General features: G+C 42.3%; 1 protein-coding gene across 4 annotated transcripts; it reads left to right on the forward strand.

The window, feature by feature from the left end:
• The first annotated feature begins 7,744 nt into the window (after positions 1 to 7,744).
• LOC124139585 (chordin-like protein 1) lies at positions 7,745 to 49,552 on the forward strand. 4 transcript variants are annotated; one of them, XM_048391176.1, is made up of 12 exons: positions 7,745 to 8,414; positions 15,832 to 15,899; positions 28,375 to 28,481; positions 33,529 to 33,622; positions 35,147 to 35,322; positions 36,297 to 36,393; positions 37,330 to 37,401; positions 39,681 to 39,769; positions 42,092 to 42,251; positions 43,149 to 43,412; positions 46,190 to 46,282; positions 48,417 to 49,552. In XM_048391176.1, exons 2-12 carry the CDS (start codon positions 15,836 to 15,838, stop codon positions 48,557 to 48,559), a joined length of 1,359 nt encoding a protein of 452 aa, XP_048247133.1. In that variant the 5' UTR covers positions 7,745 to 8,414; positions 15,832 to 15,835; the 3' UTR covers positions 48,560 to 49,552. The 4 variants fall into 4 exon arrangements, with proteins under 4 accessions (XP_048247133.1, XP_048247135.1, XP_048247136.1 ...); XM_048391178.1 differs by having other exon boundaries at positions 37,330 to 37,371; XM_048391179.1 differs by having other exon boundaries at positions 37,372 to 37,401.
• Positions 49,553 to 70,604: the final 21,052 nt, after the last annotated feature.

Raw genomic sequence — 70,604 nt, forward strand, 5'->3', positions numbered from 1 at the left:
AAATCCTCTTTTCCATGTCAAATTTCCCCCCTACCCGTTCATATTTGTTCTCTCAGCGGGACCTTTCTTCAGAGAGCGCGCAACACTTGTTGTTTCTATTGTATTCTTCCGCCTTCCGCCTATTTGCCGCCTCACTCGCAGCAGTGGCGGAGCAATAAAGGTCAGCGTCACAGTGCGGAGGTCAACCGCGGCATACCACGAGACGCGAATATGGAAAAACCGACCCTCGTAGTCTGATCGAAATGAGAAAATAACGATTTGCACTGAAGTTCAAGAATGTCGTGCAAGATAAAACGATAGATGGGTTCAATTGGCTTTGGCGAGTCTCAGAGGAAGGTACATACAGTTCATTGTGAAACAAGGATGGTCGTGAACTCCATGACCATGACGACCTCGTGAAGGACATAGATGCACTCTCAGAAGCAGAGGGGAGTACTATCATTGAAAGATTGGTTGGTTTGTTGTTTAACGCCGCACTCAGCAATATTCCAGCTATATGACGGCGGTCTGTAAATAATCGAGTCTGGACCAGACAATCCAGTGAGTGATATCATGAGCATCGTTTCACGCAATTGGGATAGATGACATGCTTCAACCAAGTCAGCGAACCTGACCACCCGATCCCGTTAGTCGCCTCTTACGACAAGCATAGTCACCTTTTACGACAAGCATAGTCGCCTTTTACGACAAGCATAGTCGCCTTTTACGACAAGCATAGTCGCCTTTTTACGGCAAGATCGTTGTAAGAACCGAGACTAGGAACCCTAGGAGGCTCCATTCAAGTCATCAATTTGCCCACGGTGCAGAGTGGCGTCCCTTCTTTTCTACAGTATTTGAGTCCCGGCCTCGTCATACCAAAAGAAGCTAACAGATGGAACTTGTTGTTACCCTGCCTGGCGCTCGGCATTAAGAGGCTTAAACAAGGACTGGTCGGCTCAGAGTCAGTATACTGTGTCTGAGTGGGGTATTCATATTATACTGCGGCATGGTATCTCAGTGCCACTCAGTCCGGACTAGTACAAGCAGCCACACACAGACAAACGTACATGCACGACGCCCTATAAGTGCAATAATCTTGAACGCGACGTTAAACCCAATTTCACCTCACCTCACCGTTACCCCATTTGGTGGTCGTGAGTTAAGATCTCAGCGTACCAAGTTCCCTGATAGTGATCCTTGGTTTGGGCCGTCCCCCATCACTATAGCCGAAAGCTTAGTGTCTCAAAAACCCTAGGGTATAAATTGAAAAAGGAGTCCAACTCAATTCAAGAATGATATTCTTTAAAGTGGATATGCATTTTTAGATAACTTTAGTTCTGGGACTAAATGTTAGTCTACCGAATGCTGTTCAAAATGTTTAAACAACCACTCACTCACTCAGGTTATCCAAGCGGTATTTTTATTTTTTATTTTTTGAATACTCAAACATAAAGTATGTAAAGTTACCATTACTGGAGCTCTCGACCAAGCCACGTCTTTACTTGAGTTTAAGTATAATGTCCACTCCTCCTGGATCCTTATCTGACCCGTATGACGCAATGTCTGAGTTTCATGACCTTAACTCAACGCCAAGACCTCGGCTGAAATGCGCACCAGACGCAGAACGTTTCACTCGAGGCGCCAAGACTCATACCGAGGTGCGGAATTCGAAGACGCGCAGTTCTGGTTTCAGTTATCTCCCTTGACTGGTAGCGATGGGTGCCATTTTGGATAGTCGTTTCTTTCATGCAAGTAATGTCATCCGTCCCTGCTGCGGATTCATGGGGTTATTTTAGTGGTTACAAACATTGGCCAAACAGTGAACAGAAATAAAAAGGTAAATATTCAGCTACGGACATTGTTATTTCAAAGGGACATAGCTTTTACTTGATGATACAGCTTGCCAATGGAAATTTTCTTTTTAATGATGGGTATATTCTGGGTTGTGTCAGTGGATTATTATTTTTGTATTTTCAAAGAGTTGCACATTTTGTCGATGATGGGGACCAAGCTCTAACCCACTCTAAACACTGGCCTAGCCCTGGGTATATGTATTGTATGAAAATTACTTGAATAAATGAAATCTCTTTCAAATGAAACAATCTAAGCTAATTAGGATTTGAAAAAGTTTTTTTCTCATGAACCGCCCTACCCTTATGTTTTCTTTTCAGGCTTTAAGAAACGCCTCTTTCAACACAGATTTCATTTTTGCACCATATTCCGGTATATTCCATATCTTGCAGATGCCATGCCTTTCACTGTGTGTCAAGGGTCGCAAGAGTAGCCATAGCCTCGGACCCACACCGTCATACTTCGAGCGGGGGCACGGGTGGCCCAGTCGTCTAAGGCGCCGATATTCGCTGTGCAGAGTTGCGTCCCTTGGGCACGCCAGAAACCTATGATTGTGGGTTCGAATCCCGGTTCGCCCCAATTATGTTTCTAGGTTTGTCAGCACCATACCCGTGCTCGTGGGTTTCACCGAAGTGGTAAACGTCTGAGACCTGCATCACTTCGGGCTTTCCTCCCACATTAAGCTGACACGCCGTGATATAACTGGAATAATATTAAAAGCGGCGTTAAACCCAACTCACTCACTCACTCATACTTCGAGCCGCAGTGGGCGTGGCCAAAAGGGATCACATGGTACATTAGAAATAAGTTTACTTTATAGATTTGTAACGTACTTAAATAAAATACTCCCTCCTTACCCGGTCAGTTTTGTAAAAAAACCGGATATTATTAACTGGCCTTAAATGTTAAGATACAACATTAAATAAGTTTCTTAACGATAAAATGTCGATTAATTATGTTTAAAATGTACGCAGTACTGACGCATGAGAACCTTAAAACCAGTTCATAGACTACAAGCCTTTCCAAACAGAACCTGATTAACTGAGAATTAATTCTGTTGTGCAAGAACACAGGAAGGGGAACAGGGGAAAGGTGTGGTTTACAAATTTCGCGTTTTGGTTCCTGATTCGTTTGTTTTTACACCGAGTGTTAGCTTAACATGTCTTCCCTGCTCCTCGAATTCGGAGCCCGATGCATACTTTATATCTCCACAATAACAACCTAATACCTCTAGTATATACTGTTGTGTCTCGCGATGTCTCGCGATGTCTCGGGAAGCCTCGCTCAGAAAACAATCACTTCTCACTTGGGTCTTGCTTAGATCCTTCTATCCCTCTGACTTGTATACACAGCGTATGACCAACGGCTCCAAAAGTATCTTTTCCCAACCTTTCACCTATGTAGCGTCTACGGGATGCGACTGGGTTCCGTCTTAGGGGTCGTCTCAAAATGGTGTATTGTTCATGTTGGGAGTTTTTGGGCACGGGCTGGGTGACTCAGTCTCTGTGCTGAGTTGTGTCTCTTGGGCGTACAAAAAAACTATGATCTTGGATTCAATTCCTTATTCGCAATGTTTACGATTCTTGGTTTGTCAGATCCATATTTAGCCATGCTCGTGGATGTCATAAAGGTGATTAACGTATAAAACCAATCGTTTTAGGCTTTCCTCCTACATCAAGCTGGCACACCGTAATGTAACTAAAATACTCACTCACTCACTCACTCAATAACTCACTCAATAACTCACTCAACAACTCACTCGATAACTCACCCACTATCTCATTATACCAACTAATGTCAATGTTTCCGGAAAATGTACCCATGTCAAGGTTTGGGAAAATGTACCCATGTCAGGGTTTGGGGAAAATGTAACCATGTCAAGGTTTGGGAAAATGTACCATGTCAAGGTGTGGGGAAAATGTACCCATGTCAAGGTTTGGGGAAAATGTAGCCATGTCAAGGTGTGGGGAAAATGTACCATGTCAAGGTACGGGGAAAATGTAGCCATGTCAAGGTGTGGGGAAAATGTAACCATGTCAAGGTTTGGGAAAATGTACCATGTCAAGGTGTGGGGAAAATGTACCCATGTCAAGGTGTGGGGAAAATGTACCCATGTCAAGGTTTGGGGAAAATGTACCATGTCAAGGTGTGGGGAAAATGTACCCATGTCTAGGTTTGGGGAAAATGTACCCATGTCAAGGTTGGGGGAAAATGTACCCACGTCAGGGTTTGGGGAAAATGTAGCCATGTCAAGGTGTGGGGAAAAATGTAGCCATGTCAAGGTGTGGGGAAAATGTAGCCATGTCAAGGTGTGGGGAAAATGTAACCATGTCAAGGTTTGGGGAAAATGTACCATGTCAAGGTGTGGGGAAAATGTACCCATGTCAAGGTGTGGGGAAAATGTACCCATGTCAAGGTGTGGGGAAAATGTACCCATGTCAAGGTTTGGGGAAAATGTACCCATGTCAAGGTTTGGGGAAAATGTAACCATGTCAAGGTTTGGGAAAATGTACCATGTCAAGGTGTGGGGAAAATGTACCCATGTCAAGGTGTGGGGAAAATGTACCCATGTCAAGGTGTGGGGAAAATGTACCCATGTCAAGGTTTGGGGAAAATGTAACCATGTCAAGGTTTGGGCAAATGTACCATGTCAAGGTTTGGGGAAAATGTACCCATGTCAAGGTTTGGGGAAAATGTACCCATGTCAAGGTGTGGGGAAAATGTAGCCATGTCAAGGTGTGGGGAAAATGTACCCATGTCAAGGTTTGGGGAAAATGTACCCATGTCAAGGTTTGGGGAAAATGTACCCATGTCAAGGTTTGGGGAAAATGTACCCATGTCATGGTTTGGGGAAAATGTACCCATGTCATGGTTTGGGGAAAATGTACCCATGTCATGGTTTGGGGAAAATGTACCCATGTCAAGGTTTGGGGAAAATGTACCCATGTCAAGGTTTGGGGAAAATGTACCCATGTCAAGGTTTGGGGAAAATGTACCCATGTCAAGGTGTGGGGAAAATGTACCCATGTCAGGGTTTGGGGAAAATGTACCCATGTCAAGGTTTGGGGAAAATGTACCCATGTCAAGCTTTGGGGAAAATGTACTAATGTGTAGATTTGGAGAAAATGTACCCATGTCAAGGTTCGGGGAAAATGTACCAATGTCAAGGTTTCCGGAAAATGTACCCATGTCAGGGTTTGGGGAAAATGTACCCATGTCAAGGTTTGGGGAAAATGTACCCATGTCAAGGTTTGGGGAAAATGTACCCGTGTCAAGGTTTGGGGAAAATGTACCCGTGTCAAGGTTTGGGGAAAATGTACCAATGTCAGGGTGTGGGGAAAATGTACCCATGTCAAGGTTTGGGGAAAATGTACCCATGTCAAGGTTTGGGGGAAATGTACCCGTGTCAAGGTTTGGGGAAAATGTACCCGTGTCAAGGTTTGGGGAAAATGTACCCATGTCAGGGTTTGGGGAAAATGTACCCATGTCATGGTTTGGGGAAAATGTACCCATGTCAAGGTTTGGGGAAAATGTACCCGTGTCAAGGTTGGGGGAAAATGTACCCGTGTCAAGGTTGGGGGAAAATGTACCCATGTCAAGGTTTGGGGAAAATGTACCCATGTCAGGGTTTGGGGAAAATGTACCCATGTCATGGTTTGGGGAAAATGTACCCATGTCAAGGTTGGGGGAAAATGTACCCGTGTCAAGGTTGGGGGAAAATGTACCCGTGTCAAGGTTGGGGGAAAATGTACCCATGTCAAGGTTTGGGGAAAATGTACCAATGTCAAGGTGTGGGGAAAATGTACCAATGTCTAGGTTTGGGGAATATATATCCATGTGTACGTTTCGGCATAATCTGTCATACAGACCCTGAATCAAAGATATCCAATACACCCCATTCGAGTCTATAATATTTGGCAAGTTTAGATTACTGCAGTGCCTGAAAATGAAGACAGTCTCTGGGCTTCTTTTTATTATATTTTATAACTCTAATTTAACAACTGTTTTGTTTTTTCTGTAAAATATGTACATTTCAGAGACAAGATGTTAGTCTAGTTTTTCGGGAACAAATACCACTCTCAAGGATTGTTTTAATATATTCGAATGTCTAGTTTTAAAAAAAATATATTCCAATGTCTAGGTGTTTTTTTTCTCCTTTTCCAATGTCTAGTTTTTTTAAAATATATTCCAATGTCTAAGTTTTTTTAATATATTCCAATGTCTAGGATTTGTTAATATATTCCAATATCTAGGTTTTATAAATATATTCCAATGTCTAGGTTTAAAAAAAATATATTCAAATGTCTAGGTTACGGGAGTTGTGACACAACTGACCATTGAAGCACACCCAAGTTACCGAGTTCGTTTTAAATTAACTATGAAGGTTTGAGACGCTCCCCTGAAAAGCCATGTATACATGAAGGTAGTGATATTTTCTCAGGCCGGCCGTGGAAACACCTGAGCTGAGATCTATCCACAGCGAGATACACTAGGTATCACGATACACGACGAGAACGTTATGTTGCAGTCCACTGGCGCGAGAGTTGAGACGCTTTTGAACTGAAATAATAAATATTTTGCACGATCTTCTTGTGGTAATATCAACCTGCAGACACACACTGCTTGCGTCTCCAGCGGGAATAAACACTGCCTGCGAACGGAGTCGCTACAATAGGAGCGGGCTAACAGAGTTCGGGTTCAGTTGCATCGGAGATGGATTTGTGTGAAGTAGACATATTGAAGAAGGGGTGAGATGAGGTAGCCTTTATCCCTGGTTTAAACTGACACAAGATATTAAAAACGAGAGAGAGAGAGAGAGAGAGAGAGAGAGAGAGAGAGAGAGAGAGAGAGAGAGAGAGAGAGAGAGATTTTAAAAATAGGGAGAAGCAGAAAATATTTTATTAAACCACATACTACGCATTGTTGAAAGACGCCTGGTATGGGCGGTTGAGATGTTGTCGGTTGGCAATAATTTCATTTTTTAACATTTAATTCGGTGCATTTTATGGATGACAACTTTATTTTTATGTCTTCGTCGGCTTTTAACAGCAAAGAAGTAGTCAATACATCGTCTCATCGGCCGCCTGTTGTTAATGGTATTATCAGATTTATCGCAAAGTGTGACATTTCGCGATAAAGTTAATCGTATCGTGTCTCACGTCCCCTTCTTCATAGACAGAAATGTCAGCCATCAGAAAAACCACCAAACATTGACGCTATTCCATGGCTAGAAATCCCTTAATATCCCTTTAGAGCACCGATTATGTCATTCTCTTGAAAGATGTGTGTGTCTGCATAGAATAACTGCACATTCCAACCCAAAAACAACGTAAACCTCATGTAAACCTCTTAAATATTGATCTGTTCGACATAACTGTATTTGTTAAAGATGCGAAGTCTTAGTCAGGGAAGCTGGTATATCGCGCAATAGCATGACCATGTGGCTAGAAATATTCTGATCACTATTTGGTGAAATGACTCAGCTATGAAACTCTGATTACGTGTATTATGTTTTGGACAGTAACGCCACGAGTCATCAATCGTTTGGGTTTGTTTTGGGGTTTTTTAAAATAAATGCACACAAACTCTGATAAACGACAATATAATCTTTTCGTGAATTTTACAGAAGCAATTGATGGGAATTGTGTCTATTTGACAATGATAGGATTGTCAAACACTGCTATCCACTATATCAGGATTTCAATGTCATTTTTTCGAAAGGAATTCGTGTAAAATTAATTATTTCTAGAAGATATTAAAACACCTATTTCTTGGTCTATATTTCATTCAATGAACGAGGCGGTTTTGTCAGGCTGTTGGGTTTGTTTGATCTTCGCCGTCTTGTCTACTCCGACGTCCGCGCGTGGAGCGAGGCACTGTGTCGCTCAATCGAACAGCCTGCTTTAGCCGAAGAGATTGTTTAGGATTTGCGCTTCATTGACTTGCCTCGGCTACAAGACCTAGTGTAAGTTTCATGAAGGCTGCATTTCAAGCGGGATACACTACCTGTGATGCCCGGCCTTCAAGTCACTCATTTCACTCAATCAGCTTCACATGGCTGTTGTACATAGCGTTCTATGAAAACGGATTTGATTGACAATATCTCCCACGTGGTTACTTTCACTGAATATTTTAAGTGAAATCAAGTTTTTCAGCGCTGTGCTTCAAAGGATTTGTGATATTTTCCTCAGCTGATTCACGTGATTCGTTTAGTCAACCGCTGAAGTTCGTCATTTGTTTTGCTTCAACCCTTGTCGATTTCTCAACGTAAAATTTGCATAATTCGCCAAGCGGATAATTAGCATGGTGATGGGAGGCAACGCTGTATCGATATAAGTGGAAATGTACTGGTGAATCAAATCACAACTCAACTCGAGAATACGGAACAAATGATGTTTCCAATTTCTAACAGATCCTATCTTACTTTGCACGAGCGGTGGCTGTGATATAAAAAGTCCGATCGACGGATATCATACATTTATTCCTGGGCCACAGTCATATGAAGTGAGGATTACTACTCAAGTGCGGGGATTTCTAGCAGAACTTTCTCACTTACATATCAACTCTAATTTCATCATCCGTCAGTAAGTAATAAACATATACTATGTTTTAGTAATATATTTTATAACAATGTAAATTAATCAAATTTTATCTAATTTAAACAATTATATTATTGAAATAATTTCAAATTCCTTATTTCAAAAAATTAACCGTAAGTTATTTTTTAGCAGTTTTTTATAACTGTTTTATGTTAAATATGAGTTTGTGCTACATAGCTTTTATCATAACAACGTTTTGTTTAATTAAGACATTTGTGTCTCTCATTCGGCTTTTAATACGATGTCCACGTTTTTAAAGCAGTCAGTCACCTTAATATGAAAAAACAACAACCCAAGAACACAATTGGGTTAATTTTTCCGGGTTCTTTTATTTCTGCCGTATGTACAAAGTTAACGATCGTGAATGAAACATGTGATGTATATTCTGTTAGACAACTTGCCAGTGCGTCTTCGGTAACCTAACAGTGATTGATAATATAGACAGCAACGAAGCAGCTAGACACCTTTACCAATGGCAATGGTCTAAGGCTATAAAAAATCGTGATCATATTTGTTTCATAGGAAATAATGCCTGGTTATTTTTTGTATTTCATGTACGAGCAATGTGTCATTTGGTTGCCTGATACGTATCATTGTTGGATGAACGATAGGCATTTAGTAGTTACATCATGGTGGTTGCTTTCAGTTCAATGAAACGTGATTGATAATCGATCTGTTTCTTTTGACGTTTAGATACAGTAGCAATCAATGTTAAATGGTTTTAGCATTTTTATGGGCGCATAAAATAAAAGTGATAATGACAAAAAATACTGGTTTGGAATTAAAGTCCTTAGTGACTGGTACATGTCGTCAATTAGCGTTATGATTGATTGGTAATCAATCAGTTGTCATAACGCACTGCTGAGGATGATATATACACTTGAACTCGTTTATCCGGACAGGTCGGTCGAGTGAACGGATTACGTGATCGATTGACATAGATATGGTCAGATTATTCGGGGTTTGCGTTTGAAAAATCGCAGCTTTTAATTCCGTTTGAATAATTGAAAGGTGCAGAACGTTAAATCTTAATGTGTAGGATTGTGGTGATGAAGTTTTAGCACAGAGAACATGTCAGCTTTCAGACGTGATCGCCGAGGGGTCGTTCAGCTGATGAGGAAGAGTGTTATAGATGGATGTGAACATACGGGGGTACCGTTACGCGGTAACGAGGGCACGCGATTCACAGTTGCACCGAACTCTGCATTGGTACACATGCACAACTTATCAAGGAATCCTTAATTGTAAACAGGTTCGGATGCGGTTTATGCGTTGAATTACGCTGCTTTAAAACAGGCCGTAGGATTAGTGGCGCTTGGTGATTAGAATTAGACGAGATGTATGATAGTGTGAGGGAACATGGGGGTTTGGCGGAGTACATGAGAACGCTGACTGACAGTGGGGTGTGTGGGGGTAGTGAAGGCGTGGAGACGGCATTGGAATTTGGAGGGGTATAGACTGGTGGGAGGGACGCGGTATCAGGCTCGATGTCGGGAGGAGAGGGGTGGTGATGTGGGGCCAGGCTCGATGTCGGGAGGAGAGGGGGTGGTGATCTGGGGTCAGGTTCGATGTTGGGAGGAGGAGAGGGGTGGCGATGTGGGGTCAGGCGTGCTGTCGGGAGGAGGAAGAGGAGTGATGATGTGGGGTCAGGCTCCATGTCGGGAGGAGGAGGAGAGGGGGTGGTGATGTGGACTTCTGTAGGATGGGGACTTCTGTATAGGCTAGGCAGGAGAGCTAGGTTTGAGAGGTAGCTAGATTGTTGATGGGGGAGGGGCGACGGGCCAGTTAGGATGGAGGCTTCTGTATAGGCTAGGCAAGGGAGTTAGGTTTGAGAGGTAGCTAGGGTGGAACGGGCTATGGGACGTGGACAGGTTTGGTTGTTGCAGGACGGAAAGGGTCAGGCTAGCTGAATTGTACCATGGGGAGGGAGGGAGCGACGGTAAGGTTTGGTTGTTAGAGGGAGGGGGTCAGGCTTGCGAGATTGTTGAAATGGGAAATGAGATTGTAGTTTGTAGTTTGGAGGGAAAGGTAGCGGGCGTCAGGCAAGCTGAGCTGTTGCGAGGGGAGGGGGTGAAGGGATAGGGTTAGTTGTTAACGAGGGAGAGGGGGTCAGGCTGGCTGAGCTGTTGCGAGGGGAGGGGGTGAAGGGACAGGGTTAGTTGTTTACGAGGGAGAGGGGGTCAGGCTGGCTGAGCTGTTGCGAGGGGAGGGGGTGAAGGGACAGGGTTAGTTGTTAACGAGGGAGAGGGGGTCAGGCTGGCTGAGCTGTTGCGAGGGGAGGGGGTGAAGGGACAGGTGGAGAGGGGGTCAGGCTATTGCGAGGGGAGGGGGTGAAGGGACAGGAGGTCAGGCTGGCTGAGCTGTTGCGAGGGGAGGGTGAAGGGACAGGTTTGGTTGTTAACGAGGGAGAGGGGGTCAGGCTTGCCGAGCTGTTGCGAGGGGGGGGGGGGGGGGGGGGGGTGAAGGGACAGGGTTGGCTGTTAACGAGGTAGAGGGTGTCAGGCTGGTTGATCTGTTGCGAGGGGAGAGGGTGAAGGGACAGGGTTAGTTGTTAACGAGGGAGAGGGGGTGAAGGGACAGGGTTAGTTGTTAACGAGGGAGAGGGTGTCAGGCTGGCTGAGCTGTTGCGAGGGGAGGGTGAAGGGACAGGTTTGGTTGTTAACGAGGGAGAGGGGGTCAGGCTGGCTGAGCTGTTGCGAGGGGAGGGGGTGAAGGGACAGGGTTAGTTGTTTACGAGGGAGAGGGTGTCAGGCTGGCTGAGCTGTTGCGAGGGGAGGGTGAAGGGACAGGTTTGGTTGTTAACGAGGGAGAGGGGGTCAGGCTGGCTGAGCTGTTGCGAGGGGAGGGGGTGAAGGGACAGGTGGAGAGGGGGTCAGGCTATTGCGAGGGGAGGGGGTGAAGGGGCAGGAGGTCAAGCTGGCTGCTCCATATTGAGACTGGTAGATACGTTAATACTCCACGAGAGCAGAGATTGTGCAATAGTTGCAACCAAAGATATGTCGAGAATGAATATCATTTTTTATTAATTTGTAACGCTTATGATGAACTTCGTCTTCAGTATTTACCACAGAAGTATTTTGTACATCCTACTCTTCCTAAATTCAATATGCTTATGGCGGTAAACAATGAAACTGTAATTAGAAATGTTGCAACTTTTATATACCATGCTATGAATGTTAGACTCCAAACACTAAGCCTATAAATGTTAATGATGGACCGAATATTGTACCATGGGCCGCTGGCCCACACATGTACATGAATAAAGACTTGAATACTTGTGAGAGGGGGTCAGGCTGGCTGAGCTGTTGTGAGGGGAGGGGGTGAAGGGACAGGTGCAGAGGGGGTCAGGCTATTGCGAGGGGAGGGGGTGAAGGGACAGGTGCAGAGGGGGTCAGGCTATTGCGAGGGGAGGGGGTGAAGGGACAGGAGGTCAGGCTGGCTGAGCTGTTGCGAGGGGAGGGTGAAGGGACAGGTTTGGTTGTTAACGAGGGAGAGGGGGTCAGGCTGGCTGAGCTGTTGCGAGGGGAGGGGGTGAAGGGACAGGAGGTCAGGCTGGCTGAGCTGTTGCGAGGGGAGGGGGTGAAGGGACAGGTTTGGTTGTTAACGAGGGAGAGGGGGTCAGGCTGGCTGAGCTGTTGCGAGGGGAGGGGGTGAAGGGACAGGGTTAGTTGTTAACGAGGGAGAGGGGGTCAGGCTGGCTGAGCTGTTGCGAGGGGAGGGGGTGAAGGGACAGGTGGAGAGGGGGTCAGGCTATTGCAAGGGGAGGGGGTGAAGGGACAGGGGGTCAGGCTGGCTGAGCTGTTGCGAGGGGAGGGTGAAGGGACAGGTTTGGTTGTTAACGAGGGAGAGGGGGTCAGGCTTGCCGAGCTGTTGCGAGGGGAGGGAGGGGGGAGGGTGAAGGGACAGGTTTGGTTGTTAACGAGGGAGAGGGGGTCAGGCTTGCTGATCAGTTGCGAGGGGAGGGGGTGAAGGGACATGGTTGGTTGTTAACGAGGGAGATGGTGTCAGGCTGACTGATCTGTTGCGAGGGGAGGGAGGGGGTGAAGGGACAGGTTTGGTTGTTAACGAGGGAGAGGGGGTCAGGCTGGCTGAGCTGGTGTGGGGGAGTGAGTAAGTGGGCGAAGGATGCGGTATCTTTCGAATCGGACTCAAGACGAAGCTGTGGTAGTGAATGGGTCCTGTGTATTTTCAGAATAGAATGGAGATGTAAAATACTTGTAAATTCATAAAACCGAAAATTGAAAAAAACAATCACAACATTGGCATCTTTCACGTTTATCACACATTCGTTATATCCTTACTGCCTAATAGCTTCATGCCTTTTCCATGGAGACAAAAAATGTCATAATCAGTTGTTCTGAAGCATGTATATCATGCCCATGACATCAGGATATGCCCAATGGGAGGGATTTTGTTTTCCTAACAACTATTTATCTTCACAAGTTGTCAGGACTAATTCGCTCCCAGGCCTAACATGGCGGACAATTTATCAGCTGGGGTCGGAAGTCACATGGTAAATATTTTTATAAGGTAGATTTAATCTAACCTACATATTTAGAATTCTGCATAGGACAAACTATATCTTTGAATATTTCAAAAAAGTATGTTTTTATCGGTATATATCATAGCTCTTGGAAAATACTGTTCCGGTAGAATTTGGAAGATATTCCTATGTTAATGGTGAAGAATACACAATGCTGCGAATGAAATTATGATGCATTATTTATTATTTACTACAGTTGGTTGGTTGGTTGTTGAACACCGCACTCATCAATATTCCAGATATATGACGGCGGTCTGTAAATAATCGAGGCGGCTATGCTTGTCGTAAGAGGCGACTAAGGGGATCAAGTGGTCAGGCTCGCTAAAATTGGTTGATGCGTGTCATCGTATCCCAATTACGTGGATCGATGCTCATGATGTCAATCACAGGATTGTCTGGTCTGGACTCGGTTATTTAAAGCCCGTCGTCACATAGCTGGAATATTGCCGAGTGCGGCGCTAAACAACAAACAAACAAACCATAACTACGACTCGTAAATCTTGCTTTCAACAAAACATTACCGTCCGCATTGATAGGGTTTCACTGTATACAATTGTTAAAGCTATTTATTTTATGAGTTTCGAACATTTTTAGTTTTGTTTGCCACCCAGGAAACTGTCGAACAAATTCATATGCGTTGGGTTGTTTTTTTGCACCGAACTGTTTTTGACACGGGTTTCCCTATAAACAAATACCTGCATTTTTCACATACATTCATCACGACTGACATGAATCGACCCGAATATATTCCGTAATTGGTGGAATTCACAGACTTTCACCATGTCTCGGTTGTTTATGTAACAGCGCATTACAACGGAAATTGTTGACATACCTTGATTTAATTCAGAAGGTGTGTGTTGCCCCTATAACAATGCGGATCTCTGGTTGTGTTGATGTTAATTTTAGTACGAAGACGTCACTTATTCGGGACTAAAACTTCAAAAACATTTAAATAAGTCCTGAAGAGTTGTTGTCAGGCTGACCCAAGCGTCCGATTTCCGGATATTAAGATCACGTGCCTGTTTAGGGAAATAATATGCTGTCATCCATATAGTGACACGTGGTTAAATGAGGCAGTAGCTCCTTATTGACATCGTTTTACAAGTGCGCTGTGCGGAGTAGTGACACGTTGTGTACGCATAGTGGTCGTGGGGTGGTCGTGGGGTTAAAGCATTCACCCGTCACAATCTGTTTCGATTCCCTTCAAGTACAATTTGCAGGGTTAGAATTGCTTTTCAGTAACCGATGCTTGTCGTAAGAGGCGACAATATACTTATCATAGGAGCGACTAACGGGATCGGGTGGTCAGGCTCGACAGCTGATGCATGTCATCACATCCCAATTGCGTAAACCGATGCTTATGATGCCTATGACTGGATTGTCCGGTCCTGACTCGGATGATATGAAGACCGCCGCCATATAACTGTTGTATGTTGAGTGCGGCGTTAAATAAATAGCAAAACTTCATATGCATGCCATGCTTGGTGTTCCGTATCGTAATACTGCTTGAATTTGCTGAAAGCGGCGTAAAACCCTACTCACTCACCCGGAGACATGTAGCTTTCCCAGCAGTGACCGCCCTGAATATGATGTGTTCGTAAAAACAAGATACGGAATAAACAAGTTTTCGTTGTAAATATATGTTGCATTTTCCAGAAGAGAATGTTTCACAACGCTATCCCTGCATGAGTGACTGAGTGAGCGAATGAATATTGTTTTACGCCGCTTTTAGCAACTATCCAGCAATATCACCAGAAATGTGCTTCACACATTGTACCCATGTGGGGAATCGAACCCGGGCCTTCGGCTTTAACCACTAGACTACCCCAACAGCCCTATTCCTGCATGAGTGAGTGAGTATGGTTTTACGCCGCTTTTAGCAATATTCAGCAATATCACGACGGGGGACACCAGAGATGGGCATCACACATTGTACCCATGTCGGGAATCGAACCCGGGTCTTCGGCGTGACGAGCGAACGCTTTAACCACTAGGCTACCCGACCGCCCCTATTCCTGCATAAAGTAAAGCTCATTGTGGAGATTGTTGGAATTGAATATACCACATTTGTTTCAACAGTTAATTATGTTGTTTCGTCATAACGAAGTTTAATTATTAAAAGGGGGAATATATACGGTCTGAAATTATTTGTTTCTGTCTTTGTAAATCTGTTTGTTTGAGCTCGGATCATTTGGAACTACAATAAAACTATATGGAATCGTTTTATGCTGAAGCGTCATCCTTTGTTCTTTGTTATCAACCTCAGGAAAGAAACAATAGCTTTTAAAAGGAAACTTTCCAGGTATTTGTTTCGTCATATCGTGAGCGCCGACTGGTCTCGAGCTATTAGATACCACGTCGCTTTACCGAGACGGTCGTCGGTGTTTGGAGAGTTCATAGCTCGCGGGTCTTGATTGCTAACACTCTGTCAGGCTCAATGGCGCACACGCGCTGTCTCACGAGGAAAGAAAATACTGAAGGTATGCGGGAGAGGCGATTAGAGTTACCTCCCCTTGTTTCTCGGGCGAGTTCTTGCGTTAAAGGTGGACGCCTTTCGAAAATAGTTTTATACAAGAAGGGATATCGTAGAATGGTGACAAAGTTTTATTTTGTAGGCCTTAAAGATGGAGATTACACATTTATATTACACAAGGCATATTTTCGAGACTGCGAAAGAGAAACGATGGTTGTTGTCATAGCAGTGATCTCGTTTTTCGAAATTACATGCGATTAATTACTCTTTTTTTCACACGATTGTTTAAAGTATTTTCGTTTATTGTCGCTACTTGTGAAGCTACAGGTTATATTGAAAATACCCTATTAATTCGGGTATTAATTTGTATTTTCGTTATTTTTCAGGATAATGGTATTTGCCTTACTGTTGGTACTTGCACTGATCGAATCCGGACCTCCAAGCGTTCTAGCCGGTGAGTTACAAATATATCATCTTCCCGAGGCAAGTGTATCCACCAGCCAATATCAAAGTTACAAATATATCATCTCATCTTCCCGAGGCAAGTGTGTCCACTAGCCCATATCAAAGTTACAAATATATCATTTCATCTTCCCGAGGCAAGTGTGTCCACTAGCCCATATCAAAGTTACAAATATATCATCTCATCTTCCCGAGGCAAGTGTGTCCACTAGCCCATATCAAAGTTACAAATATATCATCTCATCTTCCCGAGGCAAGTGTGTCCACCAGCCCATATCCAAGTTACAAATATATCATCTCATCTTCACGAGGCAAGTGTGTCCACCAGCCCATATCAAAGTTACAAATATATCATCTCATCTTCCCGAGGCAAGTGTGTCCACTAGCCCATATCAAAGTTACAAATATATCATCTCATCTTCCCGAGGCAAGTGTGTCCACCAGCCCATATCCAAGTTACAAATATATCATCTCATCTTCACGAGGCAAGTGTGTCCACCAGCCAATATCAAAGTTACAAATATATCATCTCATCTTCCCGAGGCAAGTGTGTCTACTAGCCCATATCAAAGTTACAAATATATCATCTCATCTTCCCGAGGCAAGTGTGTCCACCAGCCAATATCAAAGTTACAAATATATCATCTCATCTTCACGAGGCAAGTGTGTCCACCAGCCCATATCAAAGTTACAAATATATCATCTCATCTTCCCGAGACAAGTGTGTCTACTAGCCGATATCAAAGTTACAAATATATCATCTCATCTTCCCGAGGCAAGTGTGTCTACTAGCCCATATCAAAGTTACAAATATATCATTTCATCTTCCCGAGGCAAGTGTGTCCACTAGCCCATATCAAAGTTACAAATATATCATCTCATCTTCCCGAGGCAAGTGTGTCTACTAGCCGATATCAAAGTTACAAATATATCATCTCATCTTCCCGAGGCAAGTGTGTCTACTAGCCCATATCAAAGTTACAAATATATCATTTCATCTTCCCAAGGCAAGAGTGTCCACGAGCCAATATCAAAGTTACAAATATATCATTTCATCTTCCCGAGGCAAGTGTGTCCACCAGCCAATATCAAAGTTACAAATATATCATCTCATCTTCACGAGGCAAGTGTGTCCACCAGCCAATATCAAAGTTACAAATATATCATCTCATCTTCACGAGGCAAGTGTGTCCACTAGCCAATATCAAAGTTACAAATATATCATCTCATCTTCCCGAGGCAAGTGTGTCCTACAGCCAATATCAAAGTTACAAATATATCATCTCATCTTCACGAGGCAAGTGTGTCCACCAGCCAATATCAAAGTTACAAATATATCATCTCATCTTCACGAGGCAAGTGTGTCCACTAGCCAATATCAAAGTTACAAATATATCATCTCATCTTCCCGAGGCAAGTGTGTCCACTAGCCCATATCAAAGTTACAAATATATTATCTCATCTTCCGTATCTTCAATAGTGACAGGGACTTGAGGTTTGTCAGGTCCGTATCTTCAATAGTGACATGGACTTGAGGTTTGTCAGGTCCGGATCTTCAATAGTGACATGGACTTGAGGTTTGTCAGGTCCGTATCTTCAATAGTGACAGGGACTTGAGGTTTGTCAGGTCCGTATCTTCAATAGTGACAGGGACTTGAGGTTTGTCAGGTCCGTATCTTCAATAGTGACAGGGACTTGAGGTTCGTCAGGTCCGTATCTTCAATAGTGACATGGACTTGAGGTTTGTCAGGTCCGTATCTTCAATAGTGACATGGACTTGAGGTTTGTCAGGTCCGTATCTTCAATAGTGACAGGGACTTGATGTTTGTCAGGTCCGTATCTTCAATAGTGACAGGGACATGATGTTTGTCAGGTCCGTATCTTCAATAGTGACATGGACTTGAGGTTTGTCAGGTCCGTATCTTCAATAGTGACAGGGACTTGAGGTGATTCTGGTCCGTATCTCCAATAGTAACATGGACTTGAGGTTTGTCATGTCCGTATCATCAATAGTGACATGGACTTGAGGTTTGTCAGGTCCGTATCTTCAATAGTGACATGGACTTGAAGTTTGTCAGGTCCGTATCTTCAATAGTGACATGGACTTGATGTTTGTCAGGTCCGTATCTTCAATAGTGACATGGACTTGAGGTTTGTCAGGTCCGTTTCTTCAATAGTGACAGGGACTTGAGGTTTTTCAGGTCCGTATCTTCAATAGTGACATGGACTTGAGGTTTGTCAGGTCCGTATCTTCAATAGTGACAGGGACTTGAGGTTTGTCAGGTCCGTATCTTCAATAGTGACATGGACTTGAAGTTTGTCAGGTCCGTATCTTCAATAGTGACAGGGACTTGAGGTTTGTCAGGTCCGTATCTTCAATAGTGACAGGGACTTGATGTTTGTCAGGTCCGTATCTTCAATAGTGACATGGACTTGAGGTTTGTCAGGTCCATATCTTCAATAATGACATGGACTTGAGGTTTGTCAGGTCTGTATCTTCAATAGTGACATGGACGTGAGGTTTGTCAGGTCCGTATCTTCAATAATGACAGGGACTTGAGGTTTGTCAGGTCCGTATCTTCAATAGTGACAGGGACTTGAGGTTTGTCAGGTCCGTATTTTTAATAGTGACAGGGACTTGATGTTTGTCAGGTCCGTATCTTCAATAGTGACATGGACTTGAGGTTTGTCAGGTCCGTATCTTCAATAGTGACATGGACTTGATGTTTGTCATGTCCGTATCTTCAATAGTGACATGGACTTGGTGTTTGTCAGGTCCGTATCTTCAATAGTGACATGGACTTGATGTTTGTCAGGTCCGTATCTTCAATAGTGACATGGACTTGAGGTTTGTCAGGTCCGTATCTTCAATAGTGACATGGACTTGAGGTTTGTCAGGTCCGTATCTTCAATAGTGACATTGACTTGATGTTTGTCAGGTCCGTATCTTCAATAGTGACATGGACTTGATGTTTGTCAGGTCCGTATCTTCAATAGTGACATGGACTTGAGGTTTGTCAGGTCCGTATCTTCAATAGTGACATGGACTAGAGGCGATTCTGGTCCATATCTTCAATAGTGACATGGACTAGAGGCGATTCAGTTCCGTATCTTCACGAGTGACATGGACTAGAGGCGATTCTGGTCCGTATCTTCAATAGTAACATAGTGCTTGGGGCTATTCTGGCCTGTTTGTTCAATAGTAACATGGACTAGAGGCGATTCTGTTCCGTATCTTTAATAGTGACATTGACTAGAGGCGATTCTGTTCCGTATCTTCAATAGTGACATGGACTAGAGGCGATTCTGGTCCGTATCTTCAATAGTGACATGGACTAGAGGCGATTCTGGTCCGTATCTTCAATAGTAACATAGTGCTTGAGGCTATTCTGGCCTGTTTGTTCAATAGTAACATGGACTAGAGGCGATTCTGGTCAGGATCTTCAATAGTGACATGGACTAGAGGCGATTCTGGTCAGGATCTTCAATAGTGACATGGACTAGAGGCGATTCTGGTCAGGATCTTCAATAGTGACATGGACTAGAGGCGATTCTGGTCAGGATCTTCAATAGTGACATGGACTAGAGGCGATTCTGGTCAGGATCTTCAATAGTGACATGGACTAGAGGCGATTCTGGTCAGGATCTTCAATAGTGACATGGACTAGAGGCGATTCTGGTCAGGATCTTCAATAGTGACATGGACTAGAGGCGATTCTGGTCAGGATCTTCAATAGTAGCATAGACTTGAGGTTATTCTGGTCGTTGTGTTCAATAGTAAAAAGGACGAGAGGTTATTCTGGCCGGTATGTTCAATCGTACCATGGACGTGAGGCAATTCTGGTCCGTATCTTGAAAAGTAACGTACGATTGATGTCATTCTGGTCCGTATGTTTAATCGTAACATACTTTGGGCTTAAGGCTATTCTGGACAGTATTTTCAATAGTAGCATAGGCTTCAGGTTATTCTTGTCCGCATGTTCAATGGTAACATAGTGACATGAATGTGATGCTATCCTGGTTCGTATTTTAAATAGTTACAAAGTAACATGAACGTGATGCTTTTTATCTTGGTTCGTATTTCCAATAGTAACATGGACTTGATGCTATCCTGGTTCATATTGTCAATAGTAAAATAGTAACATGGACTTGATGCCATCCTGGTTCGTATTGTCAATAGTAACATAGTAACGTGAACGTGATGCCATCGTGGTTTCGTATTGTCAATAGTAACATAGTAACATGGACTTGATGATATCCTGGCTCGTATTGTCAATAGTAACATAGTAACATGAACGTGATGCCATCCTGGTTCGTATTTTCAATAGTAACACAGACTTGAGGCGATTCTGGTCAGTGTGTTCAATCGTAATATGGACTTGATGCTATTCTGGTCAATAGTAACAAAGGTTTGAGGCTATTCTGGTTCGTATGCTCAATAGTAACATTGAGTTCTGGCTGTTATTGTCCGTATGTTCAATAGTCGCATAGGCCTGAGGCTATCCTGGACAGTGTGTTCAATAGTAACATGAATTTGATGTTATTCTAGTCCGTATTTCCAATAGCAACATGGACTTGAAACTTTCCTGGTTCGTATTTTCAATAGTACATGGGCGTGAGGCGATTCTGGTTCGTATTTTCAATAGTAACACAGACTTGATGCTATCCTGGTTCGTATTTTCAATAGTAACACAGACTTGATGCTATCCTGGTTCGTATTTTCAATAGTACATGGGCGTGAGGCGTTTCTGGTTCGTATTTTCAATAGTAACACAGACTTGAGGCGATTCTGGTCAGTGTGTTCAATTGTAACGAGGTCTTTTCTGGTCTTTACTTTAATAGTTACGTGGACTTGATGCTTTTCTGGTCCGTTAATATATGCTAATATAAAGAAATATCGTGTCCTGTATGGTTACTTTGCGTTTGGCCCCACATTCAACAGCCACCATATATTGTGTTAAGAATATGGTTTTTTTCACTTGATACATAGCTTAATATCAGATAAAATATTTCTAGGTGTCTTTCAAATACTCTATCCCCAAAACGCCATGATATGTTTGAGATAAGCGTTGGCCTATGCTAGTCTGTCAAGCATGATCTGAAGAGAGTTGAACAATTCATTGTTTGTAGTGCGAGGTGCTCCCTCTTTTCCGTTTTGTTATGCTTTGTGCGACATTAAAGAATGATCTTACAAAATACGAAGCGGGTAAATATTGAATCAATTCGGTCTTTATCAACGATAAGTAACCGTAATCCGCTTTGCGGTAAACCACACCGAGGTTAGATGTCGTAAAGTCGGAATACGTATTGTCGTAAACCATTCAGCTAATCTCGACTTGCAGTAGCGCCATTTACATACACTTCTATCGGTGCCTTTGAAGTAGCACGTGCCACGCGCTAGAGGTCACTAGCGCTCCCTCCCCCGCCCTCTCAGGCGCTCAGTGTTGACGTTTAACTCGCCCGAGTCCCTAATTCGAGATACTGTTCCGACAATTACTACTAGGCATTTAAAAGGTATCACTCTCTTTGTGGTTTAAGCTGTCTCCGCTATGTAAATATTGCTGGAAGAGTCAGACGCGAAGAGGCGACCCACGCGGGACAGCGTGGAGACATCTGAATGGAAGAGCAGACGAGCGACTGAGGGCGGTCAGCGAGATGATATGGAGGCTATGTGATCTGTACATATCTGTGACTAGGGTGGTCGCTTTGATGCAGAGTTACCTCCCTTGAATTGGCTCGGATTCACTGGTCCGTGCACAGAATCCCAAGATTAAAAGAAACCCTTTGAATTTTATTTCTTATGCTGCAACGTATGATTTCACGTGGTGGTGAGTAATACGTTGCTTCCGTTTGAATTCAGATTTGCATGCCATATACGGTGTCGGTTGCACTGGGATTTCGTGTGACTACCGGAGTTGCGCCCCCTTACACGTGGTTGGTTGCGTTGCTTGCAGATAGTATGTGTTCAAGTGGACGTTTACACAGCGATCTGACGTAACTCTGGTCATGAACAGAGACGCCCACCGTCGTCATGAGCTACACCCGACTTCCTATTCTTCTGCATCAAACTACCTCCACCATCATCTAATCAAGTACACTGCTGGGCAAAAAAATATACCCTTGACAATTGGATTTGATCAAACTATTAGAAACGTTATCAAAACGTTGTCAGGCTTGCTGACTTGGTTGATGCATGTCATCGTATCCCAACTGCGTGGATCGACGCTCATGATGTCAATCACTGGATTGTCTGGTCCAGACTCGATTATTTACAGATAATATTCATATAGCTGGAATATTGCTGAGTGTGGCGTTAAACATCAAACAAGCAAACAAGCAAACAATCGCCGAAACACATCACCAACGAATAACCATGCATTTCTTGTTTGATTTTTAGATACCATCAACCATGGGTGTATACTTTCTTTAGCCCGGCAGTTTACATTCTGATTATTTCTATCTCGTATAATGACCCTGTGAAACGAGGATGGTCCCTCGAAGGTCATGTGTGTCCGTCAGTAAATGTGTATGTAGCTCTCACGCCGACTCCGACAATGCTAAGTAGCATTCCTCGATTACGCAGTGAACAGACGGCTCCCTCCCTGTCTAGGTCTGGTTGGTTGTTGTTTTACGCCGCACTCAGCAATATTCCAGCTATATGACGGCGGTCTGTAAATAATGAAATCTGGATCAGACAATCCAGTGATGGATGACATCACGACCCCATTAGTCGCCTCTAACGAGAAGCATTGTCGCCTATAACGACAAGCATGGGTTGCTGAAGACCTGTTCTATCCCGGATCTTCACGGATGTGGTCCCGATACTCGCCTCTTACGACAAGCATACATGGTTGCTGAAGACCTGTTCTATCCCAGATCTTCAGGGGTGTCGTCCCGATACTCGCCTCTTACGGCAAGCATACATGGTTGCTGAAGACCTGTTCTGTCCCGGATCTTCACGGATGTGGTCCCGATACTCGCCTCTTACGACAAGCATACATGGTTGCTGAAGACCTGTTCTATCCCAGATCTTCAGGGGTGTGGTCCCGATACTCGCCTCTTACGGCAAGCATACATGGTTGCTGAAGACCTGTTCTATCCCGGATCTTCACGGATGTGGTCCCGATACTCGCCTCTTACGACAAGCATACATGGTTGCTGAAGACCTGTTCTATCCCAGATCTTCAGGGGTGTGGTCCCGATACTCGCCTCTTACGGCAAGCATACATGGTTGCTGAAGACCTGTTCTATCCCGGATCTTCACGGATGTGGTCCCGATACTCGCCTCTTACGACAAGCATACATGGTTGCTGAAGACCTGTTCTATCCCGGATCTTCACGGATGTGGTCCCGATACTCGCCTCTTACGGCAAGCATACATGGTTGCTGAAGACCTGTTCTATCCCTGATCTTCAGGGGTCTCCCTGTGCAGGATACATCGACACAGATTATCTCAATTAAACAAATACAACCTTACATCCGATGGCATCTATCATTTCATTGTAGTAACACCGTACCGAATAGGGTTGGTAGGGTAGCCTAGTGGTTGAAGCCTTCGCTTGTCTCGCCGCAGACCCAGGTTCTATTCCCCATGAGTACAATGTGTGGAGCCAATGATGTCCTCCGCCGTGATATTGCTGTTATGTTTCTAATGGGTGTAAAACCATACCCACTCACTTATCAGACATAATGTTCGGCTTGACCTGCAAACGCTGAAATTATTCAGACACCCAATCGCCCCATCCCCGGTAGTCTTTATGTGTGACACAGACATATATGACATGAATCGCATTATGTAAAGTGTACAATAGATATACATGTAGTCTCAAAGAATTCACAAATTTCTTCACAAATTTTACATTATTACTGTTAAGCCTATACGAAATCTCACATATGGCACATTGAATTGTTGCAATTCTTATGTGATCAAATTTAAACTTGTGATCAAATTTAACCAACCACCCCCCACCCCCACCCAACATCCACCCCCCACCCCCACCCCCACCCCCACCCCCCACTCACATAACCACACACCCCTTTCCGTCTCCGTCTTTTTTGGTTTTTAAGGCCGTTTTCATATAACTGGAATATTGCGACATTAAACTACAAACAAACAAACCGTCAAAAGCGGAATCTTCCACTGGGTGACTCTCCTGAGTTGCTTCTATACTCTTACAACGTGACATGTTGAGTATATATTTGTCATATAATTGGTAGAATTCTCGGCTGGGTAAAGTCAACGACCGAAGACCGTGTCAATTAGGGTAATTACCGATAAATATGAAAGAACAAAACGTCAGGTTGGAACTTTACTTTCAGTGTTTACAAAAAGAAAACATGGCGTGGTGCTTGTCTAACATTCAGCAAGGCATATTGTAACCATGTGTTTGTTATCGTCATCAAAATTATAGTCTCAAATATCGAAACTCGGTGTGTATAAAACACCTTTCAGTTGTTAATCAAGGACCTTGTGACGTAATATATTAATGTTCATGTCACGTGCAGGAAAACGTGAAGTGTATATAGGTACTGTCTGTGAATGCTGAGCTGAGGTCAAGTTGAAAATGGGTTTAGTGTCGCGTAACATCTGTTAATGTTGCCTTTAAATTTTTGAAAGACATTGTGTATTCATATCTAAACTTAATTTAAAAAACCCGAAGCTTGTCAACAACACTCTACGCTCATTAAAATCGTTTATAAAAGCAGAATCACAATTTGCTTATAAATTTCATGCGAAAGGACCACCCATTTGTCTGTTCCCTCAAAACACAGGAGTCTGCACGACTAGACGACATAGTTAGACATATATTACCCGCTAAAAAAATATACATTTCAAGCTAAATCACTTTTCGTATTAGATTGTTCACTACGTCCTTGGAAATATTAAAAACTGGGCCTCGAAATAAAACGAAACTGAATCAGAGTCGGTGGCACCGCTATCGTCAGAATCAACTCATTATTCGTATGATATATGTCGGATTAGGATCCGCCCTTGGCGTTTTGCAAATCCTTGTCAAAATTTCATCGACTTGATTGAAGGGATTTACTGAATAGATACGGCGGCGGGGGTATTGTTAGTTATAGTAAAAAGTCCGCATACATAGACTATCGTCTAAACGGCGGTGACCCGCTGTCGAGTCGTTGTGTCTTACCGTCGTGTTCTGTTCATAATGCTATTCACATAAACAACCCATCACTGTGATCCTAAGGGACAGAAGATACAATCGTACAGTGTAGACTAGGAGAAATCTCGCCAGGTACTGGCCATTTTGAAACAATGAAAAGATTGGTATCGCGTCGAACGACCAAGACAGGCACCTACGATGTCTACATAAACCGCGTTGTCTCGTCACAGCCGTATTTTTCGACAGCGTTTAGACACTTTTCTAAATCTCTCTTTACAGCTTGCTCTTATGCTAGAAACAGCACCACGATAGCATCTGAATATATGTCCATAGCCAAAGAAAAATATTACACCTTGTCAACATTGTTTGGAAAAGAGAGGGTCTCAGAATATCTCCTTGTCATAGCTCTGGAAATTTCTTGTCAGGTTTGAAATATAAACTGCGATTGGGATCTCCTCCTCGTTAATAGGATTGTTTGGACCCCCGCTAACTAGACGCCATGTCGAAAAATATAACCAGCGTAGTAATTCATCCGCTATTGTCCACTGTATCTGCCTTCTAGCCCCATAGCCAGATTAGGATCAATTGTCGCCCTTTGTCTGCAAGGTTTACACCACGAGACGCTTTGTCACAGCCACATTTGGGTTTATAACTCAATTCACATGCTATTTCTCACAGATGAAAACATTCTAGCTATCTTTTTTTAAAATTCAGTAACAGCTTTCCTTGAGCTGATGTGCATATGTTCAGTAAACTTCGGTTATAACGAACTCAAAGGGACCAATATTTTTTGTCCATTGTAACCGCAGTTCGTTTTAAGCAAATGGCTGGGCCCAAAAACCACAGTTCGTTATATCCGTCACTTCGTTATAAGCGTGTTCGTTATAAACATAGTTTACTGCATATATAATATTTTTACAAAATTGACCTAATGTTGTTCAGATTACTGTGAAATGGAAAACCGAATGTCAGTGGTTGTTAACAAACGAATGTTGGCAATTACTAACGTTTATGAATGACTCTATGAGCATTTAAAAAAATTAGAGACAAGACCTGATTGTATTTTACTGTGTGCTCTCTAAATATTTTAAACTTATGTCTTCCTCCGTATTTATTATAATACGTAGGCATCCTTTTCGAGTTGTTCGAGGCACATCATTTATGCATTTGTTTTCATTGTTAACCACGGAAGTGAGAATCTGTATTCAAAGATATGAACTGTTGGGCGAAAGAGAGTACACACCCATGTTTGATGGTGGCTAAAAATGAAAGAGATTGTTTTTCGGCTGAAGAAATGGTTATTCGGGTACATTTGATACGGGTATCGTAGTTGTGTTTTCGACCTTACGTTTGCAATGTTTCGGCGACTGTTTTCTAGTAACGTTTTGATAACATTTGGAATTTTTTGTCAAATTTTCAAATACAGTAAAGTACGGTTATAACGAACTCAAAGGGACTACTAATTTTAGTTCGTTATAACCGTAGTTCGTTATAAGCATATATACAGCATAACTACAGCAAATAGTCGGGACCAAAAAAGTAAGTTCGTTATATCCGTAAGTTCGTTATAAGCGTGTTCGTTATAACCGTAGTTTACTGTATATACTTTCTTTTGCCCGGCAGTTTGTTCAAGTAGTTTATGATTGTATGTCTTGTATGTGCATGAATATTCCCAATGAAGTTTTGTAAATAAAACTTTCTTGCGAAGACCATACGTGTCTTTAGAAAAAATGTTACCTGCATAGTGCATATACACAGACCCACGTCATACTGGGTGAGTGAGTTAATTGGGTTTTACACCCTTTGAACACTATTCCAGTTATATCACGACGCACCTGCTCAAAGTGAAGCATTCATCAGACGTTTACCACTTTCGTGAAACCCACGAGCACGGGTGTGGTGCTGACAAACCTTGAAACATAATCTGGCGAACCAGGATTCGAGTCCACGATTATTTTTTTCAGGCACGCTTAGTGGAGCAACTCTTCATTCTAAAAAGTAACATATAATTACGATATAATAAAATAAATAAAAATAACTGACATCCATATTTTCATATGGTTTATGATAAGGTGACACGTTCACGTGCACAACTAACTTTAATCACCAAAGAAAGACTTTCTTCAACGCACCTACTCTGCAATGTACCGTCGTTCAAGTGTCAAAAAAGATTTCTTGGCAAGCAGCACGACCCTTTTCTTACAATGACTTACGGTCGTCTTACGGCCCCATGTTATCCGACCAGTAGCAATAGACAAGCAACGACGCTCTTCTAGTGATACAGAACGGACGGAGGCTTGTCAGGGCTGTGGGTTAGCAATGGCGCGCATCCCGCCAGCTCTAACAGAAGATTAATATCTATATATACCAGATGGGGGAGGTCAACGGGTGCATTAAGTAGGTTTTGGTGGGGAATGTAGTTTGATTGATATATACTGTCTGTCTACCATGGATTCAGTGGGGTTGTATTTATAGGCAGCGTTCACGCTTGGCTCCACCATGTCCCAGGGAGGGGCATATTGCGAAGGGAGATCGGGGCGCGGAGTGTGTGTGAAGGGGGGGGGGGGGGGGGGGGGGGGTATTTTTGACGTTTTAGATACGTCGCCACTTAATTTATATTCCGGTGTGGTAGTAGCACTTTGTTCTATGTACAAAATAAAGTGTCCGTTAGGGCCTGCTGAACGCCCGCAAATAGGATGTTTTGTCAGAGAACTAGAGTTCGGTAACTTCCAGAGATATACTACAAGTAGTGAGCGATCTATTCTGTCCCTAATTTCCAAAACATTAAATGCAACATGGTACTTGTACTCCTTGTATCCCAATTAGAAATGTACGGAAGCCCATTAGGGCCATGAACATGTCTTGTCTTGAACATTCAAACTGCCAAGTTGAAACTTCAAGGTATTAAGTTGAACATTCAAGATACTGTTTATAAAATTCAAGATAAACTGGAGGCGGTGACGTAGCCTAGTGGTTAAGGCGTTGGCTCGTCACGCCGAAGACCACGGTTCGATTCCCCACATGGGTACAATGTGTGAAGCCAATTTTCCGCTGTGATATTGCTGGAATATTGCTAAAAGCGGCGTAAAACCATACTCACTACGATAAGCTGAATTCAACAAATGAACTTCCCATTTTCTGCTTAGAGCTCACACTGTTTCCTGAAAATATTTTTCAGGATAAGAACTTTAATTTTCAAGATGAAAAAATAATAATTTTGTGGCCCTAATGGGCTTCCGTAGAAATGCTACAGACTCAGCTTGAAATGGAGGTCGGTCCCTGAGAAGAAACATGGCTTATTTCATGAGGCATAAGCATCACTGTTATGTTGTTTATCGACAGAGACGGGGTGCACTTTAGACGGACGTAAATATGCTGTGGGCGAGACGTGGCACCCGGTCCTTAGGCCCCTTGGAACTACACCTTGCATCAACTGCACGTGCGAACAGGTGAGTAAATAGAAACTGGCGACAAATACATTACCACGTGACCCAACAGACGACCACTCCGCCATCTTGGCGTCCAACGTCTGCCCGGTGTTGGGGTCGTCTCAAGCGTTCAAAAGTTTAATAGTCAAATCTTAATTTCTTCATTATTTCCTACTTTCCTATGTAAGTGGAATGAAAAGCCTACTTTATTTATATTACCGGTCAAAGGGTTTCACTTCACTCGGCACGTAAACATGTTCCACGGCGAAGGAATATAAGTACATTACAAGTTGTGAGACGGTCCCCGGTAGTTCATGAGGTTTTAATGTCTTGACCGGAGTGTATCAACATGGGGGGCACTTTATTCCGCTAGCAGATAATGTGACGCTTCCTTGTCTGGACGCAAGGTTTTAGAGAGACGAAAAGAAAACTTAAGAGTAATGACGAACATTGTTTACCTCCGTGAATTAAGAGACAAAATTTTGAAAGAAAAGAAACTCTAGCTTCAAACTATTGTGAAACAATTTATGTCACGTCAGCAGTATTCCGTCATTGTGATATAAGTCAAAGAAAACGTTGAGCTAGGCATCTTAGATTATTCTTTCTCAAAATCTATTTCAACCTCATCTTCAATTATCCAGTGTATTATTATTCTATTAGACTCGTGAAGATCCGGGGTAGAATAGGTCTTCAGTAACCCATGCTTGCCGTAAAAGACTCGCTGACTTGGTTGATGCATGTCTTCATATCCACATTGCGTGGATCGACGCTCATGATGTCAACCACTGGATTGTCTGATCCGGACTTGATTATTTACAGACCGCCGTCATAGAGCTGAAATATTGATGAGTGCGGCGTTAACCAACAAACAAACAAACAAACAAACATTATTCTATTACGATCAATACCGTGCCACAGCTTCGTGAAGAACGATTGGAATGACCCGATGGCGTCACGTCCAAGGCGAAACTATGAAGGCGAATAGGCCCAGGAACCCGTTCCACAAAGTGATCTTAGTGCTAAGTTGGTCGTAACTCCCATACTTTATCATAGGCTTACGATCAACGTGGCACTAAGATCGCTCTGTGGGACGCGGCCCAGGATGTTTATCCAAAAGACGCTGGACCCATTCGCCAGCATAGTTCCGTTTTAAGATTAGAGTGAGTGAGTGAGTATGGTTTAATGCCGCTTTTAGCAAGATTCAAGCAATATCACACAGGGAAGCCATGAGGGGAATCAAACTCGGGTCTTCGCCGTAACGAGCCAACGCTTTAACCACCAGGCTACCCCGCCGCTCCTTTTAAATTTTGAAGTTCAGATTAAACGTAACTGAGGGTAGAATTAAATTCTACAGATGAAATATGAACCGTCGCTGGGTGCGTTTCTGTCAAGTGGACTTTAACGTGGTTTGCTTCATGTCAGGTGAGCTAATTATAATGTGTCGACGTCACAACGACGTTGTTTACTGTTGGGTCGTTTTGCCTGTCAATCACGCATATCCTTTCAACCCAACATGCGTCATGTACAGAAATTTGAAAAATGTTCAGGGTTGTGACGCCATCGTAAAAAAGATTATTTCGGAATGACGTGCAGGTCATGAAAACAGAACCAGTGTATTAGTTTGTTAATTTTTTAATGTTTTTAGCTCACCCGAACCGAAGGTTACTGTGAACAAATAGCAAGTGTTATGCTGAGTGAGGGAGATTGGTTAAAGCCGCTTTGAACAGTATTCCAGTTATATCACGGCATATCAGCTTGATGTGGGAGGAAAGCCCGAAGTGATACAGGTCTCAAACGTTTACAATTTAAGTCAAACCCACATGCACAAGTATGGTGCTGACAAATCTAGACCCATAAAAGGGTTGAAACGGAATTCGATCCCACGCCTAAGGGACGCAACTCCGCAAGATTCCCAGGGAATAAATAGCACAGTGTGTGATGTATATGCCAGTTATTTGGTCTTGAAAATTGAAAAAAAATAAAGTAAACATTCCCATCATTTTGGACATATGTTAGTTTGTTTTTTCATATGTAGGTCTGACATATGACGTGTGTGTTGCCTGTGGGATATGCCCGAGTCTTCCTTTCATGTTGACAGTCTCGTGACTGTCTTGTTAGCTCTTCAAGACAGACTGATTAATCATCAGCCTCTGACATCTGTTGAAATCGAGTAACATATAAAATTCGTACATATTTATGATGTTTTGATTCATATTCCTGAACAGGATATGTGTTTTGTTATGTTTGTATTTCCTCGATGAATAATGGACCTGTTTGTGGTGAATAAAGACAAGATGGCGTCAAGGGATTACAGTGTGATATAGTTTTATGATAGCCGTTATTCATAATTTTACATGTATACCAACTGACTCCTTAATACTTCGGGGGCACGGGTGGCCCAGTCGTCTGAGGCGTCGCAATTCGCTGTGCAGAGTTGCGTCCCTTGGGCACGCCAGAAATCTTTGATTGTGGTTTGAATCCCGGTTCGCCCCGATTATGTTCCTAGCTTTGTCAGCACCATACTCGTGGTAAATGTCTCAGACCTGTATCACTTCGAGCTTTCCTCCCACATTAAGCTGACACACCGTGATATAACTGGAATACTATTCAAAGCGGCGTTAAACCCAACTCACTCACCTTAATACTACTTTACAAAGTGGCGGTGAGATGCTTAGTGGCAGAAACGATTACTTATCGCGACTAAGTCCAGGTTCGAATCCATACATGGGTTTATTGTATGAAGCCAATGTTTCTGAAATATTGTTGAAAACAATCGCTCACTCTAAACAGAAACGAGTGAGAGAGTGAGTATGGTTTTACGCGGCTTTGAGCAATATTCGAGCGATATGACGGCGGTGGACACCAGAAATGGGCTTTATACTGACAAGAGAGTCATTATGTTTGTCATATACAATACAGATAAACATCCTGCCTCTTTGTCAGTAAGTCTTTCACAAATGTTCCCAACAGGTCCGAGTAGACTGGTTTTTGTCTTTACACATCATAAAGCGTCTGAGCGCCAAGGGCGCAACCGGATAAGAAGGTCAATTCCAGCCGTTTAAGGGGGTGACAGTTTAAAAACGTAATGAGCCTCAACCTATACAGTCCAGAAAGGAACGATCAACGACATGCTAGAAACTTTGAAAAACAACATATCTTAATAACAGTGGTGTCTTGGAGCGCTGACTGAAAGAAACATCACACACATAGACTGCACACAGGCACACACAGAGACACGCATACACAACAACGCATGCACACAATATCTCACTCTCTCTATATATATCTCTCTCTCTCTCTCTCTCTCTCTCGCTCTCTCGCTCTCGCCTATCAAAGCAAAAAAAACAACTTACATCCGGGGCTCTTCTCCTATTGAAATTGCCAGCGTGTTATCCTATAGATGATTAATTCGATACCTCCTATCTAGTCGAAACGTATAGCTGGGCGTTACCCGTTTTCTTCAGATGAAAATGATAGAAAATTGACCCCTTCCAACCGCGTTTTTGTCGGTAATACCCGACACAATGACACCATTGGACTCGATTAATCAATTTCTTTCAGCACGGGTTATTTCAAGGGGTGACAAAACACGGATAACATCTTTGCGGTGTCAGATTGCACACCAAACACAACCTTCTCCACCTCTGGACAGCATTTCTTGAAATGATGAGTTATTGGCGGGTGTTTAGTGTGGCTGGGCATCATGGGAGATTTATAGGAAATGCCACGGTATAAACCGGACTTTCTATCAAAATTCAGCCGTATTGATGACAAACAACAATGTCGTTAGAGATTTTGTTTTCGTTTGGTGGAGACAGATCTACAACATTCTCCCTGGCGTTGTCAACAAGGGGGCTGACCAGAGTGACTTTAAGCTAGGGTCCGACTTTTTTTGGTGAAAAAAATAACTTCATTCATTAGACTTGATAAACTGGAAATAAACAAAAGGATACATCCGTGTTAGACGGTGGCTAAAAATGAACAAAAAGAAATGGTCATTGGATGGTGACCTATTTGGTACTGGTATCATTGGTGATATTACTTGCTTTATATCAATGTTTGTTTGTTTGTTTGTTTGTTTGTTTTGTTTAACGCCGGACTCAGCAATATCCCAGCTTTATGACGGCGGTCTGTAAATAATCGAGTCTGGACCAGACAATCCAAATGTGACATCATGACTATCGATCCACGAAATTGGGATACGATGACATGAATCAACCAAGTTAGCGGGCCTGACACCCGATACCGTTAGTCGCCTCTTACGACAAGCACAGTCGCCTTTAACGGCAAGCATGGTTTGCTGAAGACCTATTCTACCCCGGATCTTCACAGGTCTCATATCAAGGAGTATCTCACAACAGTTGACGCGCACATGACGTCTCAAGGAACATAGGGGGCGCAATTTCACGGCAGCATAATTTTCTTTGACCGGCAGTTTAGAAAAGTCATGATTTTTAAGTCGTAAAAATGTATTTGACATCTTCTTTCAGAGAAAATGTATGTGTGTCTTCAAATTCCATATAAATTTGGAGATAAGTAATGTGTGGATGGAAACACAATTTGGTACGAGGAAAACAATGTGGCGTTCTTTGAAGTATACTGAACAAAAAAAGTTATGGATCATCAAGTTTGGGGGGGCTGGTTGGTTTTTTTTGGTGGGTTTTTTGTGGTTTTTTTGGCGGGGGGTGGGGTGGGGGTGGGGGGGGATGTGTTGTAGTGAAGACTGAGCTCACAATTTCATAAAACAAAATATCCAAAAAATATTTATGATCCCTAACGTTATTGTTCAGTATGTAACTAATGGGATTGTATCATTTGAAACGCAAAAACAAAAAAATTAAATGCTTTGAAATTCAATAAAAAAATGTTGCCTTTCACGAATACAGTGTATTCGTGAAATGTAGACGAGTGTAGGTGTTTATGTAGGAAGAAAAAAATCATGTGATAATATATGTTATTTTAATGAAAAAACACAAATTTTATATGTTTCTAATACTGATAATCTTTTTTGTTTTTATCTGGTCCTGTGCAAGTATAAACAATGTTATTTCATCTTTTGTCTTTACAGACGGGGAAAACCAACTGCGTGACGGAAAAATGCCCACGTCCAAAATGTGAAACACCGATTATCGTTCCCGGCAAATGCTGCCTGACCTGCCAAGGTAGGTCACGTGACCAGCGCCCTGAAGCTGTATAATGCAACCTTCTTCAAACGACCCAGCTTAATTTCATTCGACCGTGAATGTGGAGTTTAGTATAGAGGAAGGAGACGTTTCGTAACGCAACCACTGGTAACAACATCTTGTGAGATGATATCTTACCTCGATGAGGGACATGCATTATTTATCAGTGGTCCCGATTGAACTTTCGTACCTCTTAATATATTATGTTATATATTCTATCTTTTTAACATCCCTGTGAAACATGCATGGTTAATCGTGTTTGCTTAAGCCATTCATTATGAAAAATATATTTAAAACTATATTCCATATTATCACCTGTTTCTGATATCGTAGTATATCTCGAACTTGGACATGTGTAAACCCCAAATTTCAAAAAAGATGTGTGTTGAGTGGGTTACACTGATGTGGCGTTTCATATAAAGATGGGTCACCCTTTTGTGTAAGAGTGAGTGAGTGAGTTAATATTTAACGTCACATCTTTTGTGTAAGAACTTTTCAAATGCATGTATAAGCCATTCGTTGGGTCGTGGCTGTTGTTGTTTGTCATTGTATCCCGATGTCGGGTGTTCGATGCTCGTCGTTGGTTTGCTTGCTCCAGATCCACTCTCACTTTGCAGGCTACCGCGATGTAACTGCAGTATTTGCTCACTGCTTTGCTGTGAACACCGCTGTTTGATATTGGTGATAGCATCTCACGTTTAGCTAAACATTCCAGTAGATGGCTTATTGATCAGATGTTTAATGGTAAAATTCGATCATTGCTTTATTCAGCTTGACGGCGGTATAAAATACATGTTGTTGGTTTTGATTTGATTAAAGATTATTTTCACTTTCTCACGAATGCCCCCACCCTACTAAGGTGTTGTTATTGTTCAGTTATGTTTGTATTTTTCAGTCGTTATTTTTTGCAAATGGTCCTGTAACTAAACCTATTAACAAAGTAACGCAACACAATTTCAGAATGCTAATGTAATTAACAACCATTATTAATTCAGTTTTCAGAGGAATTCAGAAGTATGAAGTTCTTGTTCACACACTCACTCTTGTTTTGTTCTCTATTCTATTTGGAGACATCGTCAAAATAAAAAAATACTTTAAACAACTTTAAAGAACACTACGAAAAAAAGGCGGTCTCATAGTTCTAATTCATTTTCAAGGTCATCCTGACCTCATGGACTCTCGGTGCTAGATGATTTAACTTAATAAAACCTGATGATGCGGATGTGAAAAACTAGGATGTCTGAAGTAAATTGGATATGCCAAACCCAGAGCGGTATAATGTACACCAGTTTGTATATTTTACTGTTAGAAATACAGCTGTGCCCGGCGTCCACGTCCACCATTTTGTATTAATGTTTGAAATACTTCGCGGAAAAGAGTCCACAATCCATTTTCCCTTTTGAAATACTTCTGTGCTTCTCGGCGCTCTCTTACGTTTCCTTTGTTGCTTTTGTTTGCCTTATGCCTTTTCATGTGTGAAAAGGGGACACTGTTCTTATTTAGACCCATTTGACAACATTCCTCCTACAGTCCAGACGAGTGACGGAAGTGGGAAGGACACAGACAACCCCGGATGTAGGTTTGATGGAGAGATTTACGAAGATGGAACAATGTTTCCATCCAACCGAACGGGCCTGAAGGCCACGAGGAATGATCAGTGTGTCATGTGCTTCTGTCAGGTAGGTGGACTAGTCACGTGACGTGACACTTGGGCAAAGATTTGCATTTCCGCGAAGCCTCATAGATTCGGCTCTATTGTCAGGAATGATGACCCTGTTAATAAAGCGATAGTAATAACCAGCTAATAAAGACATGAATAAATCTGTTGTTAGTGTCAGTCTACTAGCTCACGTTTACACACATAGTATAGTGAGTGAGTATAGGTTTCGCCGCTTTTAGCAATATTCCAGCAATATCACGGCGGGGGACACCAGAAATGGGCTTCACGCATTGTACCCATGTCGGGAATCGAACCACTAGGCTACCCGACCGCCCACACACATAGTATAAGACCCGTAAAGATTCCGAAGTAGAATATGTCTTCAGCAACCCATGCATGCCGTAAAAGGTGACGATGCTTGACGTAAAAGGCGACTAACGGGATCGGGTGGTCAGGCTCGCTGACTTGGTTGATGCATGTCATCGATCCCAATTGCGTGGATCGATGCTCATGTCAATTACTGGATTGTCTGGTCAAACTCGATTATTTACAGGCCGCCGTCATATAGCTGGAATATTGCTGAGTGCGGCGTTAAACAACCAACAAACCAACCAACCAACCAACACATAGTATAAGAAGCGGGGCATAGTGTCGTCTTAGGTGCCGCAGTTCACTGTGCAGAGTTGCCTCCCTTGGAAACGCCAGAATGCTATAATCCTGGGTTCGAATCCCGGTTATGTTTCTAGTACCTGCATCACTTCGGGCCTTCCTCCCACGTTAAGCTGACAAGCCGTGATGTGGCCGACATACTGTTCAAAGGGGCGTTATACCCAATTTCACCTACTTAACGATAGTCGTAGCGCTAAGATCGCTTTGTGGATCCAGTCCAGAGGAACACATACTGGATGCGTTATTCCCTATAGTCTCAATACTTCATTTGAGCAATACAAAGTGTTATCCCACATAGGATTCATTTGACTTCGATTATTTCAGACGGCCCAAGTCCTCTGTCATCTCAAAACGTGTGAGAAAAAAGAAAGCTGTAAAAAATACATTAATGTTTCCGATGACTGCTGCCCTCACTGTGAAGGTAAGATGGCGACCGTATCACTTCCGGTACAGTAGTGAACCAGTCAACAAACCCGTTCTATTGAGATAAATGTTTATCCTGGATACCATGATTTACTAGCTATACTTTCTCCAGATTCAAATAAACAAACTATAACTGAAAACAGAGGAAGAATATTGATAAGTTTTTCTTTCTGATAAATAAATCCTCCGCAAAGTAGAACAAGAAATTGTAGCTGATATGGTCAAATTCTGCTTTTGTCCCGTTGCAAAGATTACAACTGTCTCACGGGATGATGTCGTGGGTATGGCAACCAACCAAATTACCCCCGATATTAAAATGAACGAAGGGGAATAAATTCAAGTAATTTAAAGTCGATTTGGCAAATTCAGGTCAAAACTTAATCAATTCAGCACTTTAATTTATTGACCGACCATTTAATCATTCAATATTTAGGGTGTGGTCGGTGAGGGGACGAGGTGCTTGAATTGTTATTAGAAACAGATTAGCATTTCTGTCTCTGTTTCAAGACATGCATTAGTTTGCTCCAAAAACATTTTATTAAAATTCACCCCCCCCCCCCTCCCCCCCACTAACACACACCCTCTCCTCCTCCTCCCCCCCCCCCCCCCCCCCCCCCCCAAAAAAAAACAAAAAAACAAAAAAACAAACAAAAAAACCAACAAAACCAGTATATCAATTTGGCGGTTTTTTAATTTGAAACTGCCGAGACATACCTGATATAATCTTTATTGGTCACTTTGTATTTGCATGTAGAACTAGGCTTTTTTACATTTTTAAATAACAATTTCAATGAGTAATATTGAATGCCTGTCTAGTTAAGTTAACACAAACTATTCAGATTAAAAGCGATAGTTGCTTAACGCATAGTTTTAAAGATAACTCTCTTTAAAGGGAGACCACTCTAGTAGCGTTATTTTTGCTCTTCCCTTACAGAAGAGGACGATTACGAAGATTATGTAAACAAAATTCTTTCAGGTGAGCGACCAGACAATGTCTCCGATTCTGGTAAGACAGATATTTGGGCAATATTTTGTAGATTAACATATCTTAGTACCACGTTCTTGTGTTATGCTGTTCTCGTCACTTCTCGTGACCATCCGTATCGTTCCGGTAACCTTTCTTTGGCTGCACGGAAAGAGACGACTTGTTACGAATGGGGCTGTTTTTGTTCTTCGGTACATTCCGACATATTTCGGCGACTTTAGTCGTTCCTCAAATGAAATTGACCTGTCATTGTTCGGAGTATGTATTCAAACATGCAAAACCATTTTTAAAAAGATGTACTGCTTATTTGGGGAAAGTGTACATCAGTGCAAGGTCAAGGCAATTTCTATTTAAAACAGCATTCGCGTAAGAACTTGGCCGGCAACTGAACTGAACACGACTGTGAAATGTAATCTTAACTGAACTCCACGAATGAATTTCTTGTTTTCAGCCGTTTCTAAGTGTAAAATCATTATTAGCCTGAAGCGGTAGTATAATCGTCCGGTATCAGTGAGTCGCATTCAGATTGGAATCGTCGATTTTTGACTCAAAACGAAGCATGCCGACCCAAAATACCTTTGATCTATTCAATTTCCTGTATGAATCATTTGTCAATTATTTTTTCCAGTCGTGTTTAGTTTCTGGCATCCTCGTTTATCCAGTGTAGCATATCTCTATTCTATTATAATACATTCCCTGGGCCCCTTCGCCACCATAGCATCAGGAATTGATATCATTAACATCCTATCTCATCTCAGTAAGCTTCATAGAACTTCTCACGCTCATAGGTGTAATTCAAGGGCGGTGTATGTGTGCGTGCGTGCGTGCGTGCGTGTGTGTGTGGATCCGCCTATGTAATTTGAGTAGACTGCTATCCTTAGCGTCACCTATTTCGAGTCGATCCCAAAGGCGATGGGCCCAGGGTGTTTACCTTAACATAATGGAGAAAATACCCTGTATTATCGAGGATGAGTCACAGGACTTGCACAACCTTCTCACACATTCTGAAATGTCTTTAGACAATTTCTAATATGTTCATCTCTCTTTCGATATAAACCCGTTAGAAAAAAGTTTTAAGGTCATGTAAAACAAATATTGTTTTCCCTCCTATTGGGGATAATAAAAATGTGAATGAACTTTGTTAATATGTTTGCGGGAAACAATGTCTTCTTTACATGACCTTACATTGACCTATATGTAACATTACATTCTACTTACTGTGAAACTAATTTCTAAACTTGTATCTTTCATTACTTAGTCACATTTTACATGCATTTAATGATTGTTTCGCAAAATATTGTAGATCTGCTCTAGACGAAGTCGTTTAAAGGCCTTAATATAGACTAAAACCTTGCTGCATGTTCTTAGTGATTTTATCTTGTCGGCGGCCTTATAGCATAATTTGTACACCTGAGTGTATTTCCAGTCGTGATGTAGCTGAGATGATGCTGACTGCGCCTTTTATCACCCCAAACTGGCTTCCATGGGAGATATTGCGTGGGTGAGATCAAGTGATAACTCCTAGGAGATATCGCAACAGTAAAATTGCATCACAGTGCTGTGAAGACCATTGTGACGTCATTGTTACATGACATCACAATCAAATGACATCACTAATCTGTGCCACTTAAGTTGTAATTGTACTGTTTACACTCAAGACAACGGTTATTACTGTTTACAAATAGAAAAGGTTTGAAGAATGATTTTAAAGGGTAAATAGAATTCGTTTCTTCCAAGATCACATATTTCAAGATGCGTTGATAAAAGTAATAATAACCTCGGATAGCTTCGTTTTATCAACATTTGAGCTCGGAAGACATTCATTAAGATTCTCTGTATAACGCAATTCAATCTGTCGGGCGATATTTCTATTTTTACAAGGATCTGTTATAAACGATGGTTATAAATTATCTCAAGTATTCGTTTCATGACAATAGTGTCCACGATATCAAGTGTAGTTATCTCCCCTTAGTAATGTTACAATCCCATTCATTTTATTAATGAAATATTATTAATGTTCAAAGATAACAGTATTGACATTTATGTTTCGTCAGGCGTTAAATATTATTTGTTTGTGGTTCTAAACAGATAATAATAGTAGATCATTTTCGAAACAAGGATTTTCAATATGGCTGATCTGGCTTTTGACACGAGATGCCTGATGGAGATAAACGGTTAGTTTTATTCAAATGGGTGGCGTTTTCTTCCCTGACTGTAAAGGAACTATCTTGTATTTAGTAACTACAATGCACGGACCCAGTGTCAGCAATTGGCTGAAGTCCTGAGATGCTCTTTTGCAGATTGTACAGCTGGAAAGACGAATGGCAAAACGTGGCATCCGTTGATTGGCACATACGGCCCTGACAAATGTGTGCTTTGTAAATGTAAGGTAAGCATCGCTGTCAGCGATGGCTCCGTGTAGGCCATTTTCATAATGACACGTCGCGGGAATCCATTTTTTCATGAAGTATATAACATCCAAATATCAAATTTGTAACTTAAAAATGGCTACCAGTGCGCCGCGCAAGAAATTCATCATCTGGCAAAATGTCCTGCTTAAGAACATCATTATATAAATTGTCGGTCAAAACAAAATATAAACTTGAAAATTGGATTTGGCCAAAAGTTACAAACGTTATCAACAACGTTACTAGGATGAAAAACATCACCGAAACACTGCAAACTTAAGCCCCAAAACACAACTGTTTATACCCGAATAAGCCATGGTGTAACCATTTCTTTGTTCCATTTTTAGTCACCATCAAACATGTGTGTATACTTCCTTGGCCCGGCAGTATATATAGTAAACTACGTTTATAACGAACACGCTTATAACGAAGTGCTGGATATAACGAACTGGTTTTTTTGTCCCGGCCATTTGCTGTATATATATACTGTATATATGCTTATAACGAACTACGGTTATAACGAACTAAAATGTGTGGTCCCTTTGAGTTCGCTATAACCGTAGTTTACTGTAAACTTTGTCAAGGGTTTACACTTTTTAGCTTATTTGGGGTAGGTGCATTTGTAGCAAATGTTTGGCCGAGATCAAATTTGAAAGATGGAAATAGCATAAAACAGACGATAAACATTGATAGGCAGAGTCGGCACCAAACTGAAAACATCCGCCACTAAAGTTACGACAAAACCGCAATCAATTTCTTCACTAGACTTGTACGTTGAAATAACGCGAGAATCCTCTCAACCTTGCCCCGTTTCGCCTGTGTTCCCGAGAAAACAAATGTGAAATGTCGACACTGGCAATTGTAAACAATTGGCTTTTAAATGCTTACAGTTCCTCAGTACTAGCAGTGTCGAATAAGGTCGTTTACATTAACTGTACTTGTCGGATAATAAGTTCAAACCCTATCAAAGACTCACTGTGATTAGCGCAAGACACTAATGGCACCAGGCATAGGCACCAGATTGAGGAGTCTGACCTATCTCAAGTACACGCAGTGGCGACATCGTCAGACTATGTACCCTACTGATCAAAATTAAGTCCCCTTCATCGCGACTGGACCACTGTAGGTGATCGCGATTCGGTTGCTACAGGATCACGATTGAGGGGGAGATTGTTTTGAAAAGTAGTGTACTGTAAGTCCGGGTGCAACGAGCAACGTCTCGTCGCTATTCAGATGAAAAATTGCTAATACGACGTCAAGTTTTAACTGACACACTGTAACGAGCACTCTCGGTTACCCAGTGCATTCTATCTTCATTCTATAGTAATAAGTAATCTTTACACAGGATACATCTTGCCACTGAATATAATCTGATTGTACGGCTCGTCTTAACAGCGTGTCTTTCGAATGCTCTGTTTGTTGTTTTACGCCGCACTCAGCAATATTCCAGCTATATGACGGCGGCCTGTAAATAATCGAGTCTGGACCAGACAACCCATGTGATTGACATCATGAGCATCGATCCACGCAACTGGTAGCCGATGACATGCATCAACCAAGTCAGCGAGTCTGACCATCCGATCCCGTTAGTCGCCTCTTACGACAAGCATAGTCGCCTTTTACGGCATGCATGGGTTGCTGAAGACCTATTCTACCCCGAATTTTCTCGGGTCTCTTTCGAATGCGGTTCAAAAAGAAGCTATTGTGGCGAATGAATCAAGGGTATTTATCTTAATAGAAGGGATATACAGTAAACTATGGTTATAACGAACTCAAAGGGACCACTAATATTAGTTCGATATAACCGTAGTGAGCATATATACAACATATATACAGCAAAAGGCCGGGACCAAAAAAATATGTTCGTTATGTCCGTCAGTTCGTTATAAGCGGATAACGGAGAATGTGTAATGAGCTACAGAGTAAGTCACAAACCGACCCATATTAACAAACACCCAAACATTTGACTCTTATTGTGTAATCAGTAGTTCGAGACAAACGGAGTTCACATTTGAAACCAAAGACCAAACCTGCGGTGGCCCTTATGTTGAATCACCCTAAGCGATGTGTCGAGTTTAAATAGTTCGAGTTCGAGATTCAGGACCTTCGACTCTAATTGAGTAACTTGTAGTTCGAGACAAACGGATTTAAGATTTGAAACCAAAGTGCAAACCCGCGGTGGCCCTTAAGTTGCATCACCCTAAGCGATGTGTCGAGTTAAATAGTTCGAGTTAACCAGGTTTCGATGTAGATGTTCGATTTCGTTTTATCAGTAGTGACTGAACTGTTCTCGCTTGTTCCAGGAGGGGAGTGTGAGTTGTAAGAGGAAGGAGTGTGTCCCGGACAAAAAACTCCCGTGCTCATCACCTGTCCAGAAGGAAGGAGAATGCTGCAAAACTTGTCCCAAACGAACCCGAGTCACAGATCGGGGCCGGAACTGCAGGAGACGGAAAGGAAAAGATGGTACGTTGTCATAAAGCTCCACTCCGAGCTGTACTAAGGTTAAACAAAAAATGTTCTGGGCCAACAACCCGACCATCGTTTCACTCCCAAACTCTCGGGGGTTTCCGTTATTGACAAATTTTAGATGAGCAGCACCAGAGGAGAGCCATACGATTGATATCACGTGATTGAAATGGACACGTGTTTAGTACGGACATCGTAGGTGGGCAGGGTGTGTGTGTGTGTGTGTGTGTGTGTGTGTGTGTGTGTGTGTGTGCGCGCGCGTGCGTGTGCGTTTGTGTGCGTGTGTGTATTGTAGATCTGAATATTAGTTGTATATATTGTAATTGTTATTTTTCATCTTTCTAAATACATATCATCAAAACATGTTTCACACGCTTTAAAGTTACCAATCCGATGGTAAATTTCATAGATTCTTGGAGGCATCGTTGACTCGGCCGCCTAAGACACCGAAGTTTAATGCACAAAGTTGCGTAACTAAGTCGTGCCAGGATCTGCTTATCATTGGTTCGAATCCCGGATTATTGATGATTATGATCTTTGATTTGTGAGCAGCATTCGCGTGTTCGTCGGATTCAAACCAGTGAAAAAAACGTCTAAGACGTGTATCGTTTCAATTTTCCCCAATACAATACACTGTTGTGGATCTGAGGTGGCCGAGTGGTTTCTCAGTTTGCTGGGCAGAGTTGCGTCCTTCAGCAATACCAGGATCCACTGTTCACGGGTTCGAACCTCATATTCGCCCCATCGTTATCACTGATCAGCTACAAATATGCCACGTGGCTATTGTCTTCTCTTAGCGCCACTTTTGAACTGTCGCCCCTTTGAAATAATGTTCAAAGCGGCGTTATCCCTAACTCACTCACTCACTCACTCACGACGTTATCATTTTTACAGTCAAGCGACGACGGCGACGTTGTAATAAAAAGGGAGGAAGAAAGCGAAAGAAGCACAAACAGTCTACACCTTCTACAACAACGAGGGTCATACCCACGTCACTTCCGCCCACCACACCGCCGCCATCTTTGTTCTCCACCATGTGCCTGCCAAAACGAGGTGACAGATACGTTTATCAGATCGAAGAGAAACATTCAATAACGTTAATGTTCGACGTGCCGACAGGGAATTCAGTAGAAGTATTAAAGTGGACCGTCAGAAAAGGTAATGTTTTTATTCAAAATGTGAATTTATGTCTATTCATATATATTACTTATTCGTTTGATAAGTCGTATGTATGATTAATATGCTATTAATAATTATATGACTTTGAAGAGCATTAAAGCAGAACATACATTAAACACATCATATAAACAACCGGGCGAAAGAAAGTAAATACTTGAAAACTGGATTTGCCAAAAACATTACAAATGTTGTCAAAGCGTTACTAGGCTGTAAACACAGGAACTCGTTATTGGTCAGTAAATAAATATATACCCCCTATATGTAAGCAGAGAATTTTACATGTAGGGGGTATATATTTTTATTTACTGACCAATAACGAGTTCCTGTGGCTGTAAACAGTCGCGGAAACACTGAAAACTTAGGTCGAAAACATAACTTTGATACCTGTATAAAATACATCACCATTGAAAAACCATTTCTTGTTTGTTTGATATTAGCAAACGTCAAATATTGGTGTAGACTTTCTTTTGGCCGGCCGACTGCTGTGTTAAACGACATTCGTTTTTCAACATAGATTTTCATACACCCATGGGGGGTACGGGTGGCCAGGCGTCTAAGGTGCCGCGATTCGCTGGGCAGAGTTGCGTCCCTTGGGCACGCCAGAAACCTATGATTGTGGTTCGAATCCCGGTTCGATCCGATTATGTTTCTAGGTTTGTCTGCACCGTGCCTGCATCACTTTGGACTTTCCTCCCACATTAAGCTGACACGCCGTGATATAACTGGAATACTGTTGAAAGCGGCGTTAAACCCAACTCACTCACTCACTCATACTCCCTTGGTTATTATACATGGACTTACGAATGTTATGAGTCCAATGTTGTACGGTCGTTACATGCTTAAACATACACTTGCGGAAGTCTTTTCTACCATGCTTAAACATACACTTACGGAAGCCTTTACTCCCATGCTTAAACACACACTTACGGAAGCCTTTACTCCCATGCTTAAACACACACTTACGGAAGCTTTTACTCCCATGCTTAAACATACACTTACAGAAGCCTTTACTCCCATGCTTAAACACACACTTACGGAAGCCTTTACTCCCATGCTTAAACACATACTTACGGAAGCCTTTACTCCCATGCTTAAACATATACTTACGGAAGTCTTTACTCCCATGCTTAAACATATACTTACGGAAGTCTTTATTCACATGCTTAAACACACACTTACGGAAGCCTTTACTCCCATGCTTAAACACACACTCGGAAGCCATCACTCCCATGCTTAAACACACACTCGGAAGTCTTTACTCCCATGCTTTAACATACACTTACGGAATCCTTTACTCCCATGCTTAAACACACACTCGGAAGCCATTACTCCCATGCTTAAACATATACTTACGGAAGTCTTTATTCACATGCTTAAACACACACTCGGAAGTCTTTACTCCCATGCTTAAACACACACTCGGAAGCCATTACTCCCATGCTTAAACATATACTTACGGAAGTCTTTATTCACATGCTTAAACACACACTTACGGAAGCCTTTACTCCCATGCTTAAACACACACTCGGAAGCCATTACTCCCATGCTTAAACACACACTCGGAAGTCTTTACTCCCATGCTTAAACATACACTCGGAAGTCTTTACTCCCATGCTTAAACACACACTCGGAAGCCATTACTCCCATGCTTAAACACACACTCGGAAGTCTTTACTCCCATGCTTAACCACACACTTACGGAAGCCTTTACTCCCATGCTTAAACACACACTCGGAAGTCTTTACTCCCATGCTTAAACACACACTCGGAAGTCTTTACTCCCATGCTTAAACACACACTCGGAAGTCTTTACTCCCATGCTTAAACATACACTCGGAAGTCTTTACTCCCATGCTTAAACATATACTTACGGAAGCCTTTACTCCCATGCTTAAACATACACTTACGGAAGTCTTTACTCCCATGCTTAACCACACACTTACGGAAGCCTTTACTCCCATGCTTAAACACACACTCGGAAGTCTTTACTCCCATGCTTAAACATACACTTACGGAAGTCTTTACTCCCATGCTTAACCACACACTTACGGAAGTCTTTACTCCCATGCTTAACCACACACTTACGGAAGCCTTTACTCCCATGCTTAAACACACACTCGGAAGTCTTTACTCCCATGCTTAAACATACACTCGGAAGTCTTTACTCCCATGCTTAAACACACACTCGGAAGTCTTTACTCCCATGCTTTAACACACACTCGGAAGTCTTTACTCCCATGCTTTAACATACACTTACGGAATCCTTTACTCCCATGCTTAAACACACACTCGGAAGTCTTTACTCCCATGCTTAAACATACACTCGGAAGCCTTTACTCCCATGCTTAAACACACACTCGGAAGTCTTTACTCCCACGCTTAAACATACACTCGGAATCCATTACTCCCATGCTTAAACATACACTTACGAAGTTCGAGGTTTCTATGATATAATATACACTTACGAAGGGTCGTTTCTCCCGTGCTATAACATATAGCTTCGTGTACTATTACACCCATTTTAAACATACTCTTACGAAGGTCGTAACTTACTCCATGCTATAACATACATTTACGGTCGTTAGGTCGTTACTTTCATGCCGTGTGCTATAACATTGCGCCCAGAGGGAAGGAGTGGCGGTATTGCTCAATGATAGAGGGTCATGTATAGCAAATAAGCCTCGAGGGTTTAAGGAGCTCACTCACTCACTCACTCACTCACTCACTCACTCACTCCGGGCTTTTATCACTTCCAGGGAGAGTGTCGGAAATGATGACAGAAAACAGACCCGCCGCCGCGGTTCGAGCTACGATATCCCAGTCCCAGGTGCTAGGAGCCACAAACAAGAGTAAGTATTGAACACGTGTTGAATTCCTCAAGACCCTAAATTAGCCATACACTCCAACAGGGATTAAAATGCAGATCCCCAGCAGGCTATGTTTTTCTAAGACGTGACTAAGTGGATTGGATGGTCAGTATCGGTGCCAGAAAAGAACTTGACGTTTCAAGATAGCGTCTTGAATTTTTAAGATAAGAATTTGAATTTTCAAGTGAAAAATAATAATTTGTGGCCTAATGGGTCTCCGTACATATCATCCCGTGAAGATCCCGAGTAGAATTAGTCTTCAGCAACTAATACTTGTCGATAGAGGCGACTAACGGGATCCGTTCGCTGAATTGGTTCATTGCATGTCATCGTATCCCAATTGCGTGGATCGATGTTCATGATACCAATTGCCTGGTTCGACTCAATTATTAACAAACCGTCGTCATATAGCTGGAATAGTGTTGTGTGCGGCGTAAAACAACAAACACACACCCAGTCATATATTTCTGCGGGTGACAATTTGTAATGCGTCCTTGAACAAGAGTATTCGAGGAGGATCGTGTGTGTCAATCTTACAGTAGCGGCAATCACTGTCGTTGATCTGTCAGCACCTGTCGGTTGGTTGGTTGGTTGGTTGTTTAACGCCGCACTCAGCAATATTCAAGCTATATGACGGCGGTCTGTGAATAATCGAGTCTGGACCAGACAATCCAGTGATTGATATCATGAGCATCGATCCACGCAATTGGGATCAATGACATGCATCAACCAAGTCAGCGAGCCTGACCACCCGATCCCGTTAGTCGCCTTTTACGGCAAGCATGGGTTGCTGAAGACCTATTCTACCCCGGATCTTCACGGGTCACCTGTCAGTATCATACTCACGTTCGTAAGTTACACCAAAACAGGAAGTATATATATTGTCTCTTTGGCCCGTCACTAAGCCAAAATTATTAGTTTAAATCACAATTTCTAGATTATATAAATAATTAGACCAACTTGTCCCTGTAAAAGACTGGCGTCCTGTACTGTCCCCTTATCTAGACTTGCCTGTTATAAGGATGGAATTACTATACACTCATGGACTTATCATACAGTACAGCAAGGCTAGTCAGAGATCTGAAGGTCCACGACGTGATAGGTGGCTGAGGTAAGGTGAGGTGAAATGGGGTTTAACGTCGCGTCCAAGATTATTGAACTTAAATAGCGACGTGCATGTACGTGTGTGTGTGTGTGGCTGCTTGTACTAGTCCGGACTGATGCCGATTTATAGTGCTAGCTCAATGAGATACCATGCCGCAGTTTAACATGAATACCCCACTCAGACACAGTATACTGACTCCGAGCCGACCAGTCCTTGTTTTAGCCCCTTAATGCCGAGCGCCAGACAGGGTAACAACAAGTACCATCTTTTAACGTCTTTGGTGATAGGTGACTGAGACATTGTTTGTGCGTTATTGTTTTTTGTCAGCTGTTGGATTGACAGACAACAGATTTGAATTATTTAAATTTGATTTGCTAGGACTGCCAATGCGCTCCGAGCCTCATAATCGTGTTGCTGGAACGTAACCATATAAATGAAACCTTAAACCAACTCGCTCATAAATATGATATCCTTCCATTAGAGCCATGCCATTATTTCTATTGAAATATTCAAGTTTTTATCTTTAAAATTCAAGTTATTAAGTTGAAAATTCAATGAACTTACCAAGGCTTCACCTACTGTTTTGAGCTGACGCTGTTGTCAGATAAGAAAAATGTAATTTTCAACAAAATAATTTGAATTTTCAAGATAAAAAAAGGTTTCTGACCCTAATGGGCTTCCGCAGATATCACCCCGTGACAATCAGGGTTAGAATAGGTCTTCAGCAACCCATGCTTATCGTCAGAGGCGACGAACGGGACCAGACCCACTTGCACAAAGCGATCTTAGCGCTAAGATGATCGTAACTCCCATACTTTACCCTTGGCTTACAATAGTCGTAGGGCTAAGATCGCTTTGTGCAGGTGGGCCCAGGTGGTCAGCCTCGCTGACTTGGTTGATACATTCATCGTATCCCATTTGCGTCAATCACTGGATTGCCTGGCCAATGATGCAATTACTGCAGTTTTACATGAACTATTAACAACCCATCGTTGTTTTATCTGTCCTCAGGAAACTTCAAGAAGTTCAAGCGGAAGTTGCGTAAGAAAACGCAACGCTGCGAACCATCATGTCGGCGGAGAGTTGTCACGAGTTGTTTGAAGAGACTGAAAACCAAAAGTGCAAAATTTGGAAAACAGTGTGATAAAAACTGAGAAGAGTTGCCTGCTCAAGTGACTTCAATCCATGAAATGACATTGTTCTGGCGACAGGAACGATTTACATATCAGTCACGTGACTGGCAGACATTTTGCTTCGTTCGACCGGAAGTGGTAACATCTTTGCAGGAAAGGTTCACACCTCGTTTTATGACTTTCTGTGCGGATATAGAGTACTGTTACATTGTCACGTGACCGGAAGTGACGTCAGGTTGTGAAGCTGTCAGTTTGTGTTTTCATGTGTCGTGATTGGACGAGTGGATCCAATCATTTTCAGGGCGATTGTCAGACAAAACCCGAGGGGTGCAGACTCGAATCGTATCTCTTTAACCCGACAAGTTGCTAGGGTTGTAGATGTAGCCTCCATGTCTTTAAAAGACGCCCACAGCCTGTAGTGGCTTATGCACATCCTGCTCGTGCATCTATCAAAGTGCTTATACTTTTTGTATATATAGACGGTGTATAATATATATTTTGTAGGTGTATATGTCTCGCGGAATGGATGTGTAAAAATTCGTATTGAGATATATGAACTATTTATATGAATATGTTACAGCTATTTTGTGAATATTTTTGTTTATACTAGAGTGTGCAGTTGATCAGCAGATGCTCACCGTCGAGGTTATCTATCTCAAATTGCGCCAGCCTTATATCGAGGACATTGGCAGATAACCAAATTGAGCCAGCCTTATACCGAGGACACGGGCACGGCACACCGTCGAGTGATTCAATATGATCGTTTACATTGTTAATGTATTCAAAATGTTCTGAACGTCCAAATCCTGATTTTCAAACCAACGGTTCTAAAAATTGGTTAATAGTAGTCGTTATAGAGGGGAGTCAAAGTACACTATCGGGTATATAAAGAATACTTGACACTTTTAATGGATAACAACTTTTTTATTCTTTGTAACGCCGTTTCAGGGCAACGTCTTGACCCTACATCAGGAGAATGAAGGGGTAATATAAAGGTTCCAAAGAAAAATAATTGTAAAACAAAACCAAGAACTTATCTCGTGTGGCATTTTCCGGTAATGCAGGGTCTCCTTACAACGCGCACAGTCAAAGAATTCATTTTCATTAAATGCACGTTCAGCAGAAGTCTTCAAACAGAAACGTATAAACCACGTGGTGAACATCTTCCCGAGGCAAGAGAGTTAACTGACTATAAAAGTCCAGTTTCCACCCTTGCCAAACTAGGCTGGTATTATGGAGTTATATTTTGGCTCTACTAACGAGTCTATGCATAGTCCAATCAAAATCGCGCACCGAAATCGAAATCCGGTTCGTAAACTGTCGTGCAGATTTCGGTCGATTGCAGGATTTGCAAAGCATGTGCACAGCCAACTCGTTGTCAGCAGATATTTTCAAAATCTTTTCATGTTTTTAATCAAGGTGCTCACGTGATTTTATGCATTTCGCGATGTAAGACCCGTTTTATCACAATATAGATTTTAATTATCGATCAGATCGTCCTGACTCGGCGCCACCATTTTGTGTGAAACAAACGCAAGTGATGCGAGAGGTGGAATCTGATTGGTCCATAGGAGAGGCTTAGAAGGGACATAACTGGTAATAGCCACTGGTGGCGCTAAGGTCGAGCCCAGTAATTCCAGCCTAGTTTGGCAAGGGTGGAAACTGGACTTTTAAAGTCAGGTAACTCTCTTGCCTCGGGAAGATGTGTGGTGAACTGATGTCTCATAACACAATAAATAAACAGCAAGTGATACCGTGGCATTTGATTGGCTAACCAAGCAATTGTTCTTTGCGTTTGTTTCCATAAACTGAAAAAATTGGCCACGCCCGCTAACGGACTACTGTATCCTCATTGGCTGATAACAGAATGGGCGGGGCGTGGCTGTATTATTGCGTTGAACGATGTCAATGATTTCGTACTGTTGTCTACAGTTTTGTGTGTTAATAATTAATAAACAGTCTATAAAGTAATTATTGTTGACGTATGTACTTATGTATTTGCGCCTTAGGAGGTAATAAACAACCGCGTATTTACACAGTATGCACACCGGTTTTTAGGATTATACCTCCATAAACGCAAACAAATAATGAAGTCGGTTAAATACATGTGCTCTCAATCAAGATATACACATCCTTCGGATCAAGCAATTTACGTTTTTAACAAATGTTGTCAAAAAACCTTGAAAACTTGAAAATAATCTTACTGAACAAACTTCTTTTGAATTGTAAATTATTTGATTGGTTGTAAAAATATTATTTGAAAGTGAATGTTATCACCTGATTTTGTCCGGTACTGTATTGAGACGAACCCTCTATCACTACGACTACAGACTGATACCACAGCGCTATCTGCAGGCACGTGTAGTGCTTCGTTGTCATTGTTTTCATAAATGTAATAAACTTTCTAAAACAATCAAACAATGCATTATTTGTTATACCTTTGTTATAAATCACCACAGTCGACAATACCACAACCATACAGGTGGTGGAGTAGCCTAGTGGTGAAAGCGTTCGCTCGTCATGGTTCGATTCCCTACATGGGTACACTGTGTGAAGTCCGTTTCTGGTGTCCCCCATCGTGATAGTGGCTCGAATATCGCTAAACTACACTCACCCAAATGAACTGTACTGTCGCTTAGTTAGCACTCAAAGAATATTTCCTCATGGTATTATTTTTTTAAATGCAATTTGATTTGAAACTTTTCAAAATAAAAACAGTCGCGTAATTCACAACTGCTGATATCTCAGACATCCTTTTTTTGAAAATCGATAAATTTGCTTTTGTCGACACAACTAAACAACATTTCATCACACCGTGTGTTCACAAATTCATTGAAGAAATTTATTTTTACATACAATTACCCAGCCATAGATAACTTTTTACAAACTGTTAAGGGATAAGTGATGGTTAAATCAATCAAATTTCACAACAGTTCTTTCAATTTTCAATTACATATAAAAAATAACTCGGTATACTCTCTTTTTGCCCCTCAGTTAAAATCACCACGTTATTATGATAAAGACTTTCGCTACCATAGCTTCGTCTTGAGCCCTATTTGAATGACACGACGCTAAAAACAGCCATCCAATGAAACTACTCCTTTGAGCAAGAAAAATCCTGAGCGACGAGCTCGTATAAGTAAGAGATAGGTGAGATGGTTACTTCCGAAACCAAAGTGTGGTTGCGAATAGCCCAGGGTAGTATCTTACAGAGTGTACCAGAAGGCCTGTCAAGATGTAGCGTTTGGTAGGGGAATTCGGTTGGCTCTAATTGCATGTACATTAAGTATGCACGTTCTGTGTCATGCTACTCAAGTTTTGTAAGGGACACTGGGATATGTCATACTGTCAAAAAACTCAGAAGACAACTTCGGGAAATGTGTACTTGTGTTAAGATGAAGCTGAAATGACTGCATCTCATACACTGAGTTGGATTTAACGCCGCTTTTAATGGCTGAACCTTTGTCTACTTGAATTTGTGGATATATAGCTTTGTATAAAAATGTAGGCTCACATTTTATGTGCACATGAGTGAGTGAGTTGGGTTTAACGCCGCTTTTAACAGTATTCCAGTTATATCACGGCGTGTGAGCTTAATGTGGGAGGAAAGCCCGAAGTGATGCAGGTCTCAGACGTTTACCACTTCGGTGAAACCCACGAGCAGGAGTATGGTCTTCACAAACCTAAAAACAAAATCGGGCCGAACCGGGATTCGAACCCACAATCATAGCTTTCTGGCGTGTCCAAGGGACGCAACTCTGCACAGCGAATCGCGGCACCTTAGACGACTGGGCCACCCGTGCCCCCTTCATTCACTGTTAACATCTCATACATTGCTTGAACATGAGAGGGAAAAATATTTGATCAAAGCATAAGAACGGATTCCAAACAGAGGTCGTGGATGCAAATTAGGTGTCGCTCTATGTTGATGGAGATGGTGTGATCGTGGAAGCAGTGTCCTTGACCTTGGATTGACCTAAACCATAAGAACGGATTGGAGACTGAGGCTGGTGGCGTCGCTCTATGTGATGGAGGTGGTATGATGGTGAAAGCTGTGTCCTTGACCTTGGTTGGACCTTGAAATAACAACGGATTCGAGGCAAAGGTGGTATATCGCGAAGGTATGTTATTGACTCGTGTTTAACTTCGGTACAGAAGAGGTGGTCGTATTTCCAAAGATAGGCTAGCTTCGCAGTCTCTCTACAGTTTCCAGCAACAGTGCATGGGTTAAATGTTTCAACAAGAACCCTACAGCCATAACACACATCACAAGCCTTGTAAATAGCCCCTATCTAAAATTAAATAAACGTTCTTCAACTGTAAACACTCATAAATCATATTCAAACACATAAATCTGACTTTTATTGACTCTAGTAGTCCTGGAAGCAGTTAACGTTACCTCAAGTGAATTATCACTGTCTTAATGATCTTAAAATAACATGGCGGTCTACGGACAGTCATGGCGGACGACGGGGCCTTTCACAATAAGTCATCTGCTCCGACCCTGCCATAAATAATCCTACGACAAGGGACGGATACACAGGTACTTAATTTTCAATTAGCCTGTCTCTCCACAGCGTTGCCGACTCATTGGAGTGAGTCCCTATCTGTGATAAGAAAGCACGAGTGCCTCCCCTGTCTCTGATCGCCTATTTAGGGAGCCTTCCTTTCGTCGAGGAGTCTCGGGGAGCAATCATTGTGATATATCGCACACTATCTGGTTTCAGAGATAGGGACACTTAATGATGTGTTATCAGGAAGGATCGTATTTGTCAACCTCCTCCTTTGTCTCGTGGACCTGGCGGATCAAACAATTTGTCCCCCCTGCCTCAATGACTCTTCCCGCCGTATATCACGCAGGCTCGCCATTTCGTCGCCAATCAGAAACGTCGGTTCAAGTTACCTGGCCAACGTGAGGATAACAAGCTCCCAACAGCGATGTTACTTACCTGTGAGATAGGAGCCGCGTGATTACAGTGCAGGGAGTAGTGATTATGATGATAAATAGCTCTTGCGATTGGGATATGACAAGAAAAAAAAACCCAGTGTCGATCTCTTGTAGTACACGCGTCTATCGGCTGCTGATAGTGTAAGAGATTTGGGTTTTTTTAAGAATAAATCAATATGAGATGCCGCGGCAAGCGCCTGACAGGAGTGTGTTAGACTGAAGCGGAATTAGAAGGGTACTGCTAGTCGAAATGGAAAAATAATGACCAAACATTCGTACTAATATATATCACAAAAAGACAAATACAGCTTTTAGCCATATAGACAGAATTAGACATAACTTTTTTTATAAACTGTCAGAGTTGTTGCGTTTTAGAAATCTAGGTCAGACTTCTCACGAAATTTCGAATCCATCTAAGAACCAGGATAAATACGTCGTTTTCGCGCCACGGTTCGCTTAACGAAACCACTGAAACATCACGCGTCAGATCCTACACCCAGAACGGCCAGCTGAAAACTATAAAGACCAAGAAATGACATCTGTTTCAAACAACAACTTACTCCAATACGGGTCCGATGCTCACACTATCGACCACTGGCTTTCCTGGTCCAGACGTTATGGCTGATCATCCTGCCATGATACAGCGGCAATCTTACTGATTTCGACATTTATTAACTCAATACCACCCCGTGGGGATCAGAACTGTCCCCTATCACACATGCTTGTCGTCAGAGAGTGAGTGAGGTGGGTTTAACGCCACTTTGAATAGTATTTAAGTTCTATCACGGCGTGTCAGCTTGATGTTGGAGGAAAGCCCGAAGTGATGCAGGTCTCAGATGTTTACCACGTTGGTTCAACCCACGAGCACGGGTATAGTGGTGACAAACTTAGAAACATAATTGGGGCCAACCGGGATTCGAACCCACAGGACCCGTGAAGATCCGGAGTAGAATAGGTTTTCAGCAACCCATGCTTGCTGTAAAAGGCGGCTATGCTTGTCGTAAGAGGCGACTAACGGAATCGGGTGGTCAGGCTTGCTGACTTGGTTGATACATGTCATTGATCCCAATTGCGTGGATCGATGCTCATGATATTAATCACTGGATTGTCTGGTCCAGACTCGATTATTTACAGACCGCCGTCATACAGCAGGAATATTGCTGAGTGCTTCGTTAAACAACAAACCAACCAATCGAACCCACAGCCATAGGTTCTGGTGTGTCCAAGGGACGCAACTCTGCACACCGAATTGCGGCGCCCTAGATGACTGGGCCACCAATGCCCCCGCTTGTCGTCAGACCGGAATAAAGGTTTCAGGCTCGGTGGTTTGGCTGATTACAGTTCTTCAATGACATGCTCATGCTTTCAGTCACTGGTTTACTTGGGCCAAATATACAAGCCGTCGTGATACAGGTTGAATATTGCTGTCTACGACATGTAAACCCATTCATTAACTCACCATCACGACAGAAGGTGGAAAGGGTTACGTTTTCGCTGTCATAACGGGGTATGAATGTACCCCTCCGTTTACAGACGTTTAAGACCGCTTCCGTGGTCTAGTGGTAGAGCGTCCGCCCGGACAGCGGAAGGTCTGGGGTTCGATCCCCAGACGCGTCTTTCGAAAATACGTTAAAAGATAGTTAAAAGATAGGTTGCAATGTGGTGAGTGTGGTCACTCGTCACCTAAATGATGTCGGTTTGACTCCCACGTGTGCAGTGTGTCAACGAGGGGACAAGTACAACAGCGCACATTCCTTATCAACATTTACATTTTTCATAACGTCTAGCGTTTGTTTAGACAATAGCAGTATGTGTTATTTGATGTACCACCAGGAAGAATGTTCCTTACAGTGTCTCAACAATGTACAAACCGCCTCCGTGGTCTAGTGGTAGAGCGTCCGCCCGGAGAGCCGAAGGTCCGGGGTTCGATCCCCGGCCGCGTCATACCAAAAGACGTTAAAAGGTGGTACTTGTTGTTACCCTGTCTGGCGCTCGGCATTAAAAGGCTAAAACAAGGACTGGTCGGCTCGGAGTCAGTATACTGTGTCTGAGTGGGGTATTCATGTTAAACTGCGGCATGGTATCTCAGTGGGCTAGCACTATAAATCGGCATCTGTCCGGACTAGTACAAGCAGCCACACACACACACACGTACATGCACGTCGCTATATAAGTGCAATAATCTTGGACGCGACGTTAAACCCCATTTCACCTCACCTCAACAATCTACAATCTACCAGGTCATTGATAGGCATTTAGAAGTTGGGGGAACATGAATACATGACACTTTTTATGGATAGCAGCTCCTTTTATTCTTTGTACGACGTTTCAGATGAAGTCTTTGATAGGCATTTAGAAGTTGGGAGAACATGAATACATGACACTGGGGTTCAAGTGTCATATTTACCTACATTCTACCACCTTGAGATTAAAGGGTATATCTTCCTACCCTCTAGCTCCTGGAAGTTAAAGGGTCATATCTACCTACCCTCTAGCTCCTGGAAGTTAAAGGGTCATATCTACCTACCCTCTAGCTCCTGGGAATAAAAGGGTCATATCTACCTATCCTCTAGCTCCTGGAAGTTAAAGGCTCATATCTAACAACCCTCAACTCCTGGAAGTTAAAGGCTCATCTCTACCTACCCTCTAACTCCTGGAAGTTAAAGGGTCATCTTTATTTACCCTCTAGCTCCTGGGAGTTAAAGGGTCATATCTACCTACCCTCTAGCTCCTTGAAGTTAAAGGGTCATCTCTACCTACCTTCTAACTCCTGGAAGTTAAAGGGTCATCTCTACCTACCCTCTAGCTCCTGGAAGTTAAAGGGTCATCTCTACCTACCCTCTAGCTCCTGGAAGTTAAAGGGTCATATCTACCTACCCTCTAACTCCTGGAAGTTAAAGGGTCATATTTACCTACCCTCTAGCTCCTGGGAGTTAAAGGTTCATCTCTACCTACCCTCTAGCTCCTGAAAGTTAAAGGGTCATATCTACCTACCCTCTAGCTCCTGGGAGTTAAAGGCTCATCTCTACCTACCCTCTAGCTCATGGAAGTTAAAGGGTCATATCTACCTACCCTCTAGCTCCTGGGTCCTCTTGCACAAAGCGATGTTAGCACTACAACTATTGTAAGCCTATGTTAAAGTATGGGAGTTACGATCATCTTAGCGCTAAGATCGCTTTGTGCAAGTGGGCCCTGGAAGTTAAAGGGTCATCTCTACCTACCCTCTAGCTCCTGGAAGTTAAAGGGTCATCACTACCTACCCTATAGTTCCTGGAAGTTTAAGGGTCATATCTACCTACCCTCTAGCTCCTGGAAGTTAAAGGGTCATCTCTACCTACTCTCTAGCTCCTGGAAGTTAAAGGGTCATCACTACCTACCCTATAGTTCCTGGAAGTTTAAGGGTCATATCTACCTACCCTCTAGCTCCTGGAAGTTAAAGGGTCATATTTACCAATTGTTTACTACCTGGGGGTTTAACTCCGTGAAGATCCGGGGTAGAATTGGTCTTCATTAACCCTTGCTTATCGTAAAAGGCGACTATGCTTGTCGTAAGAAGCGACTAACGGGATCGGGTGGTCAGGCTCACTGACTTGGTTGATGCATGTCATCGTATCACAATTGCGTGGATCGATGCTCATGATATCAATCACTGGATTGTCTGGTCCAGACTTGATTATTTACAGAGCGCCTTCATATAGCTGGAATACTTCAGAGCGCCGCGTTAAACCAGAGACCATATAATAGAGGGACGGCCCTCACCAACAGTTTATCATGAACCATCAGCGCTACGGTCTGGCATGTAACTGATACACCCTGACACCCTGCTGTTAACCTCCCTGTACCGCTGCAGATGCGCAATAGATGCGCAGACATTCACGACTGACCATTCTGGTAACCACGTAAACAATATTACATAATATCCGGGGTAAGAGTTAATTCCCTAAGCCGAGATTTCTCCGACTACGACCAGCGACAATCCAATAAAAGGACGTCTCTTAGCGGATTACAAAGATTTTGTATGATATCTCTCATTAGCACATGTCAGTTGGCTGCAAATTATTTGCTGAACATGTGTGTCTTCCGGGACATTTATTTCAATTTACATATCTCATTTTATGCTGCAATTGTTAACTATTATAAATAAACAAATATACCAAATCTACTACGAACGCCACAGAAAACTACGATCCGGTAAATTGCACAGGAACTCAGGAAGTGTAAATAAAACTCATTCAGAAGCAGGGAAGACACTTGTAACATATCACCATATTCCCGATGTTCACAAAATATATCTCCAGATTAACTTCATATCTTATAATAAGTCCAGACTAGATTTACTTGCAAAAATGCATGATCACCGACTGGTGTAAATGCTTTACTATTAGCCAGAAAAAAAATGACGCCATATTAATGTTTTTATTTCATGTAAATTCGCTACTATTTTATAATGCTAATAGTTCCAATGAATTAAAAATACACATTAAACTACGAGCGTTGTTAAATGAATTTTCGATGTGTCTGACAATGGGCTTCGAAAGAATCAAATGTTATTGGTTAATGCCAGTTTGGGGCTAGCAGTGATAATAGGCTTTGCCGGAGCGAGATAAGTTTGACACCTTCGACCTTGTTGTCTGGAACTTCTCTCCCGACGACTGCCGATATAATCCTTCTTTTTTCTTGGCATTTACAAAGCAAATGATAGTTTTATAATACAAATATTTCATGTAACGGATTTTTATTTTTGTATGATGTTTTCATTGTTGTGTAAATACACAAAGTAAGTAGTACCTTCATCATATTTACATTATTATGATTGGGTTTAGGCCAAGATCATTTTGCTCATAATCAATATTTACACGGCATAAAATAAATAATTGATTAAATGTAGTCATGATTTATACAGACAAAATCTTCAGAAGATAACAAATATGTAGTATTGTAGTATGTAGTATATGCGCGATATGTGATAGAAGCCTAACTGAAACAAAGTTAAACTTACGAAAAAATGGCGAAAGCAAAGGTAAAAAAAATACGCGTCTTACAAAAACAATTCTAATATCATACAATATAAGTCACTTTGTATAATGTTTCAAAAGATATATGCGGATGATAATCACAGACAAAATGCATGTTATTTCGTCTGCTATATGGTAATTTAATTTAAAATATGTGACGTAAAATATGGCCTTGCGCCAAAAATCATACAAAAAAAACTACCGATCGTACCTAAATAACTTTGGTACCAAGCCAAAGGGGAAATCGTGATGAATGTAAAACTATTTAATTCAGGACCGATGATAGGAACACATTCGTCTGAAAGCATGCGGAAATTAAGAGTTGTGGTGTAATTATTTCGGGAAAAGTCAGATTTAGTCCCATTTCTGGAGTCAAAATCTGAAATATCGCATCCGCCCTAAATTTGTAAATGGCACTAAGCCAATTTTTAACATATATCCTTTTTATACACCTTGGTAACCAAGGACTTTCATTGCGAATTAGAGGCCGTTATTGAAAATCAAAATCTGCACTTTTGCCGATTTTACATATGCGCCATTTTGTTCTCTCGGACAAAGACAAAGCGTGATCACAGTCATCAAATACAGTGACAACGACATGCTTTAGGGCACCAACAAATCTCAGTTGTAATGTTAACAATGTTAAGAAATACATGAGTGTAATTTTGTTTTGTAAAATATATCTTTTGCATGGGAAAAAAAGGCGACAGCGATGACTGCAGTTAACGCGTTTCTGCTCGCTTCCGGACAGGCTGCGCAGTACAAGCCGTAGCACTGATGGTTTCGCGCATAGGCTAGAGGGCCGTCCCTCTATTATATGGTCTCTGGTTAAACGAACAAACAGTCCTTGAGGTTAGAGGCCAATATCTGCCTACATTCCACCCTTTGGACCTACTAATTTACCTACATTCTTCCACTTGGGAGTTAAAGGGTCAAATTTACCTTTATTCTATCACCCGGGGGTGAAAGGATTATATTTACCTACATTCTACCACCTGGGGATTAAAGGGTCATATTTACCTACATTCTACCACCTGGAGGTTAAAGGGTCATATATATCTACATTCTACAACCTGGGGGTTAAAGGGTCATATTTACCTACATTCTACCACCTGGAGGTTAAAGGGGCATATTTATCTACATTCTACCACCTGGGGGTTAAAGGGTCATATTCACCTTCATTCTACCACCTGGGGGTTAAAGGGTCATATTTACCTACATTCTACGACCTGGGGGTTAAAGGGTTATATTTATCTACATTCTACCACCTGGGGATTAAAGGGTTATATTTACCTACATTTTACCACCTGGGGGTTAAGTGTCATATTTACCTACATTCTACCACATTGGAGATTAAATGGTCATATTTACCTACATTCTACCAACTGGAGGTTAAAGGGCCATATTTATCTACATTCTACCACCTGGGGGTTAAAGGGTCATATTTACCTACATTCTACCACCTGGAGGTTAAAGGGCCATATTTATCTACATTCTACGACCTGGGGGTTAAAGGGTTATATTTATCTACATTCTACCACCTGGGGATTAAAGGGTTATATTTACCTACATTTTACCACCTGGGGGTTAAGTGTCATATTTACCTACATTCTACCACATTGGAGATTAAATGGTCATATTTACCTACATTCTACCAACTGGAGGTTAAAGGGTCATACTTATCTACATTTTACCACCTGGAGGTTAAAGGGCCATATTTATCTACATTCTACCACCTGGGGATTAAAGGGTCATATTTACCTACATTCTACCTCCTGGAGGTTAAAGGGCCATATTTATCTACATTCTACCACCTGGGGGTTAAAGGGCCATATTTATCTACATTCTACTACCTGGGGGTTAAAGGGTCATATTTACCTACATTCTATCACCTGGGGATTAAAGGGTTATATTTACCTACATTCTACCACCTGGGGGTTAAGTGTCATATTTACCTACATTCTATCACCTGGGGATTAAAGGGTTATATTTACCTACATTTTACCACCAGGGGGTTAAGTGTCATATTTACCTACATTCTACCACATTGGAAATTAAATGGTCATATTTACCTACATTCTACCACCTGGAGGTTAGAGGGTCATATTTATCTACATTCTACCCCCTGGGGGTTAAAGGGTCATATTTACCTACATTCTACCACCTGGAGGTTAAAGGGTCATATTTATCTACATTCTACCACCTGGGGGTTACAGGGTCATATCTACCTACATTCTACCACCTGGGGGGAACAGAGTCATATCTACCTACATTCTATCACCTGGAGGTTAAATGGTCATCTTTACCTACATTCTACCACCTGGGGGTTAAAGGGTCAGATCTGCCTACGTGTTACCTCGAGATGTTTAAAGGGTCTACATTCTACCTCCTGGATGTTAGGGGCCCATATCTGCCTACATTCTATCCTCTGGAAGCTGAAAGGTCATATTTACCTACATTCTACATCCTGGATGTTAGCAGGTCATATTTGCCTACATTCTACCACCTTGAGGTTGAATGGTCAAAGTTACCTGCATTCTATATCCTGGACGTTACAGGGCCATATCTGTCTACATTTTACCCCCTGGACGTTAGCGGGTCATATTTACCTGCATTCTACCTCCTGGACGTTACAGGGCTATATCTGTCTACATTTTACCCCCTGGACGTTAGCGGGTCATATTTACCTGCATTCTACCTCCTGGACGTTACAGGGCTATATCTGTCTACATTTTACCCCCTGGACGTTAGCGTGTCATATTTACCTGCATTCTACCTCCTGGACGTTACAGGGCTATATCTGTCTACATTTTACCCCCTGGACGTTAGCGGGTCATATTTAGCTAAATTCTACCTCCTGGGCGTTACAGGGCTATATCTGTCTACATTTTACCCCCTGGGCGTTAGCGGGTCATATTTACCTGCATTCTACCTCCTGGACGTTACAGGGCTATATCTGTCTACATTTTACCCGCTGGACGTTAGTGGGTCATATTTACCTAAATTCTACCTCCTGGACGTTACAGGGCTATATCTGTCTACATTTTACCCGCTGGACGTTAGCGGGTCATATTTACCTGCATTCTACCTCCTGGGCGTTACAGGGCCATATCTATCTACATTTTACCCCCTGGACGTTAGCGGGTCATATTTACCTAAATTCTACCTCCTGGGCGTTACAGGGCCATATCTGTCTACATTTTACCCGCTGGGCGTTAGCGGGTCATATTTACCTAAATTCTACGACCTGGGGGATAAAGGGTCATATTTACCTACATTCATTACCTACCACTTTGAAGTTAGAGGGTAAATCTACCCAATTCCTACCTGCTGGATGTTAGTGGAACTATCTACCTCCCACATAATAAAGCCATCTTTACCTACATGTTACCTGCCAGAGATTACAGAGCAGTGTCTACAGCATCCCACCAACATTCTATCATTCCTCGCTACTGTAAGCAGGCTTAAGCAGCAACTGTCTGTCCGTGATAAGATGATAAAAGGCCGAGTTAGAAACAACTGACTGATAAGTAATCAGAAAAACATCAGAGAATATGCGATGGATCCTTATCCAGCACCACCTTTAGCGCCCGAGGCGTTGGTTTAATTAGGATGTTCCGCATATTTGTTTGTGTTGGAGAAGAATCTATCTTACTATAGCGGCGACGCTGCTCACAAGTCGGTGCGCGGAGCCATAAGGGTAACGGTCACGTCGCGACGAAATATAAATCAAACGAAAAACATTTCATTATTGGAGTCATTGTGTTGGCACAAAACCACTGAGGAAGGGTCGTTCAGTGGACGTTATAGACTGAAACCGCCTCGTTGAAGTGTTGGCACCGTCTGCATGAACTGAAGTTAATGTGCCGTCGTCTCTCCCATAAGTTGATCTCTTTAAAATACCGGTTACCTTTTTGTGGCCTGCGATGGATTTGATTGGCTGACTCGCGCGGACGTCAGAGACGACAAACAAGTGATATGTGCGTTAATTGATAACAACTGCCTGTTTGAGTATGTGCGTATGGGTTGGTGTGGATTTTAGTATATAAAGATTACAGTTTGCAAAAAATAAGTTACAAAAACACGTGGTTTGCTGTTTCAACTATGAATGCCACTGTTGAATTTCAAGTATATATCAATTATCAATTGAACATGAACTTTCATAACTACACGTCTACAAAGAATTTTATAGCCATCTCAATTAGATACTATCAAACTGGCATTCGCTAACAGACATCAGTCTAAGTATATGAATCCGAGATGTCTAGCACGAATAATAAAATTCGACCGACTGATTCACGAAAAATGGCGACGTGCGCCGATTGGTTGGATGAAATGAATGTACCAAACACTTTTCAGTCAACAGAATATTTAGTCCTGTTTGATTTGCGGTCTTGGTTCTTTAACAGGATCAAATATATCCATCTCTAAATTGTTCCCTCATAAACGTGGGTGGATATCGGTAAAGTCATACCCCCGGCCATGCCGCCATGAAATAAACAATATTGCAGAAACACGCAAAAAATAGATCTTTACATATGTACAAACCATCCAATGTAATTAAGTCTTCCTGGTGTAAACGCTTGGCATTTACTTTATGCAAGAAAAGTATATACCATTATTGGTTTATAGGATATGTAGCAAAGTCGTGATTTCCTTAACATGGAACATGTGCCACGGTTTGTTGTTAAGTTTACGAAACGATGTATTCAGACAAATGAATAGCTTCTCCTTTGGGACTTATTCGAATAAAAACCGAGAACAACAGTTTGGCGTCAGTTTGATAACTGGGGAGCCGGAACGATGCCTTTAGATTACGGCAAGGTAAATATTGGAGCTAATGGTTCGCTATACACCAGCAGCGCCAGTCCGGGAAAAACTCGTATTTAAGACGGGGATACACTCTGACACACCGGGCATACGAGCAGCGCTTGTGCGGAAGCCACGGCTGGGATCTCTTAAAGGGGCAGCGTCAATATTTGGGAGACTATATTTTGTAATTTGATTGTGATAATCACTCGCAACTTACGTGCCTCTGCCATAACGGAGTGGTACTTCAACAATCCATCGAGCGTTGGTTCCGGTTTGAATCTGTTGACGTAGGAGTAACTTTGCTGGTATTGTTTCAGTCTTATATTTCATACCAGGGTTATTATGTGTGATTATGAAATGGTTTATGAAGAGACTGATATTATATGTATTATATTTTTGCTTGTTTGTTGTTTAACGCCGCACTTAGCAATATTCCAGCTATATGACGGCGGTCTGTAAATAATCGAGTCTGGACCAGACAATCCAGTTATTGGTATCATGAGTATCGATCCACGCAATTGGGATACGATGACATTCATCATCTAAGTCAGCGAGCCTGACCACCCGATACTGTTAGTTGCAGCTTACAAGCATAGTCACCCTTTACGGCAAGCATGGGGAAATGTAGACGTGTCAGTGAATTTGGGCTGAACGCCGCTTTTGACAGTATCCATCTACACCAAGGCGTATCAGCTCACTGTAGAAGAGGTAGCACGGGTGCACGTGGTCCAGACGTCTAAGCCCGACTAAGGCGTCGAATTCGGTTTGGCACAGCGAATTGCGGCCCTTGGGCACGCCAGAAACCTATGATTGTGGGTTCGAATCACGGTTCGCCCCGATTATGTTTCTAGGTTTGTCAGCACCATACCCGTGCTCGTGGATTTCAACAAAGGGGTAAACGTGTGAGAGCTGTATCACTTCGGATTTTACCCACATTCAGCAGATCCTGGATCCAACTAAGGGATACAGCTCAACAGTAGAGCAAGTTGCGGGATTCGTAGACCACTCGGCCACCCGTGGACGACTTTTTTGTTACTCAACGTGGACAGTTTCGTTGTTTTAACAGACAGTGAGTGAGTGAGTGCGTGAGTATGGTTTTACGCCGCTTTTAGCAATATTCCAGCAATATCACGGCGTTGGACACCAGAAATGGGCTTCACACATTGTACTCATATCGGGAATCGAACCCGGGTCTTCGGCGTGACGAGCGAACGCTTTAACCACTAGGCTACCCGACCGCCCCTTAAGCAGACAGGAAATCACTCGTTTAAAAAAAATCAAGTGACCGATCCTTCTTACTTTTTGGCAGCTTATCAACACACATATTTTGCAAAACCTCGCTGACACTAATGGTTATTTCTGTGTACAAAATATTTATGAATGAATAAATTGTTGATAATTTTTATTAACATGATAAATTGTTGTCTAGTATACCTCAAGGCTGGGTGTCTATGCTATATGACATGTTGTTTATGTCCGCCATTTTCATACAATTCACCGTGGTGACAACCTTGTTGGTAATAGCTTCTCTCTCCACACACACCCCTTTAAAATCTAAAGTTCCTTTCACACTGGCTTAGATAAACAAATATCTAAATCCAAAGAACTTTTTCTAATGATTCATTTGGCAGCAAAACAACTAAATTAACTTCTCGGATATGAGAAATAAAGAAATTAAGATTTTACCAATCAGGCATCGGAATGTTCTTTGATGTTTAACCGTCCGTGTCAAAGTTGAAATCGGAGGTTCTATTTTAAAATTGGCGTCGTTGTGAACACTGCGGCCGAGACTCTTTCTTTCATCATATGGAGTCGAAGCCGGAACACGGCGACAAGTCGTCTCACTACAACACATTATAAACCTATCCTTTCTTGAATTAGAATAAAACGCTATTTGATTTCCTCGTGTTTCTGGGACCTCTTTTGATGTGCGCAATCACTGGTCATGGGCAATTAGCAAAATGTTGATACCACGTGACCCGAGTGACCTTCTCACTTTCGCCTGTATTATTGCGCCGTATTCTTGGCGGCGGACAGGCCCCAAACTAATTGGCCTTATCACCGCACGATGGTACCGTATCAGCGGATGGATTACTCGCGCCATCTTTAACGAATTTTTCATACAGCGATTACAACCATGTTGAGTGAATCTTAGGAGCAAAACCCAAAGGGATTAATTGTCTACTTAAAACATTTTTTTTAAATATTTGTTTTTCCAAAACGTAATTCACATGACGTCGATATTGTACAATACATATACATATACATATCCATTCAACAGAGAAAAGAGTTTCCTTTTCCACACCTTTCTACTCCAAGAATATCGATTGCAATCACAGCGAAATAAACGGTCATGTTTATTATCGATATTTTAGACACTGGGTTAAAACACGGGTTAAAATAATGTCGGGATGACGGCTGAAAGAAACTATTCTGTGAGTAGACATTAAAACACCTGGAAGTTTCATGGGACTGGCTGATTGGTTTTTACAGGTAGGTATTCCACGTAAGATTTTGTCCCCAGGCTCCTGTGCTTGTACGCGGTTACACACTGGATCGGTGGTCAGGGTCGGGGACTTTGGTGGTTACGTCATCGTTCCCTGACGACGTTGGACGGTCGTCATGATATCAATCACTGGATTCTCTGGTCCAGACTAGATTATTTACAGGTCGTCATCACATACCTGGCATATGGTTTTGTGAGGCGTAAAAAAAATCTAATTTTTATGTAAAGAATTTATCTTCCGCAAGTGAGTGAGTGAGTGAGTGAGTTAGAGCGAGCGAGCAATTTATGAATGTATTTTTTCAGTTTCTGAATGTCCCTCGTGTGAGCTCGGGATGGGTGTGACCCTCCCCCCTTATCTGCAAATATATAGTATTGAAATTTGTTTTTGAAAATTCTGCAACTTATTTAGTAAAACCTTGTTGTTACGTGTCAATTCCCAAATTGAAACAACCAGTAAACACTGAAATCTGAAGTAAAAGAATTTAGTGTGAAACCAACAAACAACCGACAAATGGTATACAATCAACAAATGTATTACACAATTAACTTGATTTACAAATCAATACACATTACTGCACAGCAATTACAATGGAAAGTATGCAATAGAGTGGTAGTACAATGTTCAATGGCAGTATCAAATACAAAGTATGATGACAGTGGGGACATAAAAAAGTTCAGTGATAATAAAATTCACCTATCCGCAACAATAGTCAAGCTCTCGAGACAGGCCTAGGCTGGGAATCCGGGGTGATAAGTGATCTTCACACAACCGCTGGTCTTGATGTTATATGAGATGGAATGTGAGAAGAAATGTGAGATCGGACATGGACGCACCTGCTCTACTAATATAGTCGAAGTAGCTTCCAGCACTTTCCATACAGTGCTCAACCAGTCCAGTGTCACTTGAACATTACCAAATATTCCACGTTTCTATAATGATTGACATCCGTCCATGATATTCCGGAAGTTTACAATTACAGATAATTCGAGCATCTAAATATAATAGCTTCCTCACCACTGCTTACATAAAATAGTTCTACATTCCTGACAACTAATCATTGTCCAAATACAATGAACTACTGAATCTCAACAGAAACAATATAATACAGTTACAATCATTGTTTAACAATAAATGACACTTAAAATGGCACGGGTGGTCCGGGCGGTCCAGTCGGTTAAGGCGCCGCAATTCCCTGTGCGTCCCTTGGGAACGCCAGAAACCTATGATTGTGAGTTCGAATCCCGGTTCTCCCCGATTATGTTTGTAGGTTTGGCAGCACCATACCCTTGCTCGTGGGTTTCACCAAAGTGGTAAACGTCTAAGATCTGCATCACTTCAGGCTTTCCTCCCACATTAACCTGACGATATAACTGGAATACTGTTAAAAGGGGCATTATACCCAACTCACTCACTCATCATTTATCCAACACGTTTTCATAATCAGCACTGTACATTCCTTGAAGTGTCATAGAGCGTTACGGGTCACTCTACTTCCCGAAAACAGATGACTACCGGTAACAGAACGGATCTCATGCTGGGATTTATAAGGCACCAGGCCAGGTTGATATGGTCTCCATTCCCCAAATAAACAAATCGACCTGTGTCATGTAAGGAGTGATTTAATTTTACAGGTCGCACAGAAGTCTACTGTGTGTCCTATGACGGGGAACAGACAAACCATTGATCGATAATGTCACTTGAATCTACCAAGTCACAGACAATAACACACTATATCATCCTTGTCAAAACTGGAAGAGGTTCTAATGGAGGTCACCCGTCAAAACTATTGTCACCAAGCTGCCGTCTTGGGCTTGAAGAAGCAACACCGAGCCGTCTTGGGCCATCGGACAGGCAACACTGGGCCGTCTTGGGCCACCGGTGAAGCAGCATTTTTCGGTTTTGAGCCATCGGACAGGCAACACGTTGACGTCTTGGGTCATCGGGCAGGCACCACTTTACGGTCTTGACCTATATGACAGGCAACACTTTGCGTACGGAGATCTAATCAACCCCAGGTCCAGGGATAAGAATCAAATCATCCTTCAACACAATCCAAACACCATGTGACCTGTGCCTTTCCGTACAAGTGTGGGTCATTTGTCGGGCGCTTCTAACACCACGGCGCATATGAAGTAATTGTGCAGTAAGAGTTGCCTCCCTTCATTTCAACATTCTTTTACTTAAAAATCCATTACACTTTACTAGACACACGAGGTTTATTCTGCCTGGAATGTCACGTGAGGCCATGATTCCTGTCAGGGACAAGCGAAGCGTCCTGAACAAGACATGATAGGATAGCTCAGCAGGGTAGATCCCGCCCCGCAATCTAGAAATACATTTTCGTTCCCTGTGGATACTCTGTTAGAAAAGGTCCCCAGCAACCTTTGCTACCCGTAGGAGGCGACAAAACAGATTGGGTGGCCAGGGTTGGGGACATGGTTGATTGCGTGACATCGTATCCTCACGGCGCGGATCGCTGCTCACAATATCAATCACTGGATTGGCTGGTCCAGTCTCGATTGACAACCTGCCGCTTTTGATTAGAGCTGGAATATTGCGGAATGTGGCGTTAAACAAACCAACACTGGTAGCCAATATATCTCTGAATGGTTGGTTGGTTTGTTGTTTAACGCCGCACTCAGCAATATTCCAGCTGTATGACGGCGGTCTGTAAATAATCGAGTCTGGACAAGACAATCCAGTGATTATTATCATGAGCATCGATCCACGCAATTGGGATACGATGACATGCATCAGCCAAGTCAGCAAGCCTGACCACCGAATCCCGTTGGTCGCCTCATACGACAAGCATGAGGAAACGTAGACGTGTCAGTGAATTTGGGCTGAAAGCCTCTTTTGACAGTATCCATCTACACCAAGGCGTGTCAGCTCAATTTACGGCAAGCATGGGTAGCTGAAGACCTATTCTTCCCCGGATCTTCACGGGTCCTCTGAATGGTAGTACGTTGTGGCTGTTTTGTTGTTTTGCCAGAATAGGATAAGCAAACTGAAATTTATAGATATTATAGATTTTTAAAACACGTCTTGCACCTGAAGTACTTAAATACTTTGTACCAAGGTACAGACGTAATGAGATGTTTCTGTAATTACTACGTTTATATAAATAACAGAGTGTGATCTGTGATTGATTTGCGTGATGGGACCCGTGATGGAAGACTTCAATGAGCCGTGGCACTTGCTTGATTAGCGACCTGTAAATTGACATTTGATCAAATAATGTGTCAACCTACTTATGCGTTAATTATCGGAGATTTGATACTTTGATCTTTTACATGTGTGATCTGAGATTTGATACTTTGATCTATGACTTGTGTGATCTGCAATTTGATAATTTCATCCATATTTTTTTATGATCTGGGATTTGATACTTTGATCTATGACTTGTGTGATCTGAGATTTGATACTTTGATCTATGACTTGTGTGATCTGAGATTTGATACTTTGATCTATGACTTGTGTGATCTGAGATTTGATACTTTGATCTATAACTTGTGGCATTTGAGAAACTTTTGTCATCTGTAACTTATGTGACCTGTGACACACACAACACAAAATATAAACACCTTAACTAAACACAGAAAACACTGACACCTAAATCTGGTGACATATTTATCCAAATGAGATGTGTTGGGGTTCCTCAAGAACATTGCTAACAAACCCTTCATCAAACCGCCAAAGGCCACAGTGTCCACTGCTGTGTCTTGGTTATCAATTGCAAAAGAAACTTCAGGACAATTACCTCACAAGTAAAACTGAGGAATTGTTGTTTATCTCTGCAGTCGGTATTGAAATCTGCAAAGTGCAATATGTACCTTAGGTTGGTTGATATGGTGAGTGAGTGAGTGGGTGAGGTGAAATGGGGTTTAATGTCGCGTCCAAGATTATTGCACTTATATAGTAACGGAGAGAGTGAGTGAGTTGGGTTTAACGCCGCTTTTAACAGTATTCCAAATATATCACAGCATCTCAGTTTAATGTGGGAGGAAAGCCCAAAGTGATGCAGGTCTCTGACATTTACCACTTCGGTGAAACCCACGAGCACAGATATGGTGTTGACAGCCTAGAAACATCATCGGGGTGAACCGGCATTCAAGGTGAGGTGAAATTGGGTTTAACGTCGCGTCCAAGATTATTGCACTTATATAGCGACGTGCATGCACGTGTATGTGTGTGTGTGGCTGCTTGTACTAGTCCGGACTGATGCCGATTTATAGTGCTAGCCCACTGAGATACCATGCCGCAGTTTAACATGAATACCCCACTCAGACACAGTATACTGACTCCGAGCCGACCAGTCCTTGTTTTAGCCCCTTAATGCCGAGCGCCAGACAGGGTAACAACAAGTACAATCTTTTAACGTCTCTTTGTATGACGCGGCCCGGGATCGAACCCTGGACCTTCCGCTCTCCGGGCAGATCTACCACAAGACCACGGAGGCGGTCTGAACCGGCATTCGAACCAACAATCATAGGTTTCTGGCGTGCCCAAGGGACGCAACTCTGCACCGTGCTCCCTGGTTGATATGGAATTGGTTGATACTAGATACCGTAACTAAGTAGTACCAAATACCTGTTCCTGAAATTAGAATGAGGGCGAACGTGGAAAGATATCGGCACAGAGAAAGCTGGTTAAACCTGATTTCACTGTCATCCGGGTTAACAAGTTTCTGGATTAATAAATCCTTGTCATAGAGAAATGACCTTTGACACTATGTAAGACTGCTGCAGCATCCACTTAGAACTTCCAGACTGTCGGGTAAGACT

Source organism: Haliotis rufescens, unplaced genomic scaffold (genome assembly GCF_023055435.1).
Source record: "Haliotis rufescens isolate VD_foot unplaced genomic scaffold, xgHalRufe1.0.p SCAF_9, whole genome shotgun sequence".
In the NCBI taxonomy this organism is placed as follows: Eukaryota; Metazoa; Mollusca; class Gastropoda; order Lepetellida; family Haliotidae; genus Haliotis; species Haliotis rufescens.

Bases quoted from the DNA above. Each gene is read 5' to 3' on its own strand.
- LOC124139585 (XM_048391176.1), top strand. From the start codon at position 15,836: ATGGTATTTGCCTTACTGTTGGTACTTGCACTGATCGAATCCGGACCT. The intron at 33,623-35,146 runs GTAGGTCACGTG...GTTCTTATTTAG, and splicing joins ATGCTGCCTGACCTGCCAAG to ACCCATTTGACAACATTCCT. The intron at 42,252-43,148 runs GTACGTTGTCAT...TCATTTTTACAG, and splicing joins GAGACGGAAAGGAAAAGATG to TCAAGCGACGACGGCGACGT.